At 38.7% G+C, this 72,089-nt stretch overlaps 2 protein-coding genes across 2 annotated transcripts; both read right to left on the bottom strand.

The window, feature by feature from the left end:
• Positions 1-4,967: 4,967 nt before the first annotated feature.
• On the bottom strand, positions 4,968-14,374 carry LOC133647752 (A-kinase anchor protein 7-like). Its single transcript, XM_062043442.1, has 4 exons — positions 13,877-14,374; positions 13,579-13,792; positions 12,971-13,119; positions 4,968-5,140 (listed from the first exon to the last, which is right to left on the bottom strand). Exons 1-4 carry the CDS (start codon positions 13,991-13,993, stop codon positions 5,000-5,002), a joined length of 621 nt encoding a protein of 206 aa, XP_061899426.1. The 5' UTR covers positions 13,994-14,374; the 3' UTR covers positions 4,968-4,999.
• A 13,058-nt stretch (positions 14,375-27,432) lies between these two features.
• LOC133648157 (triadin-like) lies at positions 27,433-53,357 on the bottom strand. Its single transcript, XM_062043937.1, has 4 exons — positions 53,018-53,357; positions 40,697-40,886; positions 27,520-27,567; positions 27,433-27,449 (listed from the first exon to the last, which is right to left on the bottom strand). The coding sequence occupies exons 1-4, from the start codon at positions 53,117-53,119 to the stop codon at positions 27,433-27,435; spliced, it is 357 nt and encodes a 118-aa protein (XP_061899921.1). The 5' UTR covers positions 53,120-53,357.
• Between the last annotated feature and the right edge of the window lie 18,732 nt (positions 53,358-72,089).

Below are 72,089 nucleotides of genomic sequence, written 5' to 3'. Positions count from 1 at the left end.
ATGTTTCTCAAATTGCAATTGCAAGAAATTTAGGGATTTCAACATCTACGGTCCATAATATCATCAAAAGGTTCAGGGAATCTGGAGAATACACTCCACGTAAGCGGCATGGCCGGAAACCAACATTGATTGACCGTGACCTTCGATACTTCAGACGGCACTGTATCAAAAACCGACATCAATCTCTAAAGGATATCACCACATGGGCTCAGGAACACTTCAGAAAACCACTGTCACTAAATACAGTTCGTCGCTACATCTGTAAGTGCAAGTTAAAGCTCTACTATGCAAAGCAAAAGCCATTTATCAACAACATCCAGAACCGCAGCCGGCTTCTCTGGGCCCGAGATCATCTAAGATGGACTCATGCAAAGTGGAAAAGTGTTCTGTGGTCTGACGAGTCCACATTTCAAATTGTTTTTGGAAATATTCGACATTGTGTCATCCGGACCAAAGGGGAAGCGAACCATCCAGACTGTTATTGACGCAAAGTTGAAAAGCCAGCATCTGTGATGGTATGGGGGTGCATTAGTGCCCAAGGCATGGATAACTTACACATCTGTGAAAGCACCATTAATGCTGTAAGGTACATACAGGTTTTGGAACAACATATGCTGCCATCTCAGCGCCGTCTTTTTCATGGACGCCCCTGCTTATTTCAGCAAGACAACGCCAAGCCACATTCAGCACGTGTTACAACAGCGTGGCTTCGTAAAAAAAGAGTGCGGGTACTTTCCTGGCCCGCCTGCTGTCCAGACCTGTCTCCCATCGAAAATGTGTGGCGCATTATGAAGCGTAAAATACGACAGCGGAGACCCCGGACTGTTGAACGACTGAATCTCTACATAAAACAAGAATGGGAAAGAATTCCACTTTCAAAGCTTCAACAATTAGTTTCCTCAGTTCCTAATCGTTTATTGAGTGTTGTTAAAAGAAAAGGTGATGTAACACAGTGGTGAACATGCCCTTTCCCAACTACTTTGGCACGTGTTGCAGCCATGAAATTCTAAGTTAATTATTATTTGCAAAAAAAAAATAACGTTTATGAGTTTGAACATCAAATATCTTGTCTTTGTAGTGCATTCAATTGAATATGGGTTGAAAAGGATTTGCAAATCATTATATTCCGTTTATATTTACATCTAACACAATTTCCCAATTCATATGGAAACGGGGTTTCTATATATAATTGGCCCTAGTGTGTGAATGTTGTTGGTCTATCTGTGTTGGCCCTGTGATGAGGTGGCGACTTGTCCAGGGTGTACCCCGCCTTCCGCCCGAATGCAGCTGAGATAGGCTCCAGCACCCCCCGCGACCCCAAAAGGTACAAGCGGTTGAAAATGGATGGTACTGTATATATATATATATATATATATATATATATATATATATATATATATATATATATATATATATATATATATATATATATATATATATATATATATATATATATATATATACACACACATACATACATACATATATATACATATACATATATATATATATATATATATATATATATATATATATATATATATATATATATATATATATATATACAAAACCCAAAACAAGTGAAGTTGGCACGTTGTGTAAATCATAAATAAAAACAGAATACAATGATATGCAAACCCTTTTCAACTTACAGTATATTCAATTGCAAAGGTTGGAACAGAGAAACTAATTTTTTTTTTGCAAATAATCATTAACTTTGAATTTAATGGCAGCAACACATTGCAAAAAAAGTTGGCACAGAGGCATTTTTAACACTGTGTTACATTGCCGTTCCTTTTAACAACACTCGTTTGGGAACTGAGGAGACCAATTTTTGAACCTTTTCAGGTGGAATTCTTTCCCATTCTTGCTTGATGTACAGCTTAAGTTGTTCAACAGTCCGGGATCTCCGTTGTCGTATTTTACGCTTCATTATGCGCCACACATTTTCAATTGGAGACAGGTCTGGACTACAGGCAGGCCAGTCTAGTACCCGCACTCTCTTACTACAAGGCCACGCTGTTGTAACACATACAGAATGTGGCTTGGCATTGTCTTGCTGAAAAAGACGTTGCTTGGATGGCAACATATGTTGCTCCAAAACCTGTATGTACCTTTCAGCATTAATGGTGCCTTCACAGATGTGTAAGTTACCCATGCCTTGGGCATTAATACACCCCCATGCCATCACAACAGATAATAGATGGACTTCCCTAATGACATCATGGAGACCCATGGATGGGAGCAGAAATAGAGGAAGACAAAGAGTGAGATGGCGAGATGAAATAGACAAATATTGGGGAACAGTGCAGTGGCAGGGAGCAGCTAGAGATCGTTCACTATGGCAGAAACATGCTGAGGCTTTCGTCCAGCAGTGGACTGTCAACGGCTGATGATGATGATGCCATCACAGATGCTCGCTTTTGAACTTTGCGCCTATTTTATAACAGTACGGTTGGTTCTTTTCCTCTTTGGTCCGTAGGATAGGACGTCCACAGTTACCAAAAACAATTTGAAATGTGGACTCGTCTGACCACAGAACACTTTTCCACTTTGCATCAGTCTATCTTAGATGAGCTTGGGCCTAGCGAAGCCGGCGGCGTTTCTGGGTGTTGTTGATAAATGGTTTTCGCTTTGCATAGTAGAGTTTTAACTTGCACTTACAGAGGTAGCAACAAATTGTAGTTACCGACAGTGGTTTTCTGACGTGTTCCTCAGCCCATGTGGGGATATTCTTTACACACTGATGTCGGTTTTTGATGCAGTACCGCCTGAGGGATCGAAGGTCACGGGCATTCAAGGTGGGTTTTCAGCCTTGCTGCTTATGTGAAGTGATTTTCTCCAGATTCTCTGAATCTTTTGATGATATTACGGACCGTAGATGGTGAAATCCCTAAATTCCTTGCAATAGCTCGATGAGAAATGTTGCTCTTAAACTGTTCGACAATTTGCTCAGGGATTTGTTCACAAAGTAGTGACCTTCGCCCCATCCTTGTTTGTGAATGACTGAGCATTTCATGGAAGCTGCTTTTATACCCAATCATCTGACCCACCTGTTCTCAATTAGCCTGTTCACCTGTGGGATGTTCCAAATGAGTGTTTGATGAGCATTCCTCAACTTTCTTTTTTGCCTCTTGTGCCAGCTTTTTTGAAACATGTTGCAGGCATCAAATTGTAAAGAACATAATGTCATGGCTGTCTTGAGTTTCTAATAATTTCTACAATTCTTATATTTTTTGTGATAGAGTGATTGGAGCACATACTTATTGGTCACAAAAAACATTCATGAAGTTTGGTTCTTTTATGAATTTATTATGGGTCTACTGAAAATGTGACCAAATCTGCTGAATCAAAAGTATACAAACAGCAATGTTAATATTTGGTCACATGTCCCTTGGCAAGTTTCACTGCAATAAGGCGCTTTTGGTCTGTTTTTGATGTTGTTCAGGCCCAGTTGCCTCAGCTTAAACTTGTGCTAAATGCATAGAAATCTAAGGTAATGTAATTTTCAAATGGCAAACGACTGCCATTGAACATTTAAAAAATCAACTTCTCATAAGGTTGAACTTGAAATGATCACAACATGTAAGTACTTGGAGATTGTTACTGATGAAAATTGTTTTTTAAATCACACATAGAAACACTTTAGCTAAACTTAAAATATATATATATATATATTTTTTTTTTTTTCTTTAGAAACAAGTCTTGTTTTTCCCTACAAGTTAGGAAACACTTGTTTCTGACCACTTTTATGCCTTGGCTAAAATGTATGAATGCACCCAACACTTATTTGAAAAAACTGTATACTGTATATCTGTGCCTTATGTTTTATTACTGGTTGTGGCAACTTTGTCCACCATTGCACTTTGTCTGCAACGGCAAACTGTCCATCTTTGTCGGTACGCAGATTTTCTCGATGGAGGATTTTTATATATAAATTACTTATTGGTCTGGTTCCCACTCATTTATGTTATTTTATGTGTAGAGAGTCCAGTCGCTACAGTTTAAGGTCACAGGACATAAATGGCGTGATGGTTCCTAGAGCCAACACAAGTCTCTGTAAAAAATAATTCAGATTTGCTGCTCCGTGGTCATAGAATGAATTACAAAAGGATCTGAGGTTACCTGAACTGATCACTTTGAGGAAATTTCAATCTATTTTGAAGGATTGAGACACTGTTTGTATTGGGCACTACTTAATTTTAAATTGTTTTTATTGACACATTTTATTTTTTACCTATTGCGTGTTTTTATGTTTATTGTCCTATTTTTGCTGTTGTTCTACCTGTATATATTTATGAAACCTGTTTTGCTGCCCTCTTGGCCTGGTCACTCTTACAAAAGAGTGTCCAGGTTAAGTAAAATGGAAAATGGAAAGATGGCACAAAAGATTATTGGGTGCAACCGGCCAGCTATCAACAACCTTTACATCAGCTGGTGCAGGAGTAGGGCTTCCAGTATTATGAGGGATCCAACCCACCCAGCACTTTAACGGATACCCCCTGCCTTCAGAAAGACGTCTACAGAGCATTAGAGCTACAACCACCAGGCCCAAGTATAGCTTCCCCTGCAGTTGTCAGATTAATAAGAGAGCACCATACACTATAGCTGAAAATCTTATATTTGACTTTTTATCTTTAGTCTTTTACTGTGTATAATGCTGCTATTTAATATTCATCTTTCCTGTCTTTGTATATATGTTGTTCGCTGGGACCTGAGAACTTCAATTTGTTCATGTTTTAATGCGAGAGTGACAATAAAAAAAGGACCTTGAGATAGTCAAGTTTGATTGTCTTCTCAGTGCTGCACCAGAGCCGAAGACGACCCAGAGGATCTCATTAAATCATCCAATCTCTACTGTGTTTATTTGTTTTTCTGAGTGTTTTAGCCTTTTTGTTTGAGATGGAAAAAGTCACAAATCTGGGCAAAATCTAACAAATCAGATTTTACTTAAAAATTTGTCCTACTAATAATGCACGCTAAAAACACATGTGTCCACTCACAAGTCCACTTGCTCTTGGTCAGCCAGATGAGTGACTAGAAGTGTGATGTGCAGAGTGGGGACGGGGATCATGGCTTTGGCCAGACGGGGCTCCTGCTCCAGCAACGCCTCTTGGACCTGAGACACTGCTGTGCTTATCTGTCAAAAGACAACATTAACACATTCAACGATTAGTCGACATTGTCGACAAATGACGACAATAAAATTTGTCGCGACAATTATATTTGTCGACAATAGTCGTGACGTCATTACTCATGTTTTTCCAGGCGTAAGCGGGTCAGCACCGCCACTCTGAAAAATTATCGCAAGTGATAACATATAAAGTGTGAGAACTTCAACTATCATTTTAGCCAAAGTCAGTCAGCCAAACTTTGCCAAAACAATTCCAGTACTTTTTAAAGCAGCGTCAATGCCATAAAAAAGGGCACAATAACAAACGCGCATGCACAGACACACAGACAGACAGGCACAAATGCAGAGTTATCATAATATTAAACATACCATATTTTCCGGATCATAGGGCGCACCGGATTATAATGCGCACTCCGGATGAATGGTCTATTTTCTATATTTTTTCATATATAAGGCGCACCGGATTATAGGGCGCATTAAAGGAGTCATATTATTTTATTTTTTTCTAAATTGAAAACACTTCCTTGTGGTCTACATAACATGTAATGGTGGTTCTTTAATCAAAATGTTGCATAGATTATGTTTTACAGATCATCTTCAAGCCGCTTTCTGACAGTCGCTTCAGGATGCGCCGTTTTGTGGGCGGTCTTATTTACGTGGCTCACCTTCAACTGTTTTATTGACATTCAGACGTCACTTAAATCAATAACGGAACAGCATCTCCTCCTTTGCCGGAAATTTGTCCCGTGAAAAAACGTCCGACCGGAACTCTCTGATAACTAAAGTTCCATGGGTGAATAATGTAAACTCACTACACCGGCAGTTTTTAGCGCTTTCATGGCAGATATAAGTAAGAACTTTACACTATTTATATTACAAATGGCAACAACGGAGGATGAATGTCCCATAACAAGAAGATAGAGAAAAAGTAGAAGCTTATCGACTACGGTGTCGCCACGGACTACAAAAGCAGACGCACGCAATTTTACAGGACTTATGCAGATCCCAAATACAGATCGGCAGGTACCAGAAGGTAAGAAAAGTTGCTTTTGCATAATATTGCGAAACAAAACACCAGATAATATCTCTTACCTTATACACACACCATAATAATAATCGTATGTTGAAGCACAGTACAATCCATCAAGCGACGCGGCTTCATAGCTTACCAAAGTCGTACTAAAACATTGTTTTATACATTTTTGAGCGCCGTGTGTAATGCGCTATATTTTCAATGGAACATATAAAATGTTGGTGTTGTTTACTTGAGTCATATTGCAGTCTACACATATCTCTTGTGTGTGACTGCCATTATATTGCAGTCTACATGTATCTCTTATGTTTGACTGCCATCTACTGGTCACACTTATCATTTCACCATGTACCAAATAAAATAGCTTCGAGGTCGGTAAGCAAAACCAGAATTTTTCCAAACATTAGGCGCACTGGGTTATAAGGCGCACTGTCGACTTTTGAGAAAAAAAATGATTTTAATGCGCCTTATAGTCTGGAAAATACGGTATAATCTATTAAATAGCCAACATTTGGAGAATTAACCAAAGATACAATTCTACACATTGAGTCTATTAGAGTGCTAAAACTGCCAGGAGTTAATCAATAGTCAATATACCAGTGTGCAGCTTTTTAAACATCATACCAAAATGCTTCTTTTCTTTATGAAAAAGTTAGATTTTGTGTTTTGTTCAGGGTTTCCCGCAGCGCTTTTTTGTTAAGGCGGCCGCCTTAACAACAAAGAGCCACCGCCTAAACTAACGTCTTAACACGCCCTGTCAGTATGTCTCTCTGATGTGCTGCTGGTGCACTCCAGCATTGTCCCACCCACAGAACCATCTGATTGGTTACACGCAGCGCGGTAACAGCCAATCAGCAGTGCGTATTCGGAGCGCATGGAGTCATTGCTCACGGTGGGGTGAGCAGAAAGGTGTTTAGCAGGTAAGCATAAGGCAGCGGACTCGCCCCAAATTATAATAAACACCTCCCAGTCCTCTCCAACTCAACTGCTAGTAACATCACTATGAGCCCGTTGACGTTCTAGAAACATAAACGGCAGCTCAGCTCGCTCGCAGTCCTTGAGGTGAAGGCTAATTAGCCTTTAGCGTAACGTTAGCTCACTGTGCGGTGTGTGTGTGTGCGTAGGTGCGTATATGTGTGTGTGCGTGTGCGCATGTGTGTGCCCCACATGAAACGGACAGCAAAGCCCTGTCTGTCTGAGAGAAAGACAAGCATTATTGACCTACAGTTAACAACTAAGTTATTTCACTTTACCTTTTTCTGTGTTGATTGAGCTGTGTTGAAGCAGCAAAAAACGACATTATGTTAAATGAAGAGTTTCCTGAAGCTGTCTCTGATAGTTTATATAATAATGTAACTGCATCATAAAGCCTACATGAACTCCATGGTGTTCAGGGATGAATAGTCTCTCCTATTGCAATTGTACTATTTTTTCAGCTATGGTTACATAAATCATTAGTAATTTACCAGCCTAGTTTTGAATGACAGGGTCCCTGCTATCACATGTTGATAAAAAATATAATCATTTACATAATAAAAATCAACTACAGGCTTCCCAAATGCTGTAATAAATTAAGCATGATGAGTTGAGAATATGTCAGCATGTGGCCCCACTTTTAACTTTTTTTGAAACGCTTACTTACAGTAAGTCATTAATTTGACTTAGTAAGTCATTATTTTGTAATTATTTTGACTTAGTAAGTCATTATTTTGTCATTATTTTGACTTAGTAAGTCATTATTTTGTCATTATTTTGACTTAGTAAATTACTAAGTCAAAATATTGACTTACAAAGTCATAATAATGACATACTTAGTATCTCAGGTAAGTAGGACTGTTTTGTGTTTTGCTTTTACTTTACGGAAAATATATCGCGATATGTATCATATATCGCCATTCAGCAAATGGAGCGGAAAACACAGCCCAAAATTGTAGGCTTCTTCACGCGACGAATACAGCCTACTTCACCACAGTCTGTAGTCTATTGCCCCCCCTGGCTGTGGGGGCAGCGATGAGGTGGAGACATGATGGCGACAGGCCGAGTTACACTGTTCCTTAAACCCACCCTTCCTCGTCTGTCCGCCTGTCCCGGAGAGACACCACCTTGACTAACACATTTTCTGGGGGAAACACTGTTGTTGTTTGTTTTTATTGCTGCTATTTTAACTGTTTTAATACATAAAAAAGGTCAATTGTTTAGTTTTTTTAGAAATGTGCCTTTTGTTTTTTGTAAATGGACAACATTTTAATAGTCATTCTAATTTTTGTAACAGCTGAATAAGCGGCACAGTTACAGTAAAAATACATATGCATGAATGAATTAGTCATCTTTGTGGTAAGTAAGAACATGCCTAAAATAACGTAAGCTGCATTTAGAAGTCGATGAAAAATTAGAGCCATTAAATATGTGTACGCTTTATTATCCGACTAATCATTAAGATAATTGTTTGTTGACTAATCGACTATTAAAATAATCGTTAGTTGTAGTCCTAAATTCAAATGCGTCTCATAGGTGCATACTTGCCAACCCTCCCGTTTTTAGCGGGAGAATCCCGGTATTCAGCGCCTCTCCCGACAACCTCCCGGCAGAGATTTTCTCCCGACAAACTCCTGGTATTCAGCCGGAGCTGGAGGCCACGCCCCCTCCAGCTCAATGCGGACCTGAGACTGAGTGGGGACAGCCTGTTCTCACGCAATATAAACAGCTTGCCTAACGAATTCAAACGAATGGAAACAAGAATTTCAGTTCATCCAGGACAGTTCGAAGGGGAAGGTGTATGTTGCCTGTAAATATGTAGAACAGACTTCTCCATTGAACACGGTGTCCGAAATGATATACTCATTCATGAACGGAGAAGTTAAACAGGACAATACTGCCATCTAATGGTTAGCCACCGGAACACTGAAATTCAAGTATTTCTTTTATGTAAATAAAATAAATAAATAAATATATACAGTATATATATATATATATATATATATATATATATATATATATATATATATATATATATATATATATATATGAAATACTCGAGTTGGTGAATTCTAGCTGTAAATAACCACGCCCCACGCCCCCAACCATGCCCCCCCAACCCCGACCAAGCCCCCCTCCCCCCCACCTCCCGATATTGGAGGTCTCAAGGTTGGCAAGTATGCATAGGTGACACAATAGTGCGTTAGCCTTGATGCTGGAATTTAGACAGTTTAAAAGTTATTTTAGTAATCTCAACAGGAAACACACCGTTTTACATATATGTAGCTTTAATACTAATGAGCAGAGGTGGGACCAAGTCATTGCTTTGCAAGTCACAAGTAAGTCTCAAGTCTTTGCCCTCAAGTCTCGAGTCAAGTCCCGAGTCAAGTCCAAAGTCAAGACTAGAAAGTCTCAAGTCAAGTCCCAAGTCCTGCATTTTGAGTTTCGAGTCCTTTCAAGTCCGTTTAACCACAGACTAATATTTTTACACAGATTGTGTATGCTTTTAAAACGCTGTATTTATTTATTAAAACAAGTGCATTTGAAATTGCAGGAAAAATAATAGTGCTGACATTGCAATTCATAATAGCACTATTAACCAGTCATTTTAATAGTTTAAACAATTTTAAACATTTAACTCATTCCTTTACAGAATAAACACATTTGCAAAAACAAACATTAACGTACTATTGGTTGTATTTTATGAAAATAATATAACCACAGAGTTGAGAAGGAGCAAAGATCTTCAATATTTGTATGTGAAAATCACAAATAAATCTTCTGGGGGAGGATGACGCCCCTACAGGGGTTTGGTTTACAAACTTCCAGCCCCACCTAAAACAAAATTCACCAGCCGCCACTGATTATGATGCATTCTCATTTTAGGCAAAATATAAGACAATACTTTCTTAACAGTTTAATTGTAACCAGGAATAAGTCTTCAAGTAACAATATTCAAATACTAACATTGTTGGGTAAGACAGCATTTGCTTTTATTCTGAATCCAGTGAAACAGATTGGTGGTTTTAGCTGATATAAAGACTTTCAGGTGTTTATATATGTTTATGTTTAAGTATTTGGCAGACGCTTTTATCCAAAGCGACATACATAAAAAATACATATAAAACAATCACTGTAAACATGATCATTTAAGGGAAGAATGTAATACAAAATATCAATACAAAGTGTCAAGACAGAATAAACTTTCTGCTGCTGCAGCAACAGAGATACAGTCTATAGGTCCCTAAGATATATATATATCTAATGTATTCATACATTGTTTATGTTGGATATACGCATGTATATATAACCTAATCATATTGTTTCTTCAATTTAAAAATAGCTGACCGTTTTTTTCCCCCTTCTCTGGGATTATATTCCCAGTTTTGATCTCGGACGTCTGGTCACTTATAGCGTATAAGAATATTCTATTACTGTTAAGCAAACTATGAATAATAAAAACGGCAAAACATGTGTCCGTTATCATAGCTACACGTATGACCAAAAAAAACGCGTGAAAATCAGTGGTATTCAGTGAGGTAAGATTAATTAAATTCGCTGACAGTTCATTGTACCTGCCAAATGAATTGCACTGAGTGGAGCGGATCACCACTCCAAGATGGCGGCCCCGCGTCTCGTCTGCACCAGTAGGCAGTAGCGCTCAATGCTGCGTACCCTTATAAGATGTCTATGGTTATAACGTTAGCAGTGAGTTTGCAGCCTCACTGATTTAACTACACAGCAAATAAAAGTCATGTTACTTCGCCAATAAACGTTATCTTACATTCAAAACTTACCCTTCTTTGTGCAACTTCAAATGTCGAACGAAGTTGGAAGTTGTTGCGTCTCCGTCTGTAATATTCGAACAGCGTGATTTGCATACGGCAATTCGTTTTTTGTTGACCAAGTCGTAGTTTTTATACCCGAACGAAACCAACTTTGGCATAATTGTTTCTCACTGCCGCGTTGTTTGACAACTCATGTTCGGTGGTTGTCCTGCAATTTGATTGGATGAGAGCTGTGTGATGAAAACAATGTAGATCTAATTTGATTGGCTGTTGTACTGACAGCACACCAGCTGACAAGCAGCACACACGCTTATAGACACAGACGTAGAAAATGAAAGATACGGAGCGCTCCCATATAACTTTTTAATCTTTGGGTTTTGGGGAAAGTAGCAAGTCATGTCAAGTCAAAAGGCTCAAGTCCAAGTGAAGTCACAAGCCATTTATGTTAAAGTCTAAGTCGAGTTGCAAGTCTCTTTACATTTTGTCAAGTCGAGTCTAAAGTCATCAAATTCATGACTCGAGTCTGACTCGAGTCCAAGTCATGTGACTCGAGTCCACACCTCTGCTAATGAGCTGTGTTTGTCTACGAAAAAGTGTGTGTCTCCAAGTAGAGCTGTTGTGTATTTCAATCACTTTTGACATATACAGTAGAATGTATCTTCGGACTTGTACAACAATGTAACACTGAGGAGTGGGGCTAGCGTACACAAACATTAGAAGTACGAGCATAACTATGTGAGCCTACATGCTAACATCAGAGCCATATTTTAACATCATGCAAGCTAAAATATTTGCTAAATCAAATACTTAAACTTACAGCTCTTACGCTCGTAGCTGACTGACAGATAAAAGAACGGGGCGGGCTCATTTAGCTAGGGAAGGGTCAGAGGTGGTATAATGTCCATAAGGAAGGGGGTTTTCTGTCCATGATGTCATGAAAAGTTGCAACTTCAAAAGCAAGCGTTTGAGTGCATCTTTTCTCAGAATTCGAGCAAACAAGTGAGGCGGATGATATATTTGATCATGTTTGTTGCTTTGCTCTAGAACAGTGCTTCTCAATTATTTTCTGTTCAGCACACCCTAGCAAGGAGAAAATATTTTGTGCCCCCTCCAACTCTCCACGGTGACTATAGATGGTATAATTGTTATAATTTTGCAGCACGGTGTAACAAGGGTTAGTGCGTGTGCCTCACAATAGGAAGGTGTGTTTTTGGGGTGTTTCTGTGTAGAGTTTGCATGTTCTCCCTGTGACTGCGTGGGTTCCCTCTGGGTACTCTGGTTTCCTCCCACCTCCAAAGACATGCGGCTGGGGATAGTTTGATTGGCAACACTAAATTGGCCCTAGTGTGTGAATTGGTTGATTGGTTGAGATTAGGCCAATCAGAGGCAACATAGGGCGGGTCATGGAACCAGGAAGGGAAATCACAACAGACATCCCGAATGACGACAAGAAAGTCGTAGAAGAGAAGAGGGAATTTTCAAGCGGGCGATTTATATATTAAAAAAACTAGTGGAAGATGGCAGAAGGATTATCTTCCTTAGATTTGTTTTTAACGATGTAGACGACGTCCAGGAAACGCACAATGCGTCTACTTGGCCACATTTGGACTAATGTATGCCTCTGGATAAAACATTAATTTTAGTTGTTTACCAAAACTGTTCTCGAGTTGCCAAGCCGGGCATATTTTGCACGATAAATACTGCCAAAAATGTATTCCGAAGTGAGGCAGATCATAGATAGATCATTTTATTTACATTATGTAATTCTGTGCTACTTAAACAGTTTATTTTCTGTGCTGTTAATACCCATCTTGACTAACTGGGTTAATAAAAGTGCCACTGACTGTTTACAGTACAGTTGTCATTCAGTTCAATTTCAGTGAATCTCGCTCAAAAATGAGTATCTTTATATGTATACTTTCACCGGAAAATATATTGAGATATGTATCGAATATCGAGTTTAAGTAAAAATATATGGAGATATACATTTTCGCCCATATCGCCCAGCCCTACATAAGGCACAAGTTTTTGTCTGTTTACCTGTGAATTGGTTATGGGGATGGAGACAAAGTAGTTAGGCCGTTGGCTTGGTTTCTTCTTCTTCTTTGTCTCTGCGTCTTCCTCGCTGTCCACTCGTCCTCCGCTGCCCGCCCTCTTCCTCTTCTTCTTGCGCGACTCACGATTGGTGACTGGGGACAAATTGAATTGAATTGAAGTATTTATTCCAAACCTGCACAATACAACAACACACATTTTTTTTTACATTTTGGCAGAGACATTTATGCAAGGCTTGAAAAGGGGTTTGATGAAGCAGATGCTTATATCCCAACCCCTCTCACTCATTCCACATTTAACATAAACAATATAATACAAGAACAATACTATACAAACAAAAACAAGAAAAGCTCCTGTACACTAACAATACAATAGTACCACTGTTACTATGAGACAAGACAAGACGAGACAAAACACACACATACACACACACAGGCCCAAACACTCTCTGACTATACACCTCTCTCCCATCGCTTTGTGCTGAGGGCATCACTCTCTTTCCTCCTCGTACTTCTTCAGTAGGGCGTCAATGCATAGCACTAGATACATATGTTTTTTCTAAATGTGCTTAGTTGTTCTTTCCTTCAACTTACTTGTCTTATTGGCGGCTCCAGTGTCAGTGAGAACTGTATTCACCTGACATTGACTCTCTTCTGAACCTCTTTCTAGTCCAGTTTCATCTTTAGAACCACCGTTTCCTTCCTCCTTTTTTTCATCATTATTATTATTATCATCAGCCGAGGGCTGCCTATCATGGGAGATGCTGACAGACGCCATCTTGTTTAAGCTGACCAGAGAGAGACAAGCCTAGAGGAGAAAAAGGTAACATCATTGTAATAAAGCTTCTTTAAAACAACACTTGAGGGATTTAAGATCTGCTAGATGGATTACCTCTGGTGTTGTGTGACGATAAGGAAACCAAATTGATTGCACATTGACTGCTAATTGCTTGTGTGCAGTTCTGCAGCAAGTCGATAGAAGTCCAAACAGGAGGCGGCTCAGGTGCATGACACACTCCAGAAAGGTAAGCTACGTTTAATAGCTGACTAATGGCATGTTGCTTTAAATTACACGATGATTCAGTGAAATATATAGCCTGCCTCTCCAGAAAAATATACACTTAACGCGACATTTTGAACGTTTACAAATAAATGTCACACCTGTCCAAATCCTGCAATGTTGGCACAGCTAATGTCAAGCGAACAGGCTAGCAACTGACTTTAACGCAACTAAAAAACAAAAATGACACGAGTCACAACTTTTTTTTCGATTCTCGAGTAATTGGTTTGTCAGTATTAGACACATTTTCCGAAAAATAAGACACAATCATGCAAACAAAAGGGGGGAATGGGACTTCTGCCGAATTCTTCTCACTGACCGGAAGTACAATCCGTTTGTAAACACAGCCTCATTTCCGGTCCAAGTCAGTTGTCAAAATAAAAGTCGTATTGCAAATTGACCCATGATCATTATACCTATATACCGGCTTTACCTATACCTATCCATCCATCCATCCATTTTCTACCGCTTGTCATTTAACAGATTCAAATAAACTGTCGTATTTGATCACTTCACAACATGGAATGAACTTTACAGATAAGATAAAGATTAATATAGCTCATAGTATACAAAGTTAAGTAATATATATTAACTTCAGTATGCAATTTATCATCAGTACATAATTTGTTGTACACAATTAAGTTGAAATAAATAAATGAAGTACAGTTTCAGTTTCAGCTTATGACCAGTAGATGGTAATCAGGCATCAGGAGTGGATCTGTTGGAGCCAGCAAATGCACTACATTAGACATTTAGTCTAGTTATGTTTTAGATGTTTACATGGAAAGAGGTGATGAATTTAGTATACTATTTTAATATAGTTAAATAAGATATCAACATGAAAGGAGTTGGTAGTATACTACAGTATTTTATCCATCCATCCATCCATTTGTTACCGCTTGTCCCTCCCAGGGTCGCGGGGGTTGCTGGAGCCTATCCCAGCTGCTACAGTAATTTAGTGTGGTTAAATTGAGATGTTAAAATGGAAAGAGTTGGTTAATGTAGTCTACTTTTTTAGTGTATTTAAATTAACATATATATGTCGGAAGAGTTGCTCAATGTAGTAAACTATTTTAGTGTAGTTCAATTGAGATGATTAAATGGGAAGAACTGGTAAATGTATTATACTTTTCAGAGAAGAGTTGGCTTCTGGGATAATGTTGAAATTGAATCTGCACTGCATCAGCAATAACAAATAAAATAAAAATACAAATAAAAAGCCAGTAGCGTAGCCCTATTGAGTAGTGTACTCAAGAAGAAAGAAATGGAAAGTGCTATCCTGTTGCTCATTAATGTATCACAGCACATCATAGCAACACCTCCGTTACCATGAAAATATGCCCATTAGTGGTTAGAAGTGGGTGTTTTTTGGAAGCATTATGACACCATTGCTTTTCAATTTATGAAGAGTCAGATAGCTTAAATGCTTAATAGGCGGGGCGTTTATCTACCAAACTAGTACAGAGAGCACTGGACTAATTGGGGGAAAAACTGTTATTTTTTAAATGTGAAAAACTATATGCAAAAATATTTTTTTTTTTACTTTAATAATGATTTTGAATGGATGGGAAAACAGCAAATCTTGACTGTTTGTTTTTGAGCAAATGTATGGTAAAACACGACAGCAACAAAACCGATGTTGTAATAGCAGCAAGGAGCAAATTGCTGAGTCAGCATTAATCACACCATTGAGTTGATTGTCAACAACAGTAAGTGTAACATGCATGAGGTTCACATCAACAGCTGGGTAGCAACATTGTATCGTCATACTTCAAATACAACTAAGTAATAAAACAGGAGTTGCCTACAGCCACAGCTGTTAATACTGATGTTTTTTGGCCCAAGTAAGAGCCATGCGTTTATTTAAGTTTGTAGACAACGGCCATGGCTACCATAGGAAACTCAGCAGTTAATTAAAGATGCGTTGATCAGAGCATTTAATGTACTCTTTACGCTGCATTACTATTATCCATCCATCCATTTTCTACATCGTGTCCCTATTGGGATCGCGGGGGTGCTGGAGCCTATCCCAGCTGCATTCGGGCGGAAGACGGGATACACCCCGGACAAGTCGCCACCTCATCGCAGGGCCTGCATTGCTATTATAATATATGTAATACAGAGGAATGATTTATTTACCATGTCAATTTTATTTGATCAAAAAAATAAGTATTCTTATAATCCAGGCAAAATCCAGTGAGTTTATTAAAGTTTATTGCCAATCATTTAAATCATGTGACTAATAACAAGGCCGCCTGTGAGCATTCTGTCCTTGAAAAGATAAGAATGTCTGGCCCTCAGAGACTTTCAAACGTCACGCTTGTGTGGTTGTTAAAGGTCAGAGAAATAAAAAAAAGTAGTCAGAGCGTGATGATCACTGACATTAAAAAGCTCCGTAGGCGAGTACAGAGTTTGTGTCTTTCGTGGAAGCACGCATGGTGAAGTTGCACAAAAAACGCAGGTTCCACTATCTGACGTTGTCTTGTTGTGGAGCACACACTTGGAAGTGCAAAGATGACTAGATGTGTTTGCCAAAGAGCTGAACAATCACATCTGATATAGAGGATTATGTGCAGAGTGGAGTGTGTGTACCGTCATTGGGCAAGTGGAGGTGACAAATACTTGCAGAGTAGTATTTCTGTTGGGAAACACAGACAGTTTCCCTGTGGACTAACTTGTGTTGCTGTTGCATGGACCCGTGTTGGGTTATTTAAGTGAACTCTGAATGCATTGCATCAAAAGTTATTGTGATAAACATTCCTACATTCATTAATAGCAGAGCTAGTTCAGCAGTTTAGGCGTCCCTCAGGAGTCCATGTTATGTCCCGTTTTTCATCATTGCTACCTTGGTTTAAGTTAGTCTTTCCGCTTGTACAACATAGTGCCTTGTCTTATGTTCTATTTCAGTGGTACTCAAACTTTTTTCACCTAGTACCACGTCAGAAAACACTTGGCTCCCCAAGTACCACCATAATGACCAACATTGAAATACAGTAGCTTACTAGGCCTGAGTATTAATTTAAAAAAAAGGCAGAGGTTTTATTCAACAGACATGCACCTGGGGATAGGTTAATTGGCAACACTAAATTGGCCCTAGTGTGTGAATGTGAGTGTGAATGTTGTCTGTCTATCTAAAGGGACAAGCGGTAGAAAATGGATGGATGGATGAAATATATTTAATATTTTAACATCACACATAATGCACAAACATCATCATCAACCGCAGAAACATTTTCAGGAACTTTGCCATTTACCCAGGTAAATAAAGTCCCCCATGTGTTTCCACCAAAAACTACCCCGCAAGATTTAGTTCTTCAGGAACTTTTCGGAGTTCATGCCAGCTCGGTGGGACTTTTTGGCGGTTCCCGGAACTTTATCGGGGGCGGGCTGTGCTGTCGAATGCTGATTGGTTGAACATAGTTGGGGCGTTCCTAAAACATATTTTTCGAACACAGCACCGCCATTGCAGAATGTTAGACGACTGGTTTATTTCCCATTTCTTGTGTATTTCTATTACAACTAAGTTGACAACGTAAAGAAAGAAGAACACATTCGACTTACAGGAACTTTTGTGGGGCATCTTTGTGCTGAAGAACGCTGGTCAGTGGAACTATCTTGCAGTGTTTTGTCTCAGCCATAGTCTTTAAACTATATGCAGTTTATTGTTGTTTATGATTTTATATAAACTTCATTTTGATACGATAAGCTATGAGAAGTGGATAGACTCTTTAAAACATATTTACGTATGAAGTCGGACTCGAAGCTGATAGTCACACACACACTAGGTGTGGTGAAATTACCCTCTGCATTTGACCCATCCCCTTATTCCACCCCGTGGGAGGTGAGGGGAGCAGTGAGCAGCAGCAGTGAGCAGCAGCAATGAGCAGCAGCGGTGACCACGCTCAGGAATCATTTTTGGGGATTTAACCCCCAATTCCAATCCTTGATGCTGAGTGCCAAGCAGGGAGGTTTTGGGCCCCTATTTATATAGTCTTTGGTATGACTCAGCTGGGGTTTGAACTCACAACCTACCGTTCTCAGGGCATGCCCTCAGCTGCTTACTACTCTGACTTTGTTGGATACATGTGGGGGGGAAAAAGAGGCAGCACACGAGTGGAACGAAGGTACAGTACATAACATCAAATATTAACTATTTACTTTAGCACATATTGTAAAAGTAGTCAGTGACACTCCATTTGTGTAGTTATTAGCCTCAACCCGAGTGAACAGAATGCTAATGCTAATAGGCTAACGCTACAGCCGATGTGTTTGTGCCATCGGCATGAGATAAACACTGATATTAATTATTAATATATTGTTATTTACAGCTTAAATGGACCAAAAGGAATCACCTGACCCTCATGAATTCATCATTTACTGAGACGACGACTTTCTGACTGTTGGACATTGCGGACAAAAGCCTGACTTTTTATGAACAACTCTGTACAATTTATTTTCTGAGTCATATCGGTTTGTTTGTTATTGCTTTGAATTTCATTTACCTTTTTTTAGTAAAATAACGCTAACCTAATATTGGTTGTTTCTTTGACATAGTATCAGTGTAGAAATATACCAAACCACTCCTCCATACGTCATGAGCCTGATATGTATAAAGTACCCTGAACTGTGAAATGCGGTGGAAACACAAACCACACACTTACAAGAACCTATAGATCTAGGAACTAGAGGTTCCTGAACCTTTGGTGGAAAGGGCCTAATGACACTACATATACAGTACATATTTACAGACTTCTTGAGCATACCACTAAATAGAGCCTCCGTGCCAATAGTGGCTAGCATACCACATTTTGAGAATCACTGTTTCATTTATTTTGATGTATTTTTGTAACTGTGAACTTCATTTAATTAAATTAATAAAAGTAATTATTCCAAAATGTTAGACAAAATACCCATTGTACGAAAACCGGAGCAATTTTTTCCATAAGATATTCCAAGGAATCCACCAAAAAATATGAACACATTTATAGGGAATAATTATGGTTTTACATGTACTTCGTCACCTCAAGATACAAGGTTAATTGGTTCTGCGACGCAGCTTGTCCCTTGGAAAATTTGTATGGTGAAACAGCATTGTCGACTGAAATGAATTCGGTGCTCAGCCCCCCAAAACATAACATTACCATGTAACAAGCCTTTTAAGAAGAAAAACAAACTTTTAGATAATAACTATTGTATGAAAAACCATGCAATTGAATGTACAGTAGTACAAACATGTACCGTCGTTTTATGAAGTAACGTAATAATAATGTACTCTAATTTACCTTGGAGAATGGACTTCTACGGTATCTCCTTCCAGCTGCTTCTTCGTCAAACACACCATCAGCAGCTTCTCCATATGGTCATGGATAAATGTCTTGACTGGTGTTATCGGCTCATTCTTTTTCAGTATTATGCAGACTAATGTTTTGGTCAGAACAGATTAATTTTAGAGGACTGCCTCTATGTAATGTTGTAATTTTCCATGCCAACAAAACAAGCATGCTTAATAGAAAGTACTCAAAAGTACGGCTCCACTTTTCAAAATGTGCTAGCTTGACGCTAATGCCATATACCTGCTACGGATTAGCATTAGTGATTTTACATGGTGATTTCCTCCAAGTTTGTTCATGAAAACTACAACTTAGATGCAGGCTACAATTAAACAGCTGGTGTGTAATAAATACAATGCTTATGGTATAAACACTTAATAAGGCTTAAAAAAAAAGACAAGACTGGCACATTCAACTAAATAGCAAAGACTACTTCCTTATTACTACAACACACCTAGAACAAACTGAAATGGATGCATACTTGCAAATGGTACACAGAAGTGTGAGAAAACATTATTATTATCAGCTCACTGTTATTTAAAAATATATGTTATTATTAAACAAATTAACATTTGTTACCACATGAACACACATAAAAGTGTGACATATAAAAAAATTACATTAAGAAGCGAGAGAAGAGATTTTATTTGTAATTGCAAACAAATGGTTTGTTTTTTATGTTTTATACTCACATTTTTCAAATGTATCATGGCCAATATTGAAAAACGACCATTACATCACCCATCACATGATACCTTTAAACATTGCCTGTATCGGTAATGAAGGGCTGACAATGGCCACTCTTTGAGCCTGGAACAGATCATTTCTAGTTTAGTAATATTTCCATAATAACAAATGATTGTATTCAACCTTAAAGGTTCCACTGTACAACTTCAAACTAAAATATAAACATTATGCTCAAAAATAAATAAAACTGTACGAAACAAAAAACAACCAGCATTTAAAAAAATATTCAACCATGTGGTTGTGTGCGTGTGTGTGTGTGTGTGTGTGTGTGTGTGTGTGTGTGTGTGTGTGTGTGTGCGTGTGTGTGTGTGTGTGTGTGTGTGTGTGTGTGTGTGTGTGTGTGTGTGTGTGTGTGTGTGTGTGTGTGTGTGTGTGTGAGAATGAAAAGGGACAATGTAGTTGGACTAAAAACATGACAGCACATTGGACCTGAAAGACAAGCAGTAAATGAAAGATGAAGAATTGTCTATGCTTCCTCTTAACATGCTCAGTTATCCCAACATGAGATGCTCTGTCATTCAGACTGAAAGAAACACACACACACACACACACACACACACACACACACACACACACACACACACACACACACACACACACACACACACACACACACATACACACACACACACACACACACACACACACACACACACACACACACACACACACACACACACACACACACACAGCAGTACCAGAGGCTGCTCTGTTATTAAGCCTCCATAAATCAAAAATTTTGAGACAGGAATTAATCTGAAGCGACGGCGATGGTGTAAGTCGCCGAATGTAAACCTGGCAGCTTTATTAGAAAACTAGATTGTGTGGATTTGTCTGAATTAATTTGACATTTTGCTTTTTTTTTTGTGATTTACCATTGCCATGAAAAGCCAAGTAAGTCCCTGCCTCGTGTACGTGACTCATTGTCATTCTTGTTGTTGCTGTTCCATTTATTTTAGAGCTGCAACTATCTATTATTTTAGTCATTGAGAAATCTATCCATTAGTTTGTTCAATTAAGTGAGTGATAGGATAAAACACACATACTAGCCTCAATGCGTATTCTAAGGAAAATAGTTGAAATAAATATATATCTTTTTCTAATAATGCACATTATCAACATTGCAATTGCACTTGTATTAATAACATTAATATAGACTGCAACACCCACACATCCACGCCCATCGCTCTCATTGCAGTGGCCGTGCGGAAACAATGACCATACTGTATATTTAAATTTCCGAAGACACTCCATGCAGTTCGGATTTTATAAATTTTTATTTGTTACACTCAACATAATTTAAATCAAAGCTTTTTTCTAATCAAACTAATCAATTGAATCCACCTAATGCAACAACAACTCTTTATCACGGTAATTATATCATTACTTTATTTAAAACATTTTTTAAACGTTATTGTTGTGATTATGATGTAAATTAAAGCATATAAACTTTAAAAGTGGCAAAAATATATATGTATATTGTTTAGCACCTTTTTGGTAGCAACTTATTTAGGTCCTATGTCTAAGTCGTTATTTTTATTAAAAAACAAAATGTACCATTAAAAACATTACGACATCACAAATATTGTTGCTATTGTTGCCATGCAGTATACAAGGCAAGGCTCTAATAACAGGTTTTAATCATCTGCTTTCCATAATTTTTGTGTGTGTCTATTTATTAAATAAATAATAAAACTATTAAACCTCCGAAGACATGCACCTGGGGATAGGTTGATTGGCAACACTAAAAAATTGGCCCTAGTGTGTGAATGTGAGTGTGAATGTTGTCTGTCTATCTGTGTTGGCCCTGCGATGAGGTGGCGACTGGTCCAGGGTGTACCCCGCCTTCCGCCCGAATGCAGCTGAGCACACACCCCGAAAGGGACAAGCGGTAGAAAATGGATGGATGGATGGATAAATACTTTTGTGTTTTTCTTCTTTAAATTAGACCAAAATAGTTTAAAATGTAAACAAAAACACATTTAAAAAAAATATTGTTTACTTGATTAGGGTTTAAAAATGTTGAGTTTTGAAAGTGCAGAATATGAATGTGTGATTTATAAAACAATATTTTATGAAGGCACTTATTTTTGTCCCGAGGCTACTCCGTGTTTTTAACTTATTTTATTTCTTTTAACAAAAATATTGACTAATATGAGTATTTTCTGCTTTTAAATAGAGTGACTATTTTGTTAGTGCTTGACTTCTGCATACCGGCTCTCCCTATGCTTTCCTCAGCTGTGCATGGCAACAGGGTAAACTGCTAGGGAAACAAATGATTGTACCTACAAATCCTGCCTAGCAACTAGTGACATCACCAATCATGTCAGGCAGCTAACATTTAATTTAAAATAACAGTTTAGTTTCGCTGCAAGTGAAGACATTTCACCATCATGCATCAATTGCATACCAAAAGTGAATATCCTGCATTACCATGAGCTAATGCAACGAAATTTCGTTCTTATCTGTACTGTAAAGTTCAAATTTGAATGACAATAAAAGGAAGTCTAAGTCTAAGTCTAAGTCTAATAATAGTAACAACAAAATATAATAAGAGCACATTTTGTATTTTCCAGACAAGCGGCTCCTTCCCGGCGCTGGTTTTGCATGCGGCAGCCTCAAAATGTTTTATTTTAGATTTAGCATGGCGGAAAATAATCTACAGCGCCTTAAATAGCAACATTAAAAGTGTCAAAGCCTCTAAAACACTTATGATGTAGCTGTATGCTGTGTGTGTATGTGCGCTTGTTTGTGTGTGTGCGTGTGTGCGAGCTTGTGCGTGTGTGTGTCTGTGTGTGTGTGTGTGTGTGTGTGTGTGTGTTTGCACTGGTAACAACTGGGAAGACAGATTAGCGTTCCTGTGGCAGCATGTGCACTTGTAAATGTGACGACCTCTTCATTTTAGCTTGAAACGCTGATGTCAAATAGTGTTGTTGTTGGTGCATTTTGTGTATGAATAATGGAAGAACGTCATTATACAAAAGTTTAATAATCGTAATATACATATTTTTGTGTCTGTTTACTAACAGGCCCTGTCATCAGCACGCTGCATTTAATGATTGAATGTCAATACCGTCACTTCCTGTCAATGGCAGAAGACGCAAAAGAAAAAAGCTCTGCTTTTGCTGCCGGGGTTTTTGATAAATTTGAAGACTTTTGATACATCCATCTGTCCATTTTCAAGATTTTTGATCATAGGTTGACTGGCAACACTAAATTGGCCCTAGTGTGTGAATGTGAGTGTGAATGTTGTCTGTCTATCTGTGTTGGCCCTGTGATGAGGTGGCGACTTGTCCAGGGTGTACCCCGCCTTCCACCCGAGTGCAGCTGGGATAGGCTCAAGCACCCCCCGCGACCCAGAGAGGGACAAGCGGTAGAAAATGGATAGATGGATGGATGGATGGATGGATTTGTGATCACAGCCACAGGAGAGTTACCTGGCATATTGGAACTGCTTTTGGTCCGGTGAGAGGCATTGATTTGCTGAAATATGGCGAGCTGGAATAGCCCTTAACCTCAAGCCAACGGCCCCCAGCGCAATTCAAAGCTGTTGCCTAGCAACCAGAAGCTTCGGCGAGAGTTTGAAGCTATTTTATAGTGCTTCCGACGACACAGAGTGAAATGATTTGACAGGAATACACCTCAAGTTGATCTCTAAAGGGCGCAAGGTACGAAATTTATGAAATGAACAAGTTATAAGTGCAGCATGTCGCTAAAGAAGCAACTGCCGTTAGCGAGTTGATACGAGAGGCACTGATGTCAGCGAGCTGCTGCGATGTCAAAATATATTTTAAAAAAATCAAAACCTGCAGTGTCATCTGAATAAAATGATTCTCTGGACACAGGACACGAGGGGAAGGAAGACATGATGCTACAAAAAAGTCAATGACATTGAAAATGCAAGATTAGATCACAAAGCAGACATGGAAAAAGAAATAAGAGAATTTAAAGAAGATCACAAAGCAGACCTAAAAAGAGTAACAAGAGAACTTAAAGAAGATCTGAGAAAAGCAACAACAGAATACAAAGAAGATCTGAGAAGTCCGCAGGAAAATATAGAAAGTCTGCGAACTCAGAATAATAACATAAGAAGGGATTTTCAGGAAATGCATCATGAAGTGAAGATTCTCCAAGAAGAAGTTATTGCAGTGAAACATGACAACAACATGCTGAGGAATATCATGGATGCAATGGATCAGGATGAATGATATCATCGTGACAGGGCACCGAATTAAACCAAGATCCTACGTGAAAGCTGTGCATAATGGAGTAGAACCAGCTGAAATGGATGTTGTCTCAGCAGAACAGTCAGTGGTCAACTTTCTGCAATCAAAGGAAATTGAAACCGGCACATCGAAACATGCATCCCACTGAAACAACACCACCACTCCAATCATCCTTGTGAAACTTGTTAACAGAAAATCTAAAATGAAACAGGGAAAGAAGCTGAAGGGAACAAATGTGTACATGAATGAGCATCTCACAAAACGTAATGCTCAAATCGCCAAGAAAGCACGAGGCTTTCGAAGACTATGCACAGAGAAGAGTATGATCGCTTTCAAAAATGAGCTCAAAAAACTAAATTGGGACAATGTGCACAATTAAAATGATGCTGATTAAGCATATGGTAAATTTTTAAACACGTTCATCATAGTTTATGACAAACATTGTCCATGGAAACAACTCAGTAGAAACCAGAGAAAGAACAATAAACCATGAACGAGAGAGAACACACAGAAGCTAATACAAATAATAACAGAAAAAATTAATAAATTAAAAAGATGGTTTGACAAAAACAGACTATCCCTAAACCACAGTAAAACAACAATAATGCTATTTGGTAACATTAGAAGAAAAAGTCAAACACAAATGGACAGAGTCGATTATTGAAAGAGTAAAATAAATACAATTTATAGGTGTAATGATTGATGATAAAATGAACTGAAATTCTCATATAAAAATAATAAACATAAGGTGGCAAGAAATATGTCAATAATGAATAAAGCTAAATATGTGTTGGACCAAAAATCATTCCATATTCTCTACTGCTTGCTACTGTTACCATATCTGAGTTGTAGGGCAGAAATATGGGGAAATAAATACAAAAGTACACTTCAGTCATTAACCGTGTTACAAAAAAGTAATACATAATGTTGGATATAGAGAACACTTAAACCCTTTATTTATTGAATCAAAAATATTGAAATTCAATGATATAATGCATTTACAAACAGCTAAAATTATGCACAAAGCAAACTATAATCTGCTTCCCAAGAATGTACAACAATTCTTCTCAACGAAAGAGGAGAAATACAACCTTAGAGAAAAATGTAATTTAAAACATTTGTGCGCACGTACACCACTTAAAACCTTTAGAAATCAAACAGTTTACGAATATTATCCAATTTAAGAAACTGTTCAAACTCAGTGTTTACAAAGTACAAAAAAGTAGAACCATAATAAACATTATGAACATATTGATGATCTTATTCATTTCACTATATGAAATACAAGGTAATTCACTATTTCTTTAATTGTTTAGTTTATGTTATTATGTATGGAGTATATTGTGAATTAATTGAGATCAGGACATGAACAAAAGTGTTAGTTAAGTGTATTATATTTATATAGCGCTTTTTTCTAGTGACTCAAAGCGCTTTACTTAGTGAAACCCATTATCTAAGTTACAATTAAACCAGTGTGGGTGGCACTGAGAGCAGGTGGGTAAAGTATCTTGACTAGGATGGCGGAAACGGGGATCAAACCTGGAACCCTCAAGTTGCTGGCACGGCCGCTCTACCAACCGAGCCAGGCTGCCCGCTATAGCATTTGCCAAGTAATGTAAAAGGGGTAGGATTAAATAAGATCTGCTTCTTCCTACTCCTACACGGTTTGTTGAAAAGAAAAAGTAGAAATTGTGATGTATCATGTTGTAAATGTATGCATGTTGAAAATAAACTCTAACCATAACCATACTTTTTTGTAAGTTTACTAACGGACCCTGTCATCAGCATGCTGCACGTAATGTAGACTGACAAATGTCTGCAAGATATCTGTCAAAAATGGAGGTACAGTTCAGGCTACAGAGACTTTTTAATAGTGTGTCATCATTAATGTGTCCCTACGGATTGTTTATGAGCATCAAACGTGGAAAAGCTGTCATCTCCCTCCACGTTTGAGGTGTTTAAGCGCTACCTTTTAAAAGTAAACATTTTTTATGAACAAAAAAAACACCTTTTTCAGGCTTTGCGACACATCTTAAAACAAAGAAAGCCCAGAGCTCTGCCAACTTTCCGTTATCCGTTATACGTCTGTCATAAACATGGGAACTGTAAGTTTGATGTTGTCGTTCTTAAGTAAAATGTAATGTTAGCATGTCGCTCACATAGCTTTGATGGTGTTGCTAATGTTTGTGTCCTCCTGTCCCACTCCCTAATGTTACAATGTTGTATGTGATATATGTATGTGATACGATCTCCGGCTGGCCCCACTATGGACTGGATTCTCACACTATGATCTAGGTCTACTCGACGTCCATTGCACCGGTCCCCTCCAAGGTTTCTCATTGTAACCCCATTGGGTTGAATTTTTTCTTGCCCTGATGTGGGATCTGAGCCGAGGATGTCGTTGTGGCTTGTGCAGCCCTTTGAGACACTCGTGATTTAGTATATATTATAACACAGCTCGTTAGCCTTAAAGCTACAGACACACACTGCGATGTTAATCTCAGTAGGTTTAATAAAAGCACTTTTAAATATTCCAGCATAAAAGCTCACAACACACTATTGTGGTACTTGAGTAGAATTTAATGATGGTAATGAAACAACCAAATGATCAATTGGTAGTAAATACTTTTATGAGTTTTTATTGGGTATGTTTTGCTGTTAATGAAACTTAATTAAAGCATTGCTGTGATTTAGTTTGTACATCTTCTCTTCTCACATCTCCTGATGCCACGTTTATGCGCCTTCACAGTTCCTCGGAGTGCAAAGCTAAAGTGCAGAAAAAAAGTAGTGAAAGTATTGTTGAGTGAAGAAGTATTGCAGTAAAGGCGTGTGGTTAGAAAAGTACTGCGAGCGTTGTTTGCGCCACTAGATGGGTGATTATTAGCATGAGAGATGTTTTCTTACGTGTGAAGGTTTCGGTTAGCTGGGGAATACCTTCCACACTCTCAATGTCGTCGTCGTTATCGGGGGCCACCAAGCTGGCTGCAAACGTCCACATCATCTCCAACCAGTCAGTGCTCTCCGGCGGGGGGGCCACCTCACTGACGGGGGGCCTTAGTGGACGGACTCCTCCTACACGGCAAACTCAAGTCAGGCCTATGTCTGCATATTTGAGTAATTATTGTGCAGCGGTGTAATGAAAGGTGTGATGTTGTATCATTTTTGTGCTCGCCTCTGGCCTTCAAACCTCGCTTGGCAATGGCAGGGGGAGGTGGGAGACCTGCGGGATCAAATCACAGGTGCATGTTTCAAATCTTCTCAGCTGCGCTCCACACACAAACTACAGATGTTTGCTCAACACGGGATGAAAAAGCAAACAGGCATGCAAGCACATCAATGTTGATTAATGCAGGGGTTCTTAACCTTTTAGGCCTCGGGGCCAAACTACAGTGGCACCCGGGGCCCACTCAAATATTAACACTTACTTTTATTACACATCAGCTGTTTGATTTTATTAATAATAATAACAATCATATCTAACTTACTTAATGTAAACCATGTGTTAATCCAAAAAAATTCTTTGAATACAAACTTTAGGCTTAGGTCAGGCTGATTAGGAAAATAAGTACCAGTATTTAACGTTTTACAAGCTATTTTTGCTTCTCTGGCGTGTCTCATGTGTCCTCAAGCGGCATGTCCCCAGGTCAGGCCAAGAAAGTTAGGTGCAAAAAAAAAAAAAATACATAAATAAACGGCCATGCATCGATTGGCCCATAAATGATTAGCCCAGCTGGAAACTCCTCGTACTCCTGATAGCTAGTCCACCACTGCACTCTGGTTAATTTACATATATTATTCTGCCCTCCCTGAATGTTGTAATTTGGGTTGACAGATAAGTAAACAGTTTTTTAAATTAGGGATTAAAAAACTTCCAACTTCAGGTTGTCCATTGATAGCCTCCACAATGACGTTACAGGTACCGTAAAATTAAGCATGCAAATTATAGTATGTTCATATACATATGAAAAGCACATGCATAAAGGAATCATGTTAAATCAACAGTACAGTTTGTCATGAACTAAAAAAAAAGCAATGGAACCATTTAGGATAAAAGTTGGCTTTTATGCCGCTTGCTTATATGTTAACATGCAACAGACAACCCCATTGTCGGGGTAATAAAAATTAGCATTCCCAATCATTTTAAATGTTTAACAAATTATATTTTAACACAACAAAATTGACATAAAACATAAATTGTATTTGTACTTTCAGACATATATTTATCAAACTGGAGAATTAGATATTGATGCAAACTTTGTCTGCTACACAGCACTATGTGCTAATAACTAACTACGGACGTTGCTCAAACTCTAATTTCAATCAATCAATGTTTTGTGAAACATGTTTGATATTTGTATTGCAAAATCTGAATTTTTTTTCCAAAATGTTTTAAATTAAATTTGTTTTACACAAATCAATATTATGTAAGTTATGCATCTATTTGTTGTAAATGTAACAACAAATATGTATTTTTATAGCAACCAGATCAGATTAAAATAATAGCTATTTTATGTCACAACTGACTTCATCTCTTTATGGTACACATTGTTAATTTAATTACATTTTATCCAATGATATTATATCGTGTGAATGTTGTCTGTCTATCTGTGCTGGCCCTGCAATGAGGTGGCGGCTTGTCTAGGGTGTACCACGCCTTCCGCTCAAGTGCAGCTTGGATAGGCTCCAGCACCCCCACGACCCCCAAGGGACAAGCAGTAGAAAATGGATGGATGGATGAATGGATTTGATTTTACTATATATTTTTTTTACACTGGATCGGTTCACAGCCGAGTGTGAAGCGGCTGTGATGGGAATCAGCACCTCCAAGTCTGAGTCCATGGTTCTCGCCCGGAAAAGGTTGGAGTGCCATCTCCGGGTTGGGGAGGAGATCTTGCCCCAAGTGGAGGAGTTCAAGTACCTCGGAGTCTTGTTCACGAGAGAGGGAAGAGTGGATCGTGAGATCGACAGGCGGTGCGGCGTCTTCTGTAATGCGGACGCTGTATCGATCCGTTGTGGTGAAGAAGTAGCTGAGCCGGAAGGCAAAGCTCTCAATTTACCGGTCGATCTACGTTCCCATCCTCACCTATGGTCATGAGCTTTGGGTTATTACCGAAAGGACAAGATCACGGGTACAAGCAGCCGAAATGAGCTTCCTCTGCCGGGTGGCGGGGCTTTCCCTTAGAGATAGGGTGAGAAGCTCTGTCATCCGGGGGAAGCTCAAAGTAAAGCCGCTGCTCCTCCACATCGAGAGGAGCCAGATGAGGTGGTTCGGGCATCTGGTTAGGATGCCACTCGGACGCCTCCCTAGGGAGACCCAGGACACGTTGGGAAGACTATCTCTCCCAGCTGGCCTGGGAAGGCCTCGGGATCCCCCGGGAGGAGCTGGACAAAGTGGCTGGGGAGAGGGAAGTCTGGGCTTCCCTGCTTAGGCTGCTGCCCCCGCGACCCGACCTCGGATAAGCGGAAGAAGATGGATGGATGGATTTTTTTTACATTAAAGCCTTTTTCTAGTGACGGCACAAAATACTTGTGCAATAACATTCTGCTTGATTTAAAATCGAATATTGAACCTGGAATGTCCTAAAAAGTGGACATTGTCTGAGAAAAGACATCTGGTCATACTTGGAAAAAATAACTACGTAATGATCGTTTCAATGATTCACGGTTTCATTGTACATACTTTAATAGATTCCTCTATTTACAAAAGTATTTTACCGTCTCTATAGCTGTTGGGTGCTTTTGGTCAATACAATAGAAAATAACAACCAGGGTCACTAATTAGTTGAAGAAAAAAAGCAACGCTGATTGTTTTATAAATTTTTGCTTTTCAGAGTAATTCATTTATTTTTACACAATGTAAACAAATGTCTGTACAGTTGATAAAGGTTTGATGCAGGAACAGATCACTATTAAAATTTCTATGAGGATGAGAAAAAATAAGTCGTTTTGTTTGCTAAACTGCCATCTCCTCAAAGATGCATTCATTGCAATTTGCACATTAATAGCACCTCTGTTATGTTTTTTTCTTCTTGCATGAAATTATAATAATTTCTCTGCTAGTTGGAAGGTCAAGCATCTGTCTGTCAAGAGTGGTGGCGACCTACGTCCTGTTTAATGGACGCTCATAAACATTTGATTAATGCACTGACATTTGGCGGCTAGAAACACAAAATAACAACTTTGTCACACATATTTTCAAATACTATTTCCTGCTTTCAGTTTATGCCACTCATACTTTCAAAGACTACTTTCTGCATTACGCATTCTTTCCATTACTACTTCGGACTTCCTACTTTCAAGTTGTTTGTCACTCACACTTTCAAGGAATAGTTTCTGCATAACGCACACTTTCAAGTAAATTTCAAGTTATTTGTCACTCAAACTTCCAGCTGGGAGACACAGTCCCCCCAACGTTTCGTGGGTCTTCCCCGTGGCCGCCTACCAGTCGGGCGTGTCCTAAACACTTCCACAAGGAGGCGTCTGGGGGACATCCTGAGCAGATGCCCGAACCACTCGATTTGGAGGAGCAACGGCTTTACTTTGAGCTCCTCCCGAATGACAGCTCTTCTCACCCTATCTCTAAGGGAGAGCCCCGCAACCCGACGGAAGAAACTCATTTTGGCCGCTAGTACCTGTGATCTTGCCATTTCATTCATAACCCAAAGTTCATGACCTTCGGTGAGGATAGTATTGACCAGTAAATTGAGAGCTTGCCTTAGCTCCTTTTTCACCACAACAAACCCATGCAGGGTCCGCATCACTGTTGGTGCTGCACCGATCTGCCTGTCGATCTTACGATCCACTCTTCCCTCACTCGGGAACAAGACTCAGAGGTACTTGAACTCCTCCACTTAGGCAAGCTCTCCTCCCCAACCTGGAGAAGACACTCCATCTTTTCTGGGCGAGAACCATGGACTCGGACCTGAAGGTGCTAATTCTCATCCCAGTCGCTTCACACGCACCTGTGAACCGATCCAGTGAGAGCTGAAGATCCTGGCCAGATGAAGCCAGCAGGACCACATAATTTGCAAAAAGCAATAACCTAATCTTGCAGCCACCAAATCGGATCCCCTCAAAGCCCTGACTGCGCCTAGAAATTCTGTCCATAAATTTTTTTAACCGAACCAGTGATAAAGGGCAGCCCTGGTGGAGTCCAACCCTAACTGGAAAGGCGTCCGACTTACTGCCGGCAATGCGGACCAAGCTCTGACACTAATTATACCGAGAATGGACAGCCTGTACAATAAAGGCGGTCAGATACCCCATACTCTCTGAGTACTCTCCACATGACTTCTCGAGAGACACGGTTGAATGCCTTCTCCAAGTTCCCAAAGCACATGTAGACCCTAGAATCCTGCCAAGAGTATAAAGTTGGTCCACAGTTCCACAACCAGGACGAAAACCACACGGCTCCTCCTAAGTCTGAGGTTCGACTATCCGGCTTTGCCTCCTCTCCATTACACATGAATAGACTTTAACGGGAAGGCTGTGGATTGTGATCCTACACCCTCCAGTCCGCCCTCTTTAAGAGAGGAACCACCAGTCCCGTCTACCAATACAGAGGCACAGCCCCCAATGTCCATGCAATGTTGCAGAGACCGCCCCAAAGCATCCAGAGCTTTAAGGAACCCTGGGCGGATCTTATCCCCCAGGGAACCTGCCACCGAGGAGCTTTTTAACGACCTCGGCAACCTCAGCCCCAGAAATAGGAGAGTCCACCACAGATTCCCCAGGCACTGCTTCCTCAATGGCAGAAGTGTATGTGGTATTGAGGAGTTCCTCAAAGTATTCCCTCCACCGATCCACAACATCCCGATTTGAGGTCAGCACACACCATCCTCACCATACAAAGTGTTGACAATGCACTGCTTATGCCTCCTGAGGCGATGGATGGTGGTCCAAAATTGCTTTGAAGCAGTCCGGAAGTCGTTTTCTATGGCTTCCTAGAACTCCTTACAAGTCTGAGTTTTTCCTCCATGACCACCGAAGCCGCACACCGCTTGGCCTGTCGGTATCTGTTCGCTGCCTTTGGAGTCCCACGAGCCGTTAGGACTCCTTCTTTATCTTGACGGCATTCCTCACCAATGGTGTCCAGCAGCGAGTTCTTAATTATGTAATAAGTGATTTATTACTAACAATTGCGATTTTTTTGCCAATGATGATGATAGTATCACAATACTATACGCCGATTATGCAATAATTGATACTGTATGTTATGGAAAAAAACATAGCATGCATTTCAACTACGATGACGAAGATAATATCATACATTGATTGTGGGATAGTTGATATATTATGGTGAAAAAAACAGTTACGATACAGGCCACTATTAGAGGCTGTATTTTGTGTTTTTGTATGCTTCTTGTTCGTTATGTTAGTGCAAGCAAAGCGATGCAAGTACACAGTCAATGTTTTTACCAGGAGATAAACACACGGGGTCGTCACAGTATGACGTGTACTCTTTGAGGGTTGGATGGCAGGTGATGGACAGCGTGAGGATGAAGAAGGCGTGAACAGGTGAAGGAAGAGTGGGAGAGGAGTTAAAAGATGAGTGTTTGAAAAAAGTGAGGAATTGATGGAAAGAACGCGGTTATGAACGGCATTTGAGTACAGCAATTCTGACATTATGATGTATCATAGTAAATTATGGGTACGTTTTTAATTTCATACAACATGAATTAGAAAAATATTTAACATTTTTGTTATTATTGATTCTTAAAAAGCAACTAAAGATCGTAGTGTTGGTGATAAATGTCAATGCTACATGCTAACTGCTAGTGTGCGTTATGACCTCAAGACCGAATAAACGTGATGGCATTATTCTACTCTAATACTTTCTCATTAAATAACATGAGCATGTTTTACTGGAGTGCATTATAAATTGTGTAAACAACCCGCAAACATACACTGTAAAAAAAAAATAAAAAATCTGTAGATCTTCCCCCCCAAAAAACAAAAATTTGACCATAAAATATACACAGTATTTTTTTTACACCAAATTACTATAAATGAAAAAACGGTGCAATTGTTATTTTTATAGTAAAATTTAACTGCTAGTGTTTTTCCGTAAAATGTACGGTCATTGTTTTTACAGTCTAATATTGTAATTGAAAAAACACTACCACCTTTTTTCCTACAGTAAAATTCTGGTGAATGAACTGCCATATACTAAACCATAAAATTGTTATTTATACAGTGCATAATTCCTTAAATGATAAAAAAAACATCTAACTTTTATTTTAACAGTACAATTCTGGTAATTACAGTGCATTACTCTTTTGGCTTTTATCCTGCACTACAACGAGCTAATGCAACAAAATTTCGTTCTTATCTGTACTGTAAAGTTCAAATTTGAATGACAATAAAATTAAAGGCCTACTGAAATTTTTTATTTAAACGATAGCAGATCCATTTTATGTGTCATACTTGATCATTTCGCGATATTGCCATATTTTTGCTGAAAGGATTTAGTATAGAACAACGACGATAAAGTTCGCAACTTTTGGTCTCTGATAAAAAAAAAGCCTTGCCCCTACCGGAAGTAGCGTGACGACACCAGAGGAAGGGCTGCTCACATTTTCCTATTGTTTACACCAGCAGCAAGAGAGATTCGGACCGAGAAAGCGACGATTGCCCCATTAATTTAAGCGAGGATGAAAGATTCGTGGATGAGGAACGTGAAAGTGAAGGACTAGCGTGCAGTGCAGAACGTATCTTTTTTCGCTCTGACCGTAACTTAGGTACAAGGGCTCATTGGATTCCACACTCTCTCCTTTTTCTATTGTGGATCACGGATTTGTATTTTAAACCACCTCGGATACTATATCCTCTTGAAAATGAGAGTCGAGAACGCGAAATGGGCATTCACAGTGACTTTTATCTCCACGACAATACATCGGTGAAACACTTTAGCTACTGAGCTAACATGATAGCATCCGGCTTAACTGCATATAGAAACAAAACAAATAAGTCCCTGACTGGAAGGATAGACAGAAGATCAACAATACTACCAAACTCTGGACATGTAACCACACGGTTAATGCTTTCCAGCTTAGCGAAGCTTAGCAATGCTGTTGCTAATGACGCCATTGAAGCTAACTTAGCTACGGAACCTCACAGAGCTATGCTAAAAACATTAGCTCTGCACCTACGCTAGCTCTCATTTGCTCATCACGACCCGTGCTCACCTGCGTTCCAGCGATCGACGGTACGACGAAGGACTTCACCCGATCACCGATGCGGTCGGCGGCCCGGAGACGGAGGAAGTCAAGGTGAGGTCGTTCGGCTAGCGCGTATGCTATCCTCAAAGTCCTCCTGGTTGTGTTGCTGTAGTCCGCCGCTAATACACCGATCCCACCTACAACTTTCTTCTTTACAGTCGCCATTGTTCATTAAAGGCCTACTGAAACCCACTACTACCGACCACGCAGTCTGATAGTTTATATATCAATGATGAAATCTTAACATTGCAACACATGCCAATACGGCCGGGTTAACTTATAAAGTGCAATTTTAAATTTCCCGCTAAACTTCCGGTTGAAAATGTCTATGTATGATGACGTACAAGCGTGACGTCAATCGTTGAAACGGGAAGTATGCGGACACATTGAATCCTATACAAAAAACTCTGTTTTCATCTCAAAATTCCACAGTATTCTGGACATCTGTGTTGGTGAATCTTTTGCAATTTGTTTAATGAACAATGAAGACTGCAAAGAAGAAAGTTGTAGGTGGGATCGGTGTATTAGCGGCGGACTACAGCAACACAACCAGGAGGACTGAGCGATGGATAGCAGACGCGCTAGCCGCCAAACTCACCTTAACTTCCTCCGTCTCCGGGCCATCGACCGCATCTGTTATCGGGTGAAGTCCTTCGTCGCACCGTCGATCGCTGGAACGCAGGTGAGCACGGGTGTTGATGAGCAGATGAGGGCTGGCTGGCGTAGGTGGATAGCTAATGTTTTTCGCATAGCTCTGTGAGGTCCGGTTGCTAAGTTAGCTTCAATGGCGTCGTTAGCAACAGCATTGTTAAGCTTCGCCAGGCTGGAAAGCATTAACCGTATAGTTACAGGTCCATGGTTTAATAGTATTTTTGATTTTCTATCTATCCTTCCAGTCAGTGGTTTATTTCTTTTGTTTCTATATGCAGTTAAGCACAATGCTATCACGTTAGCTCCGTAGCTAAAGTGTTTCGCCGATGTATTGTCGTGGAGATAAAAGTCACTGTGAATGTCCATTTCGCGTTCTCGACTATCATTTTCAAGAGGATATAGTATCCGAGGTGGTTTAAAATACAAATCCGTGATCCACAATAGAAAAAGGAGAGAGTGTGGAATCCAATGAGCCAGCTTGTACCTAAGTTACAGTCAGAGCAAAAAAAGATATGTCTTGCACTGCACTCTAGTCCTTCACTCTAACGTTCCTCATCCACAAATCTTTCATCCTCGCTCAAATTAATGGGGTAATTGCGTTTTCTCTGTCCAAATCGCTCTAACTGCATTGAAAACAGTGGGGGAATAAGAGGAGCCTTCCAACTGTTGACGTCACGCTACTTCCGGTACAGGCAAGGCTTTTTTTTTATCAGCGACGAAAAGTTGCAACTTTATCGTCGATGTTCTCTACTAAATCCTTTCAGCAAAAATATGGCAATATCGCGAAATGATCAAGTATGACACATAGAATGGATCTGCTATCCCCGTTTAAATAAAACAATTTCATTTCAGTAGGCCTTTAAACAAATTGCTAAAGATTCACCAACACAGATGTCCATAATACTGTGGAATTTTGAGATAAAAACAGAGCTTTTTGTATTGGATTCAATACAAATTCCGCTTCAACCGTTGATGTCACGCGAAAACGCCATCATATCGAAATGTTTTCAGCCGAAAGTTTGCCGGGAAATTTAAAATTGCACTTTATAAGTTAACCCGGCCGTATTGACATGTGTTGCAATGTTAAGATTTAATCATTGATTTATAAACTATCAGACTGCGTGGTCGGTAGTTGTGGGTTTCAGTAGGCTTTTAAGTCTAAGTCTAAGTCTAAATGGAAAAATAGTAGCAGTGTTAATATTATAGTACAATTCTGGCAACTGAGCTGCTATTTTTTAACGTAAAAATCTACTGTGTTTGTATGGTGTATGGTTAGCCTCTGTGCTAGTACTAAGACACATGAAAGATGTCCTGGCTGGTCCACCACAATATTACAAAATACTAAGGAATGTCTCCTTATAGGTAATTCTTTTTAGTAAGCTGCAGCATTATGGTCGATATTTTCAGGTAGAAACGAGGCCAGACGGTTCTTGAAATAAATAAACAAAACAAGCGTACTTCCTCCAGCATATGTTTCATTATCGCTGACGACATCTTTGAGCAGCTTTGAAGCACGCCATCAGGATGCCGACTAACGCTTGAAGAGGAGCTCTTGACTCCCGCGTTTAATTAATGGAGCACGTCGTCAGCCAGAATCCCTCTGCCTGTTATCCTGTGACGATGCCAGTAATTAAAAACATGATCATAAAAATTGTAATCAGATTTGATCAGTTCAGACCGTTAAGTGCCAGGAAGCTTCAGGTTTAAACGGGAACTGCACTTTTTTTGGAAACTTGCCTATGGTTCACAATCCTTATTAGAAATAAGAACACCATTTTTTTTCTTTGGGGGAGGGTTTTGGCATTCTAATTTGTAATAATCAACTTGGTCAATGCAGCTAAGGGGAGTAATCCAATCTGCCTCTAAATCACTCTAAAAATGTATCCAAAAAACCCAGAAAATACTTCTTTTACATTCCGCAGCCTGTATAATAACCAAGCTGGAGCGACATTGTTATATTGTAAGGGTGAACACTGAGGAACTATTTTTCTAGCGTACTAGATGGTTTTGCGACGGCATGCTACGGCATTAACTGTAAGCTAGCTACTGTGTCAACAGCTGAATGGCTTTTGAGTTTGTAAAACACAACACAATGCAATAGGACACCAGACTGAAAAATATAAACAATTATATTGCAGTATCTACAAGGTATTAGCCCGCAGTTTTGTTTGTAGTCAGCTTGCTTGACAGTGTATGTAGTTGTAATAACAAGCATGATGTGCTGAATGTATCATGATCAATATTATAGTGACTCACTCAATAGACAGTTATACGTTTGGTCAAGCTGGCCGGGGAAGTTTTTTTCAGTTGATTTTGGGTAGGTGGATAAAATGTTTCCCACTGCAGGCTTTGTTAGCGCAAACGGTTTGTTTTTCATTGTGCTCTCTTCGCTAGAACAGGAGTCCTACCTCTTCTCGGTTTCCGTCTGCTCCAACGTTTCACCCTCTCCTTGTGCTTGCTAAGCTTTCAGCAGTTCATCCTCCGTATATTCAGGTTCATAAAGATATGTTTAAAGGTTGTGAATCTTCATTTGTCTAAAAATAGTCATTTTCGTCGTCTATTACCAAGTTTGCCATGATTAGCAAACGCACGCGTTTGTTGACGAAAGTAGGAAGTGCGTTGCTGTGGGTACTGAAATAAATGCGCTGAGGAAATAAGTTCTGGTAATGCCTAAAATGACCAAAATATGGTAAATATTGTTACATATTGTTATGAACGTGTATGTTACTACATTATATATACTTGCGGTGTTTATAGAAAATGTTGATGGAGGGTTTTGAAGCTGTTTTAGATCAGGGGTGCTAAAAAATTTTGACTTCATTGGCCCAACTTTTGCACTACAGAGTGTCACACGCTAATGTGTTTTCATTCCACTTGTTTGTCACTAGAGATGTCCGATAATATCGGTCTGCCGATATTATCGGCCGATAAATGCATTAAACTGTAATATCGGAAATTATCGGTATCGTTTTTTTTATTATCAGTATCTGTTTTTTTTTTGTTTTTTTTATTAAATCCACATAAAAAACACAAGATACACTTACAATTAGTGCACCAACCCAAAAAACCTCCCTCCCTCATTTACACTCATTCACACTCATTCACACAAAAGGGTTGTTTCTTTCTGTTATTAATATTCTGGTTCATACATTATATATCAATATATATCAATACAGTCGGCAAGGGATACAGTCCGTAAGCACACATGATTGTGCGTGCTGCTGGTCCACTAATGATAATAACCTTTAACAGTTAATTTGACAAATTTTCATTAATTACTAGTTTCTATGTAACTGTTTTTATATTGTTTTACTTTCTTTTTTATTCAAGAAAATGTTTTTAATTTATTTATCTTGTTTTATTTGATTAATTTTTTAAAAAAGTACCTTATCTTCACCATACCTGGTTGTCCAAATTAGGCATAATAATGTGTTAATTCCACGACTGTATATATCGGTTGATATTGGTATCGGTTGATATCGGTATCGGTAATTAAAGAGTTGGACAATATCGGCATATCGGATATCGGCAAAAAGCCATTATCGGACATCCCTATTTGTCACCTTTTTTTTGGTTGTTAAGACCATTTTGGTGTTCAGTGTTTGGAGCAGTTATTTGGTTTTTCCTTTGTGTCTTGTGTTTTTCTATGTTATCGCCCCTTTGTTTTCTGTTCAAACTTAACCACTTCCTGAGCCGGGCATAATTGCTGCAGGTGTGCGTCATTAACTGGCCTATTTAACCACACCTGTACGGGCAGGAAGGCACTGGCTGATTACTCCTCATGGACACAGGACTTCAGGTTCATGCTCTGGATTCTTCTCTCTGATTCCTGTGTTCAGTAAGACCTCCTGCCTTCCTGCCCTGTGTAGTCTTCCTCCTTGCTCAGGTAGCCACGCTGTTCTTGTTTATCATATTTTACCTGTTGCAGTATTTTTCGCGGTGCAATCTTTTGTTCTTTTTATGCACCATAGTTTTTTTGTTATCTACTTTAGTGTTGCTCTTTATCCGTCTTAGGCAATAAAGACACTTTTTGTTCTACTCCTGCCCGTGTTTTGCATTTTGGGATCCACTGGCCTCTTAGAGTATCACCAATCGTGACAACAGAGGAGCCCAGGGCTCACTCAAATAATACATTTAAATTAGTAATCTTACTCTTGATTTTAGTTCTATTCAAAAATGTTATCTATCTTACTTTCAATTTAACAGGATAAACGTCGTCAAATGATATGAAAGCATGTGTTATTCAACAAAAATTGACTTGAGTCAGACTGATTACAAAAATAAGACTGCGAAAGAAGGCACTCATAAAAACTGATGACAAATAAATGTATGTTCAATTACGATGAATTAATTTACCATGAATTGATTTACGTGGACCCCGAATTAACCAAGTTAAAAAAATTATTCGGGTGTTACCATTTAGTGGTCAATTGTACGGAATATGTACTGAACTGTGCAATCTACTAATAAAAGTTTCATTCAATCAAAAAAAACAAAAAAACTCAGTGCTAAAATAAATACATTCTAACTAAAGTAATAATAGGAAATATGTTTCTTAAACTGTCAAAATAAAAGTGCAAATGAAAATACAGCTTCACGACTTTAGTCACCACTTTTGCGCTCAAGAAACTTCTGTATGACTTTAGCGCTAGGCTTCTTCTTTGTTTGATACAGTCATTACTGCAACAAGTGGTGGAAGAGTGTATTGCAACTGTGTACCGCTGAGGCCCATATGGACCACAGCTGAGAAAAATATATGGTAGCACTTTAGTATGGGGAACATATTCACCATTAATTAGTTGCTTATTAACATGCAAATTAGTAACATATTGGCTCTTAATTATTAAGTACTTGTCCATGCCTTATTCTGCATGGCCTTATTATACAACCAGTAAGCCATTAACTAAGAGTCTTCCCTCAATAACCTCAGAATTATTGCTTATTAGTAACCCTAACCCTAATATGTTCCCCTAGTGTCGAAATAACTCTAAATTAAGTCTTTGTTACTTAGAATATGTTCCCCATGCTAAAGTGTTACACAATATATATTTTATATCGTTAAACACTGATTTAGAGGGATTTGAAGGCAACATTGCGGACTCCCATTAACCACATCTTGCAGGCGTTTTTTAAAATTCTATAGAATCCAAAGAAAAAGCATGTGTATTCTTGTCCCTCATTATGATTGTGAATGGTAGGCAAAGTTCCCCCCAAAAAGTGCAGGTTTCCATAAAGTAATGTTGGCGTTTTATTCACAATGTTTTATTGGTATGCACCAGCGGGGGTCTTTCCATCAATCCAGTGAATGGCTATGTAGTAACGATGAGAATGAAAAGAACCCAGTTGAGATTAAAATGATGTCCACTTTTGAAGTCCACTTCAAAAATGTCCGAACTTGCAATGAAAATGTGCTTATTAAATATGACATTTTAGAGAAATGGTAAAAAGATAATTATGAACATGAGGTAGAATTTTTACCTGCGATGGTTTTGTAGTCGAGCAGGTCGAAGAGAACGACAGCCACGGCCGACCACGTAATGACCAACGCCACCACCAGCAGCCACGCCATGGGCGAGCTGAAGGTCAGGATGATGTCGTCCACAATCGTCTTCTTATTGGCTCTTGGTGGAGGGGCCATGCCCTCGCTGCTGCTCGTTGGCGAACAGGGCTTATAAAGTTTGAGAAAATGCAAATAAGTAATCAAGCAGCTATTATTGCAGTCTTCTAAACGCCCGGGCAGATGCAGCCAAGACGTGACTCTGGACTGCCTCAAATAAGAATATGCCTCTAAAAAGAAAACATTGTAAACTAACACAACAATCATTGAGCACAGACCTCCAAAAGACCCGGTCTCCAAATAGTAAAGAATCCTTTGAAATTAACAGAGTGAATTATTGTCTCTGTGGGTGTAGGCGGGGCCGTTAGCATACATATGCAGAAGTTGAGCCTCATTACCATGGCTGCTTCTGGCTAAATTGGGGCCCAAAGCAGAATTTATTTAGAGCCCCCTTGTATTAGAAAAATGTAATACACTTTTGTTATTCATGTGAAACTATTTCTATAGTTTTTTAAATAAATTTAATTTGGATGCATGTTTTGTGCCAAAAGGAATTAATGGGAAATAAATGGTTCAATAATTTAGGTTTTTAGTAGAGATGTCCGATACTGCCGATATTATCGGCCGATAAATGCTTTAAAATGTAATATAGGAAATTATCGGTATCGTTTTTTTTATTATCTGTATCGGGTTTTTTTGTGTTTTTTTTAATGAAATCAACATAAAAAACACAAGATACACTTACAATTAGTGCACCAACCCAAAAAAACCTCCCACCCCCATTTACACTCATTCACACAAAAGGGTTGTTTCTTTCTGTTATTAATATTCTGGTTCCTACATTATATATCAATATATATCAATACAGTCTGCCAGGGATACAGTCCGTAAGCACACATGATTGTGCGTGCTGCTGGTCCACTAATAGTACTAACCTTTAACAGTTAATTTTACTCATTTTTATTAATTACTAGTTTCTATGTAACTGTTTTTATATTGTTTTACTTTCTTTTTTATTCAAGAAAATGTTTTTCATTTATTTATCTTATTTTATTATTTTTTTTAAAAAGGACCTTATCTTCACCATACTTGGTTGTCCAAATTAGGCATAATAATGTGTTAATTTCACGACTGTATATATCGGTATCGGTTGATATCGGTATCGGTAATTAAGAGTTGGACAATATCGGAATATCGGATATCGGCAAAAAAGCCATTATAGGACATCCCTAGTTTTTAATGCAAATAACCCAGTTAAAACATAAAATTGCAAACCTTTCTGGAACAACTCCAACCTGGGTTTGAATTCAGTATGACTGTTTTACAAGACAAATGCTGCATGCCATTGTAGACAATAACATGGTATTATTACTGCAGAGAGTGGTGAGGACGGCGGAAAAGATCATCTGGACTCCTCTTCCTCCTATCCAGGAAATCGCAAAAAGCCGCTGCCTGACCAGGGCTCAGAAAATCTGCAGAGACTCCTCCCATCCTCACCAAGGACTGTTTTCACTGCTGGACTCTAGAAAGAGGTTCCGCAGCTTCCGTAGCAGAACCTCCAGGTTCTGTAACAGCTTCTTCCCTCAGGCCATAAGATTCTTGAACGCATCATAATAATCCCCTCAATTCCCCCCAAAAACGGATTAACTCGCTGGAATATAAAGCCAATATAACATACATCCATAAACGTGGATGCATATGCAAAAGTGCAATATATTTATCTGTACAGTAATCTATTTATATCTGCATCTTACTGCTCTTCTATCCTGCACTACCATGAGCTAATGCAACACATATTCGTTCTTATCTGTACTGTAAAGTTCAAATTTGAATGACAATAAAAAGGAAGTCTAGTCTAAATATTATTGTCAGCGATGGAGCAGGAAGGGGATTGGAATATGTTTCACATAATAGCAAAAAAGATTTACATTTGTGCAGCACTTATACATTCATTCACATTCATATGCCAGTGTCAGCGGCACAGGAAGCAAGGTTGGTAAAATGTCTTGCCCAAGGACACAACGGCCTGGAACCCTCAAGTTGCTGGCACGGCCGCTCTACCATGTGAGCCACGCTATCCCTCACATAAACTGCCTTCTCATTCTTTAACTGACATTTTACATGCACTTATTCATGCAAAACGGGCCCCCCAACAAACCACGCCAGCATACACATAGAGATATGTTCAGCCGTGTAACATAAACGTACACTACCGTTCAAAAGTTTGGGGTCACATTGAAATGTCCTTATTTTTGAAGGAAAAGCACTGTACTTTTCAATGAAGATAACTTTAAACTAGTCTTAACTTTAAATAAATACACTCTATACATTGCTCGTGTGGTAAATAACTATTCTAGCTCCAAATGTCTGGTTTTTGGTGCAATATCTACATAGGTGTATAGAGGCCCATTTCCAGCAACTATCACTCCAGTGTTCTAATGGTACAATGTGTTTGCTCATTGGCTCAGAAGGCTAATTGATGATTAGAAAACCCTTGTGCAATCATGTTCACACATCTGAAAACAGTTTAGCTCGTTACAGAAGCTACAAAACTGACCTTCCTTTGAGCAAATTGAGTTTCTGGAGCATCACATTTGTGGGGTCAACTAAACACTCAAAATGGCCAGAAAAAGAGAACTTTCATCTGAAACTCGACAGTCTATTCTTGTTCTTAGAAATTAAGGCTATTCCACAAAATTGTTTGGGTGACCCCAAAAATTTTGAACGGTAGTGTACGTCAATGTAGCAAAAAGTATCTGAAATTTAATCGGTTGTTTCTAATCCCATTTCTGGCATTTCCTAAAAGTATCTTCAGTTTTTGCATTATGTTGTAAACTAGTGATTTTCAAACTGTGGTACTCGTACCACTGGTGGTACGCAGGCTCCATGTAGCTGTACTCTAAAGAAGTCTGTAATATGTACCGTATATTGAGTGTCATTGTTAATATCTGTTTATTGTGTGTAATGTTACAGTGGCCAAAATATTAAATATACTTGTTAAAAAAAACAACTCTGCCTTGTTTTTAATGAATACTTATGCCTACTACGTTACTGTATTTTAATGTTGGTCATTATGGTGGTTTTTCTGAGGTGGTACTTGGTAAAAAAAAAAAAAAACGTTTGAGAACCACTCTTTTAAACTTTCAAACAAAACAGACCGCAGCGAAGGATACATAACATTTATCAGTCACCCCTGTGGCCGCTAGAGGGTGGAAATGCAGTGAATTCAAGATGTTGGCTTGACATGATTTACATGAAGAAAAAGGCAGTGTTTGCTGTCAGGTCAAATGTTTGCCTGTGATGGTGCATGTGTGTGTGTGTGTGTGTGTGTGTGTGTGTGTGTGTGTGTGTGTGTGTGTGTGTGTGTGTGTGTGTGTGTGTGTGTGTGTGTGTGTGTGTGTGTGTGTGTGTGTGTGTGTGTGTGTGTGTGTGTTTGTGTGTGCATCCGTGTGTTAGCGTTGGGGTTGATTAAAGCGTGCGGCAGCTGTTTGCTCGCCATGGCGTCGGTGAATCACCCGAGCGTGTGCTGCTTTGTGCGGCGATGAAAATCAGAGCCACGAGGCACAGAGCTGAGCCGAGGATAAAGAAAGTGGGAGAGAGAGACGCAGATCGAGATCACCCGAGGTGATTCAAAGATTGAATTCCGTGTTTGCTTTGCAGAAGCTGCTCGACAACGAGTCTTAATAAACTTTTTTTTTGTTATCCTCCACGCTTTCCTTATCTAAACATGAAGACTTTGGTGGAACATGCTTCTCAAGGTTATTAATAAGGCAGCATTGTACATACTGTATTTTATACTACACTTCAGAAAATAACATATGTGGCGCCTCATGCTTAGTGAGACATGCTAGCTACCTGTAATCAATGATCATTTACTTTTTGGCAAAGACGATTTGCTTGAAATGTGGCCAGGTTTTTCTACCAGCTCGCGTTGCATAAACTATAGCTTTTCAATCACAAGTTTGGCTGGCACGATTAAATGAAGGCGACAGCGTCTCGTCTTGAAGCCTGGGTAAGCGGCAATTGCCCATGCCAGAGGCCATTGTGTATACGCACAGAGCCCCGTGACCTACCAACCAGCGTTAGGGTTAGGGTTAGGGGCGAGGGTCAGAAACCCGCGGCTCTTGAGCCGCATGCGGCTCTTTAGTGCCGCCCTAGTGGCTCCGTGGGGCATTTTTAAAAAATGATTGAAAATGGAAAAAGATGGGGAGAAAACTTTTTTTTTTTTTTTTAGTATGTTTTTTGTTTGAGGACAAACATGACACAAACATTCCCAATTGTTATAAAGCCCACTGTTAAATATGTTTGTGTGTATGCTTCACTGATGAGAGTATTTGGTGAACATAGTTTTTTCCTACTAATTTTTGCGGTTCTTGAACTCACCATAGTGTGGACTGTGACACAACAGTTTGTTTACATTTAAAATCTTCCACTCCTTTGTCTCATTTTGTCCACCAACAGTTTTATGCTGTGCGTGAATGCACAAAAGTGTGCTTTGTTGATGTTATTGACTTGTCGGAGTGCTAATCAGGCATATTTGGTCAGTGCATGACTGCAAGATAATCAATGCTAACATGCTATTTAGGCTAGCTGTATGTACAGTACATATCATTATGCCTCCTTTGTAGGTATATTTGAGCTCATTTAATATCCTTTACTTTTATCCTAATTGTATGTAATTTAGTTTTGCATGTCTCATGACACATTATATGTATGTAATATTGGTTGGATTTCAGATAGTTGTTTGTGTGCCACGTTGTTCCAGACCACAGCAAACTTTAGCAACATTTCTGTTAACGAAGATTTGCTTAAGCCTGTGACGCATACTCATTTTGATAGTAGGCTAGTATAGCTAATATAGACATTTATGTCATGTGTGAAGCAAGTCTTCATTATAAGACCTATATACAGCTTTTAATTTTTAGCAGCTCCAGACAGATTTGTTTTTTGTATTTTTCGTCCAATATGGCTCTTTCAACGTTTTGGGTTGCTGACCCCTGGGTTAGGGTAACTTGCCAGGCCAACATTGACATTGACAAACTTTTTTTTTTTCTATAGCTCTCAACAAACAGCAATAGTATATAAATAGAGATAAAGACATCATGTAGCACACCAATATTTGTCTTAAAATGTTTGTATAACATATATTTAGCCTTTTTATCATTTCATTACAAATTACATGACAATGTCACAATCGCATCATTCATTAGGTTATGTTATTCATGTTTGAACAATGCACAAGTCCCCAGCTAGGTGGCAGCAGCTCATAACACATAATAAAATCAATATAATCAGGTTCTCAATGGTATTTCAATTTGGGGGGCATGAAGAGAACTTACTGGCTTATAGAAACATGTGACTGAATACGTTCACACACAGTCACTATTGTTTGCAGCCCTGTGACAAAACGTTTGGTTTTAGGCTTTTTAGTCCAAAGATTTGACCTTTTAACTGGCTGCATTGCTAACAAATCTCAATCAATGAAACATGCTTGCAGCCTCGCTACATGTGTGTATGCTATATAAAAGCTGCACATCGATCCAGCGGTGCTCCACAGCCGCCGTATCGACCTGCTCCAGGTGAAAGAGGCACAAGCTCCTTTAGGATGTTACTGTACCAGAAAAGGCCATCAAGCGCTTGTCAATCTCCAAAAGTCTGACCTGGTCCAACTCTTGCACTTTCTAATGAGCGAATGGCAGCGACCATCTGCTGGCACACAACTGCTGGCTGCAGAATTAAAAAGATTCAAATGCAGACTATTTACTGATGCTGTTGTAAATAACACACCAATGCTAAAGGGGAACTGCACTTTTTTTAATGTTATTTTGCTTATTGTTCACAATCATTATATATATATATATATATATATATATATATATATATATATATATATATATATATATATATATATATATATATATATATATATATATATATATATATATATATATATATATATATATATATATATATACAGGACTGTCTCAGAAAATTGGAATATTGTGATAAAGTTCTTTATTTTCTGTAATGCAATTAAAAAAACAAAAATGTCATACATTCTGGATTCATTACACATCAACTGAAATATTGCAAGCCTTTTACTATTTTAATATTGCTGATTATGGCACACAGCTTAAGAAAACTCAAAAATCCTATCTCAAAAAATTTTAATATTTCGTCAGACCAAGTAAAAAAAAAAAGATTTATAACAGCAAAACAAAATCAAACATTTGAAAATGTCAATTAATGCACTCAGTACTTGGTTGGGAATCCTTTTGCACAGATTACTGCATCAATGCGGCAATATATATATACACACACACACACATATATATACATATATATATATATATATATATATATATATATATATATATATATATATATATATATATATATATATATATATATATATATATATATATATTATTATGATGAACACTAACTGGAAACATGCCCTCTGTCTGCATTTTTACATTTCTTCATGGTATTAATTTTCTCTGCCTACAGTAAATAAAAACAGCAGCTCTCTGGATATTGTGTGTTGTTTGGTAACAGTTGATAATGGTGAAGTGCAGTACAACTTTGCAGGAACTCAACTAACCTTACTGTGTCTTCTTAAATTTGTGTTAAATGTCTTAGAAGTTGAGAGCAGTTTGGCTTTTGGTTTACAGAGTACACAACTAAAAACACTGTTGAATGTGATTCAATGCCCTGTAGGGTGTAAATGTGTTTGGGTATAGTATTTCTCCAGCAATGGTCATGTGGTGACAACAATTATGCTATTTTGAGAGGTAATCATTGAAGTTGGAGATCACTGAAGGCCTAGGTGGGAAACGCACGGCCCGCCACTGATACATATATATTAGAGATGCGCGGATAGGCAATTATTTCATCCGCAACCGCATCACAAAAGTCGTCATCCACCCGCCATCCACCCGAACTAACATTTTATAAAAACCACAACCGCCCGCCACCCGCCCGTTGTTATATACAGGTATGTAATATAGACGATGCAAGGCATTAGTGAGGTTAGAAAGGAGAAAGGAGACTGATCCAATGCAGCAGAGACATTCAATGCGTGCCACGCATTAATATCTCTTGGCCACGCATTAGAGGCTAAGAGCTATTAATGCGTGATAATATTATTTATCATTATTATAATATTATTGTCATTTCCATTAAGAAAGTGTTGACTATTATTGTTATTTTTTTCCCCTGGTCTTTAGTATTCCCTTTTTTAGTTTGTCGCGTACCACGTTTGCTATCTTCTTATTTTTTTCTTCTTCTCCTGTTGTGTTGTGTTGTGTTGTGGTGTGCTGTGTCACGCCAAATTTCTTCCCCCTACAAACCCCCCCCCCCATTTACTTCCGTGGTCATGTTTCCTCTTAAGTCATTGACAGCGATCGATAGCACTTCGGCTTTGACTGCCCGTCGCTGGAAGGATACTTCGTCTTTGACAGCTGCTGGAATCTGAAGAAATCGATTATTGTTTTTTTTGTACAGGCGCGAAACAGGACAGTCGCATGCCGGTTAAGGACCCCCGGCAACTTTGTGACTTTATTGGACGCAGCCCCGGAAGTAAATGGGGGGGAAGGTTTTTGTAGGGGGGGGGGGGGGGGGGAATTTGGCGTGTCAGCTGCAGCAGTGCCTGATGAATAATTGCCTGTTTCAAAGAGTGCTGCTCGTTTTTCGTATGTGAGTAACAACATTTAACTATGTATATATATTTCCGAATTGGTTCAACTGCCACCCGCCCGAATGTATTTAAAATCTATTATTTTCGTCGTGCATCCGCCCGACCCGCGGATTATCCGCGGTTGTGTCCGCAAACCGCGCATCGCTAATATATATATATATATATATATATATATATATATATATATATATATATATATATATATATATATATATATATATATATATATATATATATGTATGTATGTATATATGTATATGTATATATGTATATATATATATGTATATATCAGGGGTCGGCAACCTTTACCACTCAAAGAGCCATTTTGGCAAGTTTCACAAATTAAAGAAAATAGTGGGAGCCACAAAAAAAATGTTTACATTTAAAATGATAAACACCGCATACAAAGCTTAAATGCTTTGTGCTATGTTAACCAGGGGTCTCAGACACACGCACCGGCACTCACTTTAATGTGGAAATTTGATGTTAGTGCGGCCCGCGGATTTTGAATGAATGGCGCTTGATAGCGTCATACTTGCCAACCCTCTCATTTTTTCCGGGAGACTCCCGAATATCAGGGCATGATGGCACTACTTTTGGCGCCCTCTACAGCCTGCCCAAACAGTGTACCTGCTCGACCACATGTAGAATGCAGTTTAAGCTTGCTCACGTAAGTGACAGCAAGGGGTACTAGGTCAGCAGCCACACAGTTTACACTGACGGTATAGCCGTATAAAACAACTTTAACACTGTTACGTTACAAATATGCGCCACACTTTGAACCCACACCACAAAAGAATGACAAACAAATTTCTGGAGAACATCTGCACTGTAACACAACATAAACACAACACAACCAATACCCAGAATCCCATGCAGCACTAACTCTTCCGCTCAACCAACGCACGGAGAGGGGGGGGGGGTTGATGTGTGGGGGGATTTGGTGGTAGCGGGGGTGTATAATCTAGACCGGAAGAGTTAGGGCTGCATGGGATTCTGGGTATTGGTTGTGTTGTGTTTATGTTGTGTTACGGTGGGATGTTCTCCAGAAATGTGTTTTTCATTCTTTTTTGGTGTGGGTTCACAGTGTGGCGCATATTTGTAACGTAACAGTGTTAAAGTTGTTTGATACAGCTACCGTCAGTGTAAGCTGTGTGGCTGATGACTAAGTATGCTTTGCTGTCTCCTACGTGTGCAAGTAAAAGCTACATACAACATGTGGCAGGGCTGGCATACTGTTTGTAAATGCTATAGAGGACAATTAATCCAGTGCCATTAGGGCACTCCCTTAATTTAGTAATTAGAGTGAAAATAGGATTCTATTTTCCCTGGGAGTTATCTAGGAGACGCACTGAGATCCATAAATCTCCTGGGAAAATCAGGGGGGTCGGCAAGTATGCAGTTGAGCCGCATCAGAGTGGTCAAAGAAATCCGAATCGCGATTCGCACGTTGTGCGATTCAGAATCAATTCTCATTTTTAAAAAATAATTTTTTAATTTTTTGTATTTTTATTTTTTTATGTAATTTTTTTGTTGTTGTAATTAATCAATCCAACAAAACAATACACAGCAATACCATAACAATGCAACCCGAATCCAAAACCAAACCCGACCCAGCAACACTCAGAACTGCAATAAACAGAGCAATTGAGAGGAGACACAAACACGACACAGAACATACCAAAAGTAGTGAAACAAAAATCAATATTATCAACAACAGTATCAATATTAGTTACAATTTCAACATAGCAGTGATTAAAAATCCCTCATTGACATTATCATTAGACATTTATAAAAAAAAAAAAAAAGAACAATAGTGTCACAGTGGCTTACACTTGCATCACATCTCATAAACTTGACAACACACTGTGTCCAATATTTTCACAAAGATAAAATAAGTCATATTTTTGGTTCATTTAATAGTTAAAACAAATGTACATTATTGCAGTCAGTTGATAAAACATTGTCCTTTACAATTATAAAAGCGTTAAAAAAAAATCTACTACTCTGCTAGCATGTCAGCAGACTGGCGTAGATCCTGCTGAAATCCTATGTATTGAATGAATAGAGAATTGTTTTGAATCGGGAAAAAATCGTTTTTGAATCAAGAATCGTGTTGAATTGAAAAAAAAAAAGATTTTGAATCGAATCGTGACCCCAATAATCGATATTGAATCGAATCGTGGGACACCCAGAGATTCACAGCTCTAATATGTATATATATACACACACATATATATATATATATATATATATATATATATATATATATATATATATATATATATATATATATATATATATATATATATATATATATATATATATATATATATATATATATATATATATATATATATATATATATATATATATATGTTTATATATACACACACCGGTGACGTGCGGTGAGGTTCATGGCTGGTGAGGCACTGACTTCATCACAGTCAGATTTACAAACATATGAACCCTAATGAGTATCGTATTCACCATTTGATTGGCAGCAGTTAACGGGTTATGTTTAAAAGCTCATACCAGCATTCTTCCCTGCTTGGCACTCAGCATCAAGGGTTGTAATTGGGGGTTAAATCACCAAAAATTATTCCCGGGCGCGGCGCCGCTGCTGCCCACTGCTCCCCTCACCTCCCAGGGGGTGATCAAGGGATGGGTCAAACGCAGAGGACAAATTTCACCACACCTAGTGTGTGTGTGACAATCTCTGGTACTTTAACTTAACTTTAACTTTACACATACAAACTGTAGCACACAAAAAAGCATATTTAATTTAAAAAAAACTTTATTATGGTCTTACCTTTACTTATAAATGAAGTCCATGCCCTGCTGTTGTGCTGGATTAATGCACTCCCGTCGTAGAATGCACCCCCTGACGGGAGTGTTATATCAACTAAAGCCCACACTTAAACTTTCCACGTGCAAGATTCAATCTATTTAAAAAAGTTATTTAATAAGCCAAAAAGTGCAAAAACAATAATGTTCGTGTTGGAGGAGTTGTGAAAGAATGAAATATGAAATCCATGCTGCAGTCTGCAGGTGTACCTAATGTTGTGGCCCTGTGGTCATTCACAACTCCTCCAACACGAACATTATTGCTTTGCACTTTTTGGCTTCTTATTAGATAACTTTTTTAAATAGTGTAACCGAGGGTTTATAAATGTCGAATATACTGTATGAAACTACAAAATAATAAACACGGAGGTTCCAGTTTACACGAGGACCACTTTATTTACCTTCTTTGAAAAACCTCCGCTCCACTCCAACATGTCATCACTTCCGCTCTTAGCGCCTTCAAAATAAGAGCGCAAGGCATATACTGTATAACAGCGTGTAACAGGAATTAACATCACAAAGAGGAAAGCCCATAGAAATAGGTTACAATAGATTCAATTTGCACGTGGAAAGTTTAAGTGTGGGCTTTAGTTGATATAACATGGACCCCCCCCCCTGTGCACCGGCACAAGGAGGCGGGATTACTGCGAGGCGAGCCTCAGCCAGTGTGTCTTCGCAGCAGTTTTGTGATTGCTCAGCAAAAGAAATACTTTACACACATACAGTTGTTGACAAAATACACTGTACATTATATACCTCAGCTAACTAAACTATGGAAATTTATAATATAGTTCATATAGCAATACGGTCTCACTGCACAGCAGGCCAGCAGTTAGCCGAGTCCGCAATCCATGTTGAGGCACAACGCAGTGACGTGCCTCAACTGACTGCTGATCATCGCACCGTCTCTTCTCAGTATTTGAACGGCAAATGTGAAAATTCAGCGATTTTGAATAAAAAAAATCTAAAACTGGTGAGTTAAATGGAAAATAACTTTATAGTATAATCACTGTATACATATAACAATTTAATTATTTTTTTTTCTTTTTACATTTTTTTTCTTTCCATGATGGCAGGTGCCTCTAGTGACTGCACGTCACTGACACACACACACACACATACACACACACATATAATATATATATATATATATATATATATATATATATATATATATATATATATATATATATATATATATATATATATATATATATATATATATATATATATATATATATATATATATATATATATATATATATATATATTATATATATACATACACATACACATACACACATTTTTAATCTCTCAATGTGGCCACTGAGTCTAAATAATCGCATATATTTTGTTCCTCTACGCTACATCTAGTTTTGGCTTTTTAGCCTTCACACGCAATTTCTACTGACTTATTGAGTTAGTTTGTATAGCACCAGAGACAACTTTTCATTCAATAGCCATAGAAAGTGTCGTGTAAAAGTGTAACATTTGAGTCACTGTGCTGCCCACCATCTTTGTGGTGTCAATGTTCTGCATTGAAAAGTTTGATATTGTCAAAATGCAGCAACATTTATTTCCTGCCAAATCATTTAGGTGTGATTCTCCATTTTATGAAGTTCTTTTTGTGTCAGCTAGAGTCCAGCTAAACTGCAAATGATTATTCCCCAAACAGATCTATTTATTTTTACTCTACCTTGGACTTGTTGGACTTGCAGCTGGCTTGGCTTGCCATCCGTCCCTTCAAAGGCTCAGGAAGCACAGCGTTACCATAGAAACAAGCATGTAAGTCCTTCATCAACTCCTTTCTTGCGGTGCCGGAAAAAATGGCTGACACCCGGCAGCCCAAAATAAGTTGAACTGGATCACAGCTGTTCCAAAAAGACCACCAACTTTGCAAGACAAAACAACGACAACAAAAAAGCAAAAAATTATGTTGATTGTCCTCGATCTTTTCCGAAGTGTTTCACTTCAGGCAGCGCTTGCTAGTTTCACTTTGTAGCTGCGGAGAGGAGGGGTCACCCTTTCAGGCGTCTGACCCCATCCCCCACTACCCCCTACTTGTCAGCGTCCAAAATAGAGACACAAAACTGGGGGGGGACAAGATGAAGTGGTGGAAAGGTAAAATAAATAACAATGCTAATTAATCATCTTATAAGCAGAAAGACGATTAATTAGCAAACTACTTTCTGCTTTAATGGGGATCATGTAAAGGCTGAAATTTGCTCTTGCATCTCGCAGCTTGTGTCCCCTCTCACAGCATCTTCATTAGATATGGGTACTGAATTTTTACTTTTTAGGTATCGAACAAATTCTGTCAGTACAGCTGGTTGCCGATTCACATACAATCTACGGAGCCCCTAAAGCAGGGGTGTCCAAACTTTAACCGGCGAGGGCCGCATTCAGTAAAACGGAAGGACGTGGGGGCCATTTTTGACACATTTTGTTCTCTAAAGATGCTAAAAGCCAACCAGTGTATGTCAATATATGCTCAGCTAGCTGAACAAAACATCCCTGTTAGCTTTGTGTTGTAGGTGAAAGAAAATAAGTGTCATCTAACGAGGGCTGTCAAAATGAACGCGATCAATCACCAAAAATATTGCATTAATCATGTAAAGACGCACTTAATCACACAGTTTATTTTGCTCCTTTACCGTAAACGGACTCTAACAATGAAATTACATTTGTAACCAATTATTGAGGCCTTTTTAATTGAATTAAAATTTTGAAGTTAAATGAAATCATGCAAGCGAGTAATAGTTGTGATTAATCATAATCAATCCAATTTCCAAAGTGTGATTAATCTGACTTTAAAAGTGTATTGTTTGACAGCATTACTAATAACGTCTCGGTAATATTGATTGATTGTTTGAGACTTTTATTAGTAGGTTGCACAGTACAGTACATATTCCGTACAATTGACCACTAAATGGTAACACCCGAATAAGTTTTTCAACTTGTTTAAGTCGGGGTCCACGTTGATCAATTAATGGTATAAATATATACTATAAGCATAACACAGTAATCACACAAGTTAATCATCAGAGTATATACATTGAATTATTTACATTATTTACAATCCGGGGGGTGGGCTGTGGAGGGGGTTGGGGCGGGGGGCTTAGGTTTGGTTGATATCAGCACTTCAGTCATCAACAATTATATCATCTGAGAAATAGACATTGAAACAGTGTAGGTCTTACTTCGTAGGATAGGTACAGCGAGCAGTGAACATAGTAAGCTCAGAAAGCATAAGAACAAGTATATACATTTGATTATTTAAATTTGATTAATTACAATCCGGGGAGGTGGGATGTGGTGGGGGGGGTGGTGTTAGTCTAAATAATAAACTCATTCAATTTCTACAACCTGCCAAGGGCCATTAGCAAACAAGTGGCGGGCCAAAACTGGCCCCCGGGCCGCACTTTGTACACCCCTGCCCTAAAGGGACATGGAGGGAAAAAAATGTTTTGCGAGATCTCGCAAAAGTTTTTTTTCCTATGTCAGTGAACCGGAAGTAAAACGGACACAGCGATGGGGGACCGGGAGCATGCGGGAGCCTACCCATCACCTGTGCTCTGTTGTGGGACCATAATACGTCAGTTGCAACTAGGGATGTCCGATAATGTCTTTTTGCCGATATCGGATATTCCGATATTGTCCAACTCTTTAATTACCGATACCGATATCAACCGATACCGATATCAACCGATACTGCTATATATACAGTCGTGGAATTAACACATTATTATGCGTAATTTGGACAACCAGGTATGGTGAAGATAAGGTCCTTTTTTTAAAAAATCAATAAAATAAAATAAGATAAATAAATTAAAAACATTTTCTTGAATAAAAAAGAAAGTAAAACAATATAAAAACAGTTACATAGAAACCAGTAATTAATGAGTAAAATTAACTGTTAAAGGTTATTATCATTAGTGGACCAGCAGCACACACAATCATGTGTGCTTACGGACTGTATCCCTTGCAGACTGTATTGATATATATTGCTATATAATGTAGGAACCAGAATATTAATAACAGAAAGAAACAACCCGTTTGTGTGAATGAGTGTGAATGAGTGTAAATGGGGGAGGGAGTTTTTTTGGGTTGGTGCACTAATTGTAAGTTTATCTTGTGTTTTTCATGTTGATTTAATTAAAAAATAAAAAATAAAAAAAATAAAAAAACGATACCGATAAAAAAACAAAACGATACCGATCATTTCCGATATTACATTTTAAAGCATTTATCGGTCGATTATCGGACATCTCTAGTTGCAACCATGGAGGACGATTTGGAGCGGTTCTTAGTGTCTAGAGAGGTCCCAAAAGAGGACATTAGACAAATGAAGAGAGGCAATGGGGCGGTATAGCTCGGTTGGTAGAGCGGATGTGCCAGCAACTTGAGGGTTCCAAGTTCGATCCCCGGTTCCGCCATCTTAGTCACTGCCGTTGTGTCCTTGGGCAAGACACTTTACCCACCTACTCCCAGTGCCACCCACACTGGTTTAAATGTAACTTAGATATTGGGTTTTACTATGTAAAAGTGCTCTGAGGCACTAGAGAAAAGCGCTATATAATTCACTTCACAATAGTACCGGAATGTCTGTTTCACTTGCGGTTCACCATCGCTGTGTCTGTTTTTCACTGACATAGGAAAAAAAACTTTTGCGAGCTCTTGCAAAAACTATTGTGAGATCTCGCAAAAACTATTTTGGAGTTTTGGATAAGCACGCTGTGGAGTAAACTTTAAGAACCAGGCCAACACGCCTCGTCTGCATCTTTTATGATTAGACAACACAGCACATATATTTGCAAGGCCATTTTCAAGAAGGATATCTAAAGAGAAACTTGGTGAAGCAGTTGGGGTGTAGCAATGCTAGTCTGTGTCACACTGACGCAGAATGGGTCGATAACACCAGTTAAGGATGCTAAAATAATATCTAAACGGCGGACATTTATCCATGAAAATTTGGGAAAGCTGCTGATGGTGTGTTTGACGGAGAAGCAGCTGGAAGGAGATACCATAGAAGTCCACTCTTTAAGTAACATGTTGTACATTGTTGTTACATCACTTCATCAAACTATTGTACTTGTTTGTACTATAGTCATCCATTTTCTACCGCTTGTCCCTCTCGCGGTCTCCGTGGGCTGGAGCCAATCTTAGCTAGACTCGGGCGGAAGGCAAGGTAAACCCTAGACAAGTTGTGTTTGTACTACATTCTAGTGTATAGTTTTCCATACAATATTTCTTATCAAAAAGTTAGTTTTACTTTTCAGAAGGCATGTTAAATGTAAACATTGCGAAGTTCTGGGGGACATGATGGAAGACCAGCTGCGTCTCAGAACTCCTAAGTTGAGGTGACGTTGGACTATTTTTTATTTTGGACCAGAGGGCACATCTAGGGTCTATCATACTTTTTATGATAGTGACACTGCACTTTATGATAGTGACACTACTTTTTATGATAGTGACACTACTTTTTATTATAGTGACACTACTTTTTATTATAGTGACACTACTTTTTATGATAGTGACACTACACTTTATGGTAGTGATACTACACTTTATGATAGTGACACTACACTTTATGATAGTGACACTACTTTTTATGATAGTGACATTGCACTTTATGATAGTGACACTACACTTTATGATAGTGACACTACTTTTTATGATAGTGACATTACACGTTATGATAGTGACACTACACTTTATGATAGTGACACTACTTTTTATGATATTGACACTACTTTTTATGACAGTGACACTACACTTTATGATAGTGACACTACTTTATACGATAGTGACACTACTTTTTATGATAGTGACACTACACTTTATGATAGTGACACTACTTTATATGATAGTGACACTACACTTTATGATAGTGACACTACTTTTTATGATAGTGACACTACACTTTATGATAGTGACACTACACTTTATGATAGTGACACAACACTTTATGATAGTGACACTACTTTTTATGATAGTGACACTACACTTTATGATAGTGACACTACTTTTTATTAAAGTGACACTACATGTTATGATAGTGACACTACACTTTACACTTTATGATAGTGACACTACACTTTATGATAGTGACACTACACTTTATGATAGTGACACTACTTTTTATGATAGTGACATTACACTTTATGATAGTGACACTACACTTTATAATAGTGACACTACTTTTTATTATATTGACACTACTTTTTATGATAGTGACACTACACTTTATGATAGTGACACTACTTTATATGATAGTGACACTACTTTTTATGATAGTGACACTACACTTCATGATAGTGACACTACTTTATATGATAGTGACACTACACTTTATGATAGTGCCATTACTTTTTAATATAGTGACACTACACTTTATGATAGTGACACTACACTTTACACTTTATGATAGTGACACTACACTTTATGATAGTGACACTACTTTTTATGATAGTGACACTACACTTTATGATAGTGACACTACACTTTATGATAGTGACACTACTTTTTATGATAGTGACACTTCTTTTTATGATAGTGACACTACACTTTATGATAGTGACACTACTTTTTATGATAGTGACACTACACTTTATGACAGTGACACTATACTTTATGATGGTGACAATACACTTTATGATAGTGACACTATACATTATGATAGTGACACTACACTTTATGATAGTGACACTACACTTTATGAAAGTGACACTACAAAGCTCTCCAACAGATAGTTGGTGATACAAAGGGACAAATAATATTTGCTTCAACTCTTAGTATTTGTATAAGTGTTCCATTCAGACATTATGCTTTTATTTAATATGTTATTTGAATTAATATTTAATAGCATAAAAACAATGACATCACTGCTGAAGTTTTTGGTAAAAAATAAAAAATAAAATACAGAAATGTAGACAGTCAAATAAATAAAATAAATATATCTCAGCTGTTCTTTTTTTGTCAAAGTAATTTTCATACTGATGAAAGTTGTAGACCTGCTCTGTCATAAAGCTGAACACTGAATGTATACTTTTTGAAGTTAAGCACTGCAGATGTCTCTAAAGAAAGGTGTTTGTTTTTATTATGGCAAGTTAAACAGGAGATACTTTTATTTAGAAAACAATTGAGAGTTGGCAACCCTAGACACATCTCTTTTGAGACTTAGGTGGCAAAAGTGGTCCGATGGTGACACTGTGGAGTGTTTAGGCTTGTTTGTCTATTAGGTAGCTAGCAGGTTACTTGCTGCTTCAAGGAGAAGATTAAAAGACGATACTATTTTTGATTTTGACGGAAGAGGAAACTGAAAAGGCAAAAGTGCACCGTTCCCAATGAAAATGGAAAAAGCAATTTTTGTTGTTCTCGTTTTGAAACAATTTGTTAGCCAGCTGACTGCTTCCTGGTTTAAGAAGGATGATGTCGGACAACTGGACAGTCAGATTTTTGGAATCCGTGGTTGCAGAATGGGAAATTTAATCCTAAAAATAAGGTGTGACGCATCTTATTTGTGCACGTGCGTGTGTGCGTGTGCGTGTGTATGCATGTGTGTGTGTGTGTGTGTGTGTGTGTGTGTGTGTGTGTGTCTGTCTGTCTGTGTCCAATTATAAGTTGGACTTCTCGGTGTCCTGGAAAGCATCCTCAAGAGGTGAAGTTTTTTGTGGTCCACTTTTAAAAAGCAGCTTCTTTGTTTGCTACATGTGAGAAGGCGAGCAGTAACCTGACCTCCAGTCTTGCCCCGGGAGCCTGCGCTGTGGAAGCTATAATTAGAAGGCCAGACAGCTGCTGGTGTCCACACTGGACTGGACTTTGAATGTAGGACACACTGAAAGGAGGTAGTGGTGGTTCATGTAATACTATGATTATTCTATAACTTGCTATATTTATATCCTGTTCTATTTTGATTATTATTTATCCATTTAAATAATTATTACAGTTCATGTGGCATTCATTGGGCTGAATCTGAGACCTTGGGTACTACATTTTAATGCCATCTCTGTGACAATAAAGTTCCTTTGATACTACAATAATGCTATTGTAATATTATTATAGTGATGTAATCTTTTTTATGCTAATTCTTCAATAAAGTAAGTTCAATGTTTACGTTTTTTTCTTTGTATGATAGTTATGTTGAAATGTTACCTTCACAGTAACATAAAATAAAACAGGAAAAATGTTGACCCTGGAACAGATTATTTATTCATAGAGCTGCTCGATGTTTGCAATCTTACTGGTATCCGATATGCACATACTGTCCAGCGCTTCATTTCTGTTCATCAACTAACGATAACAGTATTAATGATAAACCGTGTTAAAACCCCTGATGGTTCGGATTACAATTTTAAATTAAAATCAAAACCGTGATTGATAGACGCACGCTAATAAAGTCACGGATACTTTTTTCTGGGTAGCATGCTAATGGCCAGCATGTTCGTTTAAATGCTAACATGAATACGAGAGGCATTGACGTCTTTCTTAGCACAGAGTGATAAATCTATACTTTTGTACTAAATATGTGATAATGCATACAAATGTAACCATTTTGCATTTGGATAAAAATCACAAACAAATCTATAAAACAGGTTCTGTCTCTTTAAGGAGGGGGTGGTGGACCCTTAAATATACACAACCAAAACAATAAACAAGATGGCCCAATAAAGTTATTGTGACCAAAATGATCACCATTATTATTATTATTATCATGGTATTGTTGAATGCGCTCAAAAAGTATTTGTACACACACACTAAAATCTTTTTTTAATAACTAAAATAAATAGACACAATATACTTTCTTAGCAGAGGAAACATCAAATATTGTTCTGGCCATATTTTTTGTATTTGTGCGTCCAAATTCCGGCCTGTGGGAAGTCACGAGTAAAACAAATAAAAACTAATTATATATATATATATATATATATATATATATATATATATATATATATATATATATATATATATATATATATATATATATATATAATTTTTTTATTTTATTTAATTGTATTTATTTTTTATTATTATTTTAAAAAATCTGTCCTTTCTAATACATTTTCTACCGCTTGATACTCTCGGTGTCTCCTAGCCGCTCAGGCAAACCATATTGTCCAAAAATGCATTTTCCGATCGATAACGTGACATCATCGCGCTCATGCCGCAGTGCGCGCTCTTTCATTCAATTATTACCCGAGGAATATATATATATATATATATATATATATATATATATATACACAGCCCGGCCCCCGGCCAAATTGTTTTAACCGAATGCAGCCCCCGAGTTAAAAAGTTTGAGGACCCCTGGTTTAGACAGTAATACAGTAATGTGTTTGTACAAGTTTAGATTGGGGAATGATGTTTCGTAATAGGGAAAGATGTTAATGTCTGTTGTTTACATGTTAGCATTTAAGCTAGTTAGCAAGCTAGCGCCAGTCCGTTCACATCAAAGTGCCGTCATGAATGACCGGTTTTCAAATGTTTTAAGTTAATGCAGCTATACTGACCATTGGGTGTTTTACAGCGGTTATCATCGCTACCGTTTATTTGCTTGCAGCCGCAGAAACCGATGCAAAGGAGTGACAGCTCTTGCAGACCGTCTCTCGTTCACCAAACACGCACTTTAAAAAAAAACACAAACAAAAACTTCAATATAAATGTAAGAGCCGCTTACGGCTCGGGAGCCACGCGTTGGCTAGACGCGCGCAGCTCCTGAAACCAATGAAAAGCGTGAATGCTCTGGAAACATACACATGGTGATTTATCGATGCTGGAAAACTTAACCGACTTAATTTTCATTTATTGTCGGTTAATATATCAAATATTGGCCCAGGCCTAATTCACATACTAAGCCAGTGAGCAGGTGCATCTCCTCTGAGTTGGTAAAAGTGAATTTGAGATTATAAATCATGCGTCTCACCTGGATAGTAGAAGATTGCGACCGTAAACCGAGAAGTTGGTCAACTTTGACGTTCAACTTAGACCTGGTGATCATGAGAAAGACATGAAAAGACCCTTGTTTCTTTTTTACCTGCTTGAGTGTTGTGATTGATTCTTCATCTAATCAGGAAGATATGAACATCTCATTAGTCGGCATCCCAGTAAGAGCAGACATTGCACACTTAGTGATTGTTGTATTATGTTCGTAGTTTGTTTAGCACTTAGCAATAGTGCTACATGCTGGATCTGCTTATTACTCAGATTCTAAAACTTGTAGCTCATTCGCCGTATATTCGGACTCAAAAACATAAGGTTCTGGATCATCGTTTGTCCCAATGTAATCATTGTTGGCTCTCATGAATTCTGCACGATTAGTAGTAGTCGTTGTTGTTGAAGGAAATAGGAAACGTTTTGATGCGTCCGTGAAATACAATGCCACTGTATGCTTAAAACGAGCTAAATATAAAAATACGACTTGTTACTATGAATGTGTTTGTTACTACATGACATACATACTTACAGCTTGTATATAAAACTGAGGTTTTGGGATGTTTTTAGAGCACTTTATAGGCGGAATAGAGCAACTCCCATTACCCCCATTGTTAGCTGACTTTTGCTAGTGTTTATTTACAAGTTAGAATGCATAAAACAATTTAAAAGCCTACTGAAACCCACTACTACCGACCACGCAGTCTGATAGTTTATATATCAATGATGAAATCTTAACATTGCAACACATGCCAATACGGCCGGGTTAACTTATAAAGTGCAATTTTAAATTTCCCGCTAAACTTCCGGTTGAAAACGTCTATGTATGATGACGTATGCGCGTGACGTCATGGAGTGAATGGAAGTATTGGCACACCATTGTGTCCCAATACAAACAGCTCTGTTTTCATCGAAAAATTCCACAGTATTCTGGACATCTGTGTTGGTGAATCTTTTGCAATTTGTTTAATGAACAATGAAGACTGCAAAGAAGAAAGCTGTAGCTGGGATCGGTGTATTAGCGGCAGCCTACAGCAACACAACCAGGAGGACTTTGAGATGGATAGCAGACGCGCTACCGTGAGTACAGCTTTGGCTTCCAAACATTTGATCGCTTGCCCGTACGTGCGTGGCGCTATGTGCATGTCACGTACGTAACTTTTGGGAAATATATATTTCTTGCCAACTATGATGGCGGCCGGGGTGTCGTCGAAAGCTACAACGCCCGCCGCCGCACTGCTGTCCTCACCTTGACTTCCTCCGTCTCCGGGCCGCCGACCGCATCGGTGATCGGGTGAAGTCCTTCGTCGCGCCGTCGATCGCTGGAACGCAGGTGAGCACGGGTTGTGATGAGCAGTTGAGAGCTGGCGTAGGTGCAGAGCTAATGTTTTTAGCATAGCTCTGTCGAGGTCCCGTAGCTAAGTTAGCTTCAATGGCGTCGTTAGCAACAGCATTGTTAAGCTTTGCCAGGCTGGAAAGCATTAACCGTGTAGTTACATGTCCATGATTTAATAGTATTGCTGATTTTCTGTCTATCCTTCCAGTCAGGGACTTATTTGTTTTGTTTCTATATGCAGTTAAGCACGATGCTATCACGTTAGCTCCGTAGCTAAAGAGCTTCGCCGATGTATTGTTGTGGAGATAAAAGTCACTGTGAATGTCCATTTCGCGTTATCGACACTCATTTTCAAGAGGATATAGTATCCGAGGTGGTTTAAAATACAAATCCGTGATCCACAATAGAAAAAGGAGAAAGTGTGGAATCCAATGAGCCAGCTTGTACCTAAGTTACGGTCAGAGCGAAAAAAGATACGTCTTGCACTGCACTCTAGTCCTTCACTCTCACATTCCTCATCCACCAATCTTTCATCCTCGCTCAAATTAATGGGGTAATCGTCGCTTTCTCGGTCCGAATCGCTCTCGCTGCATTGTAAACAATGGGGAAATGTGAGGAGCCCTTCAGCCTGTGACGTCACGCTACTTCCGGTACAGGCAACACTTTTTTTTATCAGCGATCAAAAGTTGCGAACTTTATCGTCGATGTTCTCTACTAAATCCTTTAAGCAAAAATATGGCAATATCGCAAAATGATCAAGTATGACACATAGAATGGATCTGCTATCCCCGTTTAAATTAAAAAAAATCATTTCAGTAGGCCTTTAAAACAGGTGTCTTTGTTTCACATAAGGATTGTGAATGATAGGGAAACTATAAAATATTCATATCTTTAAATCTCTAAAATAAATTTATATTTACAGGCCGCATGTAAAAAACAGAAATAATTTGAGAGCACACACGTGCTGAGTCGCTGACCTAGTAAGTTTGTTGTTCGCACTTTCACATCACATCACTTGTGCGTAGATATGATGTTCGAAACCGGTTCTCCCGGTTGTTCGATAAGAAAAGAACCGATTCCATGGACTCCAATCCCTTTTTGAGAACCGGTTCCCGTTATCGGGGCCACTATAATAAAGAAAAAGAGTTGGTTCTTTATTCGAATCCCTGGGAACGAATCCCGTCCCACAGGAAATGCCCTGTGGTACATCACAGGAAATGACGTAGCTCAGTCATTAGGCGGCAGATACAGAAAGCAGCAAAAATAATGGACCACAAAAAATGCCGCAAGGTATGGCTTCATTTTACAAAAAAATACGACGAGGAAACGGCAATATGCAATTATTGCCAGGCTTCGTTCTCATGTAAGAGGGGAAGTACAACAAGTATGTTGAAACATGTTCAGGCCGCACATAACCAGAACGTTCGAGAATCGTGGCGTGTCTTCGACACGTGGAGAAGCAGCGACAGAGATGACGAAGCAAACCCCTCTTCCTCTGCTTCAACCTGCAGTGCCAGTTCCAGTGATAGTGCTGGTGAGTAACTAATGTTAACTGTTGCCGGTTGATTTCCATATTTGCTCACTTGTAACTTGTTTTTCTGAAAAATCCCACTTAATATACTTTGGGTAACAACAGTCAATATTTATTTTATTTTTTTATTTTTTTAGGGGGGGTAACAACAGTCAATATTTATTTATTTATTTATTTTATTTTTATTTTATTATTTTTTCTTATAAAATAAAAGTGAGCTTTTGTTAAACCAAATATTGTGTGTTTTTTTCCATAAACAACAAACTATCTGGATTCGATAAGGAATCGGTTTGTTAAGAGGATTCGATAATGGGCTCGAACTCGATAATTTCTTATCAAACATCATCTATACTTGTGCGCTGGTTAACACATACAAAGCATGATCCCTTTATTTGGCCAAAACTGTAACCTATATCATTATCGGCAAAAAAAAACGATACCGGTGTGATTTACCATGAATTGATTAACGTGGACCCCGACTTAAACAAGTTGAAAAACTTATTCAGGTGTTACCATTTAGTGGTCAATTGTACGGAATATGTACTGCACTGTGCAATCTACTAATAAAAGTTTCAATCAATCAATCATTCAATCTGACATCTCATTTTTGTGCCAATATTAGCTGATAATATTTGTAATAAAAGTATGAGGAAAATATGTTTGAATATACTGCCCCCTAAAGGCTAAAGACTAGGAATGCAACTGATGAAATTCCATCCATTCATCCATTTTCTACCACTTGTCCCTCTCAGGGTGGGGATTGGGGTGGAGGTGGTTGGCACAGGAGCCCATCCCAGCTGCATTCAGGCGGGAGGCAGGGTACACCCAGCCATTCACACTCACATTCACACACTAGGGCCAATTTTGTGTTGCCAATTAACCTATCCCCAGGTGCATGTCTTTGGAGGTGGGAGGAAGCCGGAGTACCCGGAGGGAACTCACGCAGTCATGGGGAAAACATGCAAACTCCACATAGAAAGACCCCAAGCCCAGGAATTGAACCCTGCAGGAACTTCTTGCTGTGAGGGACAAGCGCTAACCTGCTAACCCCCATGCTGCCCAACTGATGAAATTAACGATGACCAAGTCCTCCAACTACAACATTTAATATTTAATAAAAATGTAATTTGACTACAAAACCATTTGGAGTAGGGCAGTCAAAATTAAGGAGTTAACTCGTGTGATTAATCAGAAACAATTATCGCATTAATCATGTACACACTTGTAAAACACAGTTTTATTTTGACCGTACATGGTCTTCTACTTTATCCGCTACACCAGGGGTCGGGAACCTTTTTGGCTGAGAGAGCCATGAAAGTCAAATATTTTAAAATGTATTTCCGTGAGAGCAATATAATATATTTTTAATACTGAATACAACTAAATGTGTGCATTTTTAAGTAAGACCAACATTTTTAGAGTATAATTAGTCTGTTATTAATTTTAATAACATTGTTATTCTGAAGCTAACCAATAATAAATACAATACTTCTTACCATTAATGCGACTTCTTGAACAGGTGCGGTAGAAAACGGATGGCTGGATTAAAATGCATGAGAATGTTTTATATTTTGAACGTTATTTTTAACACTGTGATTACCAGCGGAATTATTCATTACTTATCGTGTTAAGCAAAGTCAGCTAAGATTTATCTGAGAGCCAGGTGCAGTCATCAAAAGAGCCACATCTGGTTCTAGAGCCATAGGTTTCCTACCCCTGTGCTACACGGTCAGTGAACAGATCAATGCATTTGTCAGGACAAAAATGAGAAATGACTCAGACTGGTGTGGTCCATAGCAAATTTCACTCCAAAATACAGCCTAAAAGAACTTTAGACCCAACTGTTGGCCAGTTTTGTGCAAATAAATTCAGGTAAGAAGTTTAAAAACATTCCTGAATTACATTCTGACAATAAGATTGCATTTGTGTACAAATAGTGGGGTGTTTTCTTAAAATAATTTCAACTGTGATTAATCATGGTTAATCTAAATTTCAAAATGTGATTATTCTGATTTTTGAAAAATAATCATTTAATAGCCTTACTTTGGAGCCTTGATTGCACTTTGAAGGACAGAAATGAACTCCTCCGCTTATGCTGTGACAATACATGGCTGTCTGTGATTTATTGTGTGTTTATTCATTTCATAATGCACACTGGCAGGGCCTTATACCGCGTATGGCAGCACTAAAAACAAAAACTTGAAGACAGACAGACACCCACATGGTGCAGTATTATCGCTCTTGTTTGGAATAATAATCTGCACGTTTTACCAATATTTAACCACCGTTATTGTTGTTATTATTATTATTATTATTATTATTATATTGTAGCTATAGGTGCACAACAGTTGCCTGCAAGCTCAGAGGAGATGTGATGACGTAAAGCAGCACAAAAAGGACGCTGAGAAAAAAAAAAGTCTTCCTTTCGTCGCCTGGTCCAAGTTGACAGGCATGTTTTATGGCGAGCCCCCGTGAGCCTTACTTTAATCACATATTGTTTGTTTCTCTGCAATGTTCTCTGTGAGGATCAGCACCTCGGACAGCGCCAAATGTCACATTCAACACTAAAGGATGCTGGGAAGACACTGCTGGAAGAGACGAGGAAGTTGAGGACAGAAAGAATATCATGGTGGACATTTCACTAAATAGTTCCTTCAATGTCTAAACTATAATATTTATAAAATATTTTAAAACTTGATGCTGGAATTTAAGAATTTAAACAGTTGAAAAGTGATTTTAGTAAACTGTGCTGTGTGTCTATAGCTTTCATGTTAATGGATTGTATTGTACTTGATCCACCTGGTTCAGTCCCTGATTTCTGTTCCGCCCGTGACATGAACCTGGGTCTTCCAGCAAGAGAAATGAGCGTGCTAGCTACAGAGCTATAAACCCAGTAACCAGCTGTCAAGCGGTGACAAACGATGCGTCATGGAAAACGCAGTAGTGATCACGCAGTGATTTTTAGGATGAATATGAACAAGGTAGCAGCGTGAGGTAAAAAAGGGGTACTTATTAATAAACAAACAAAAAGCAAGAGCAACGGGAAAGTGCTCTGTCTGGACAGACTATAAAAGAAAAGAAAAGAAAACAAACTGAAACCCAGCAAAACACTCACGGAAAATGTGCAGCAGACGGCGTCCACAAAGTAGTGCGCACAAGAGCTTGGCATCAAAGGATCGTCAATAGTCACCAGTACAACAGAGAATAACAATGTCTCGACAACGAAGGTGGAAAAAGGATCAACCTAAATCGTCTTGATTGCAAACAGAAAACATGTGAGGGGAAATGCTCCTGGACAGAAGTGAAGCAGCCACGGGAAAACACCAACAAAACCGGAAGAGCCGCCAAAATAAAAGCACAGGACAGGAACTAAAACACTAAACACCGAAGAACACTAACAAAACGCAACGTAAGGCATGGTCTGGTGTAAGCAGCTGTGACACCAGCACTGCTTTTGAAGCTGTCAGGGAGTGAGGTTTAACACCATACATATTGACTGGACACTGTTAGACGTGTCCAACATAATAAAATGTATATGATGTATCACATACAACAATGTAAAATTAAGGAGTGGGACAGGAGGACACAAACGTAAGCAAAACTGGTATAGCTGTGTGAGCTCCATGTTAACATTACACTGTGAACATCATGCTAGATTAGCAACACTAGCCTAGCATTGTGAGCTACGTGCTAACATCACATTTTTACAAGGGCTGTCAAAGTTAACGCGATAATAACGCGTTGACTATAAGTTCCTTCCTTGATGCTAATTTTATTAAACTCACGATTAGCGTGCATGTGTCTGACTCCTTTCTGACCCTCAGTCTTTTCCGTAGCGTGGAAAATGTAATGGCGTTGTGTTACTGTTGAGCCACAAGCTCGAAAATAGCTAGCAGAAATGCACAAAGTAAGGGGGACATTATGGAAAATTCAGATCCATGGTAAGTTGTTCTCCTGACAAGAAAACACTATTTTATCTCAAATGGCGCACTTTGCCATTTGCGAGAGGGGGAGCTTCATGTCCGTGTTTACACTTCAGCTGAGTACATTAATAACATCAAATGTAGATTTTAGTTTGATGGAATAAATAAGCTTAAAAGAAAGACTGTAAGCAGGAAGTCCACAGTATTTTTTTTATTGGAGACTCTCATGTCGTCAAAAAACGTCAAGACACCTTCTCATACCAATCACACATGTCCGGCTTCAATATAATAGCGCTACGCGTTACATCTGGTCTAACTACCAAAACAATGAAAAATTGTCTTACATTACGATCAAGTTTGTCAAAGACGTTTTGTAATGTATTATATGATATGTTTACCCAAAGAAGTGTTTTATGGCAGATTGAAATACAGTTTACAATATTTTTAAAATGTTCTGGTTGGTAGTCCTTAACTAAGGAATGTTTAGCAGGCTGAATATTACATTTTATTAATAAATAGAGAAGGTTAAAATATTGTCATGCAGAAATATGAATACCATTAACTTGTACCACATGTAATGTACAGAATATCATAAGCATTTATTCAGGTAGAAATATCACAAATTACATTGCCTAACATAAGACAATCAAATCCCGATCATAACAATCCACATTTTGTTTCATTAATGCATAAAACTGGCGTGTAAACATGAAAGTGTTGCTCCTCCCCTCTGAATGCAAGTGCGTCTACAGCAGGAACACAAATTCTGTATTCCTACAAAATACAAAATCTGGCACGATACCAACGCACTGCAGGTCATTTTTTTTCTTGTCATTAAAAGCTTGTTGATGTCCTTTTAGTGTTGAGCTGTTTAAGAAGGCATAATGCTTTAAAAAAGTATTTCATTTGAGCAAACTAATATTCCAGTCTTGGTTATAAAAACTTGAAAATGATCTGTCTAGGGTACACTTATAAATGAAGAAGAATTATATCTATCTGGGATTAATTGTGATTAATAGTGATTAATTGTGCGTTAACCATGAACAAACTGCGATTAAACATCATTTTCGATTATCAACACCAGCAAAGCTACAGGAGTCTTTCATTTTTTGATATTCTTACCCTTCCACAATTTCTCTCTCTCTCACTCTCTTTCTACTCACCTTCTTTAGTCTTCTTTATGACTTACTTGATTGATTTTATTTCTCACCATTTCAACTCTTGTAGACATTTTCAAGACACAACCTGTAAACACTCACTCACTCTGCATGATCTCCAATTAAATTACTAATAATGTCAGCGCATTATTGACTTCCTTATGCTGATATAGCCAGCCTAACCCCGCCTATTAATTTTGGCCAAAAGGGGCGCATTTCATTTTCGTACACACACTTCTTATTACATATGTTGGCCAGAGGGGGAGCACTTCAAATTTTGACACACAGTTGTTATTTCATATGTTGACCAGAGGGGGAGCACTTTTAAAAACGACACATGGTTAATTTGATAAATTCCACCTTTTTGGGACCACCCTAATTTTGATAGCTTTCACCACCAGGGGTGCAAATGACACATTCTCTATTAGATGCAATGGTTTTCCGTATTGGGACCGTGATTTATTTCCTAACTTGTTCACCGGCCCTCATATGGAAGGTACTTTTCCTTGTTGATGTCTCAAGAAGGGTATAAATACAAGAACACACACACACACACGCACGCATGCATGCACACACACTCACACACGCACGCGCGCGCACACACACACACACACACACACACACACACACACACACACACACACACACACACACACACACACACACACACACACACACACACAATTTGTAGTTCACGCACACAAGCCAGGAATAATTCCATTCAATTTATTTGGAACATGTTAAAATGTCGCAAGCACACACATTTTGCTCAAGTGATCAACCATTCAAGGGGAGTGGGAAGGAGCAGAGCTCATTTGGTGCCATCCGTGTGCTATTTGTAGCAAAAAAAACAAATAAATAACTAAAAGGAAAGAAAGAAAGAACCAAATGAACCCCACATGAGCAAGAACTTGGCGATAGAGGCAAGGAAAAACTAGTGTCTGTCTGTTTCAGATAATTACGTCAATGAGTGTGTCTGATGTGTTTAGTAGCCTGAAATCGTATTAATCCAACACCCCTGCGGCGTTTGATGTGCGTCTGCAAGTGTCAGAGAAGTGTGGTTGGGATGTGTTGGGACATGTGTGTCTTTTTAAAGACCCACATGTTTTCCAAAGAGTCCAGCGTTGGCTCTCATCCTTATTATGTTGGAAGGTTGTCCTGTCATAGCCAGCAAGTGACGGTGATGTACCGAGGGTTGCCAAACCATTCTGACACGCACGCACGCACACACACACACACACACACACACACACACACACACACACACACACACACACACACACACACACACACACACACACACACACACACACACACACACACACACACACACACACACACACACACACACACACACACACACACACACACAGAGTTTTGGCAGAGACAGGTTTGGACAGATGGAAGGACGACCAAGAGCAGCATGGAAAAGGAAATTAACCTGACAAACTGTTTAGCTCGAACGAGGTCCTGCCATACTTTGATTAATTTGTTCAATCACTCCCAGCCCCATCTTATAATATTGTTCACAAATATTAATGTTAAATAAGAGATGCACAATAGTGTGTTGATGTGTGTGAGCATTGATGATGGAATTCAGATAGTTTAAAAGTTATTTAGTAACCATGTTTTTGAGTGTAGTTTTAAGGCTAATTAGTTCTGTTTGTTCGTGTGTTTCCATAAAGCACTATTGTGTACTTAATCCACTTTTGACTTATACAAAAAGCACTTGTACAACGTAATACTGGTCATAAAACACCGTAATATTAGGGAGTGGGAGAGAAGCACAGAAAAGTTAGCAACATTAGCATATAGCTATATGAGCTACATGATAACATTACATTTGAACTAACACTAAGTTAGCAAAGCCATGTGAGCTACATGTTAACATTGACATCATGTTAGTTTAGCAATACTAGTATATCTAAGTGAACTACATGCTAACATTACATTTTAACATCATTTTGAAACCCAGTAAAACACCCACGGACATTTTGTGGTATTAAACATCCATCCATCCATTTCTACCGCTTATTCCCTTCGGGGTCGCGGGGGGCGCTGGAGCCTATCTCAGCTACAATCGGGCGGAAGGCAGGGTACACCCTGGACAAGTCGCCACCTCATTGCAGGGCCAACACAGATAGACAGACAACATTCACACTTACATTCACACACTAGGGCCAATTTTAGTGTTGCCAATCAACCTATCCCCAGGTGCATGTCTTTGGAGGTGGGAGGAAGCCGGAGTACCCGGAGGGAACCCACGCAGTCACGGGGAGAACATGCAAACTCCACACAGAAAGCTCCCGAGGCCGGGATTGAACTCACGACTACTCAGGACCTTCGTATTGTGAGGCAGACGCACTAACCCCACAATAATTTAGAAATAAATAATGTCTAATTACCTTTTCCTCCTCTTGCCCCGATGTCCATGAGTTGAAACGTTGCGCTTGATTATGCTGCGGCGCACACTCGCAACGGAACAATTGCTCCAAGCTACTTGGCTCTCGGGAGGAGGAAGGCACCGCTGTGTGGCTGCTCAGGTGTCGCGGCATGCAGGTGCAACCGACGGCTGCAGCCCGACCCTTGTTGCATTGAAAGTGTTCTTATATTCTCCGCTGAAGCCATCAAATTATGAAGTAGAGCTCCTGCCTCAGTTAAGCTACTTGTCGGCAGTTAGGCAAACATTTTGTTCACAAACAACTTGGCTTAAAAAAAAAAAACTTGTCTGAAAAGGGGCGGGCATTATTGGTGATCGGAACTGGAAAGCAAACTCTCTTATACACACTGGTGAAATGCTCTCATACACATAACTGAAATCCTTGCACACATACTACTGAAATTGTTGTCTCCTACACGCATGTGTAGAAAGCACACACACACACACA

This window comes from Entelurus aequoreus, linkage group LG04 (genome assembly GCF_033978785.1).
Source record: "Entelurus aequoreus isolate RoL-2023_Sb linkage group LG04, RoL_Eaeq_v1.1, whole genome shotgun sequence".
NCBI classification, from domain to species: domain Eukaryota; kingdom Metazoa; phylum Chordata; class Actinopteri; order Syngnathiformes; family Syngnathidae; genus Entelurus; species Entelurus aequoreus.
The sequence above is the reverse complement of the archived record's forward strand: the minus strand, read 5'-3'. Positions and strand labels throughout refer to the sequence as shown.

Excerpts from the sequence above, each read along its gene's own strand:
- LOC133647752 (XM_062043442.1), bottom strand. The coding sequence starts at position 13,993 with ATGCACCTGAGCCGCCTCCTGTTTGGACTTCTATCGACTTGCTGCAGA. Across the intron at positions 13,793-13,876 it reads ATCGTCACACAACACCAGAG|GCTTGTCTCTCTCTGGTCAG; the intron begins GTAATCCATCTA and ends TTTCTCCTCTAG. Across the intron at positions 5,141-12,970 it reads TCCCCATAACCAATTCACAG|ATAAGCACAGCAGTGTCTCA; the intron begins GTAAACAGACAA and ends GTCTTTTGACAG.
- LOC133648157 (XM_062043937.1), bottom strand. The coding sequence starts at position 53,119 with ATGAAGGACTTACATGCTTGTTTCTATGGTAACGCTGTGCTTCCTGAG. Across the intron at positions 40,887-53,017 it reads GCAAGTCCAACAAGTCCAAG|CCCTGTTCGCCAACGAGCAG; the intron begins GTAGAGTAAAAA and ends AAACTTTATAAG. Across the intron at positions 27,568-40,696 it reads CGACTACAAAACCATCGCAG|GTCTCCCACCTCCCCCTGCC; the intron begins GTAAAAATTCTA and ends TTGATCCCGCAG.